The sequence below is a fragment of the Lolium perenne genome, chromosome 2 (genome assembly GCF_019359855.2).
Source record: "Lolium perenne isolate Kyuss_39 chromosome 2, Kyuss_2.0, whole genome shotgun sequence".
In the NCBI taxonomy this organism is placed as follows: Eukaryota; Viridiplantae; Streptophyta; class Magnoliopsida; order Poales; family Poaceae; genus Lolium; species Lolium perenne.
Window position 1 is genome coordinate 233,691,733 of NC_067245.2, and position 72,089 is coordinate 233,763,821.

The following is a 72,089-nucleotide window of genomic DNA, read 5'->3' on the forward strand; positions in this document are numbered from 1 at the left end:
GGGGGAGTAGATTCTTCATATGTTTTATGAAGATGTCTACTTTCCTGAACATATTGCAAGGAGTATCTGCTGTGGTATGTCAGAAAAATATCGATATGTGCGACCAAACGAACTGCAAACACAAAAAAATACGATCCATAGATCACACTCAGCCATACCAGACATAGGGAGGTCTTCTTGTACGACACACCAGCCGACAAACAGTTTGTGCATATAGAACCACCTTTAGAACATAACTTAGCCATCTGAAGAGTGATAGTGAGAATTGCATGAAAATATTAAATCGCACGGGAAACAAACTGAAAACACTCCAAATAAATTAAATAGTAAATTCATCTATCTGAAACGCAGCAAACAGGGAACAAACATCTTCCTTGATCACGTACATATGACTGAAAGTAATTTAAACTAAAAGGACTTCTAGATTAGTTAATTACCAAAAGTGATTTTCTATCTGCAGCATAAGTGATTTTCCTAGAGGAATGATTTCTCATATGAATGGACAACTCGTTGAGGCCTTGTCTACCTTCATTACTCACACCTCCTGTAGTGATAGTTCCACAACAATTAGACATTAGTTTGAATTCTAATTCTTGTCCACACAAAAATTGCAGCACAAAACTCTTAGGTGACTAATTTACCATCTGGATCAGTTTTACGCATGACATTATGCAGTGTTATATGTACCAGATCTTCCTAAAAAAACCACCAAACTCTGCAAAACATATTGCAATCATTGCGTATATGAAGAAACTGAAGAAATGAAGAAATGAGCAGCATTCAGAATTATACTGGCAAAACTGAAGAAATGTCAGCACACACATACAGGTGCACAAGACTGAAAGTTTAGGCCAAAAGGAATTCGATGCCCTTCATTATTTTAGCTGAGAAGGCATTCGTCAACTATTATATATTCATATGTTTGCTCTCAGATAAACAAATCCTGAGAAACAGAGAATAACAACCTTTGCCTAGTGGTTTACACATTTCCCTTGTTTTTATAAGAATGTCTTATAAACTGGCATTTGTCGCTCTTGTTGAACTTTATAACTTTAGTGATCCTTCCACCAAAATATGAGTGTAGTTTTCTGCTACAGTTAAAACTTTAAATGGTTAATGTGTAAAATGTAGCCAGGTGATTCCAATATCAAGAAAAAAGGGGAAATCACGTCCTACCCAACGTTTTAATCCACTAATGCTGCAATATGTTGGCTCTCTACCTGACAATACTTTCCACCTGCAAGGTCTCGTCCATCCTACAGCAGATATAATCCTTTAAATTTGAAGAATGATAACACATGATCCAAGAAATAGCCAACGCTCACCACACTCTATGGAGCTTAGTGCTTCCTGGTGCTCACAAGTTTTCTGTCATGATGTATGTTTGAATGTCTGCTATGTACAATTTACATTGCACTCAAAGTCCAGTTTGGGCAGCCGGGTGAGCATATGCATCTAGTTTATTTTGTTCAATCTTCCACATTTGGCATTCCTACAAATCGGTTGTTGTGCACACCTGACACACTTGCAATATCAAAGGTTTAATTTTGTACAATCTATCTCATCAGGCATTTGTTCAAACAGCTGGTGACGTACAATAGCAAAGTGAAACAGAGATTCATCCGAACAAAGAACCAGTTACCTACTCAATATCTGCAATGGAACCAAATTGCGGGAACCATGAGGAGCAGGCAGCAGCGCCGGCGAACACGCTCACTAAGTCGTCACAACCAGCAGGGGAATAACAGACTTTAAAACACCACGCATACCACGATTTGGAGCAGGTAGCGCCGCACACGGACGTGGCCGACTCTGTCGCAACGCCGCAACCAGAGGAAGGATGGCAAGGTGGAGCACCAACAGGGACCAGCACCACCACAGCGAACGGCGCCCTCAGTAGCTGACCATGCGGAGGTGCTTGCTTCAGCTGGAAGGCGCTGCGGAAGGCGACACCAACAACGACTGGACCATCAAACCGAGTTGTGGACTTGTGGTCAAGGTACAAAGTTTGAAGGGGAATCCCTGTAGGAGATCGAGGCCGAGGCTGCCCAGGCGCATAGCAGCAGCAACCAGAATCCAACTGCCGCGGTGATTTCAAGAGAGAGACCAATGGAGGGTCGAAGTTCTATTTGCCTATGCGCCAAGGGCCTATCACCGAACGCAACCAAAGAGATCGACGAGCGACGACGCGGTCAACCAGGGACGCTCCATAGCACGAATGAAATCTTCCCAGCATGTGGGGCCCGCGAAAAGGACCTGCCGATTCACCACAATCGCTCCCAACCCTGGGAACTTAGATCTCTTAGGAGATACAATTAGATGGAGCGGGTACAATCGGTGATATGTACATTTGCGTGAATCTAAGTAACACGTAAAGGTATGGAACCTAACAAAAACAGCAATACCTCTCTTCGATTGTTACACCAGATAGATAGAGATGCTAATTTGTAACAAATATACCTTATTTAATGTTCTTAGTTTTATAAATAAAGTTTTCAGTTGGTTCCTCAACTCAAAGCTCAATCAACACCAGGTATGGTGCAGGCGAATGTTAGAGTTTGTAACGTATTGGTATACAGTGTAGTCCACCGATCGTATATGTATTGTACATGCCACGCCAGGTGCTATATAAACACGCAACCGATACCGGACGAGGGTATCGTTCTAGCCTAAAACTTTACATGGTATCAGAGCCACCTCCCTTCGTGACCTAGCTGCCTATGACCCTGCCGCCACCTACAAAACTGCTGCCGCACATATCATCGACCAAGATTGCCGCTGCTGCCACTTATCAAGCCGCCGCCGCCTACAACCACAACCCACAACATAAACCCTAAAACCACGACCAAGATCGCCGCCGCTTCTCTAGCTGCCGCCGCCTACAACCACGACCAGATCGCCGCCGCTCTTGCCAGCTGCCGCGCTCCCACGACCCAAAACCCTAGATTGCCTTCATCATGACCTCGTCCAACTCCACCGCCGCTATGGCTGCTGCTCTCGGCACCCCCCCCCCCCCCCCGGCACAACCCCTCACACGCAACAATTACCTTCCGTGGAAGGCCTTGGTGTATCCAGCTTTTCGCGGAGCTGACTGATGACCCACAAGTATAGGGGGTGTATCGTAGTACTTTCGATAAATAAGAGTGTCGAACCCAACGAGGAGAAGAAGGTGTTGACAAGCAGTTTCGATGAAGGATTCACTGTAAATGCTCACAGACAAGTATTCAGGGGGTTTTGATATAGCAGATAAATAAAGTACAAGTAAGTAAAATGCGAGAGTAATAGTTGCAGCGAGTGGCCCAATCCTTTTTAGCACAAAGGACAAGCCGGTTTGTTTACTTATGATGACCAAACGTTCTTGAGGACACACGGGAATTTAGTCTAGTGCTTTTGCTTCATATAGTTGATTAATCTTCATTGTTTTGATAAGTATTGTGTGGGTTAACCTATGCTAATGCACCGCCCTTCCTAGGACTAATACATACTTGTGATTATACCCCTTGCAAGCATCCGCAAATACAAGAAAGTAATTAAGATAAATCTAACCACAGCCTTAAACTCTGAGATCCTGCTATCCCTCCTGCATCGATATACCAACGGGGGTTCAGGTTGCTATCACTCCGGCAACCCCACAATTAGCAAACGAATACAAGATGTATTCCCCTAGGCCCATAAAGGTGAAGTATCATGTAGTCGACGTTCACATGACACCACTAGAAGAATAACACCACAACTTAAATATCAAACCATTGAATATTACTCAACATAGTTCACTACTAACATTTAGACTTCACCCATGTCCTCAAGAACTAAACGAACTACTCACGAGACATCATATGGAACATAATCGGAGGTGATATGATGATGAATAACAATCTGAACATAAATCTTGGTTCAATGGTTTCACTCAATAGCATCAATAACAAGGAGTAATCAATACCGGGAGAGTTTCCCCTATGAAACAATCAAGATTCAACCCTAGATGTTACAGCGGTGACGAGGTACAGCGGTGGAGATGACGGTGACGGTGGTGGAGATGATGGTGATGATGATCCCAATGGAGTCCAGCTCGACGACGGTGACGATGGCGTCGATTTCCCCCTCCGGGAGGGAATTTCCCCGGCGGATTTCAGCCAGTCGGAGAGCTCTTTTCTCTCTGGTGTTTTCCGCCCCGCAGAGGCGGCTGTGTCTCCTCACGATTATGCCCAGCACCTTAGGTTTTCGGGTACATGAAGTACGCGAAAGAGAGGCGGCCGAGAGGGGCTGTGGGCCCCCTCCCCACAAGGCGGCGCGGCCAGGGCAGGGCCCGCACCGGCCTATGGGGGTCCCATGGAGGCCCTCCTCGGCCCCTCCTTTTGGCTGGCTCCTTCTTCTGGAGAAATAAGACCTTCTGTGTAATTTCCGTCAATTGTTGATCTTCAGAAATATTGCATTCTGACGGCGCTTTTTCCAGCAGAATCCTGACTCCGGTGAGTCATTCTCCAATAATCATGAAACATGCAAAATAGGTGAAATAACATAAGTATCATCTTTAAATATGAAATATATCAATGAATAACAGTAAATTATGATATAAAATAGTGATGCAAAATGGACGTATCAACTCCCCCCAAGCTTAGACTTCGCTTGTCCCCAAGCGAAACTGAACTCAGTAAACAAGACCACGTGTTTATGGAGTGAAGAGTCGATAAATAAAATACGGACAAGAAGCATCATATTAATTCACACAAGACATTCTAGTGAACAACTTCCTCGTATAATTCAACTTGAAACAAGTAGAAGGAAATCACAAATAAAGGTGCATAGGAAATCATAATTGGTGATGGCAAACTTCGTTCTTGGTCAAAGAACAGTTAATAGATTGTACTTATCTATCGAGCAGCGCTCTTATATTAAAGCTTATATAGAGAAACTTGCATACTCAATCATAATCATTGATAACCTTCAAAGCTATATTCATTCGGATAAAACTTGTACTAAACAAGGAAGAGTAAAAGGCACGATTAAGTAGATCACAATATAAATGGTTTGATCACAACAACTCAATTGCTTGCTTAAGATAGAGGGAAATAGGTTTACTGACTCAACATAAAGTAAAAGATGGGCCCTTCGCAGAGGGAAGCAGGGATTAAATCATGTGCTAGAGCTTTTTAAGTTTTGAAATCATATAGAGAGCATAAAAGTAAAGTTTGAGAGGTGTTTGTTGTTGTCAACGAATGGTAGTGGGTACTCTAACCCCCTTGCTAAATAGACTTCCAAAGAGCGGCTCCCATGAAGGACGTTATCTCTACCAGCAAGGTAGATCATCCCTCTTCTCTTTTGTTTACACATGTACTTTAGTTTATTTAAGGATGACACTCCTCCCAACCTTTGCTTTCACAAGCCATGGCTAACCGAATCCTCGGGTGCCTTCCAACATTTCACATACCATGGAGGAGTGTCTATTGCAAAATTAAGTTGCTTACTGATGAATTAGGGCAAAACATGTGAAGAGAATTATTAATGAAAGTTAATTAATTGGGGCTGGGAACCCCGTTGCCAGCTCTTTTTGCAAGATCATTGGATAAGCGGATGTGCCACTAGTCCATTGGTGAAATTCTGCCTAACAAGATTGAAAGATAAAACACCACATACTTCCTCTTGAGTTATAAAACATTGACACAAATAAGGGATGATAACTTTTGAATTGTTTAAAGGTAGCACATGAAGTATTTACTTGGAATGGCAGGGAAATACCACATAGTAGGTAGTTATGGTGGACACTGATGGCATAGGTTTGGGTTAAGGTTCGGATGCACGAGAAGCATTCCCTCTCAAGATGTGTCTTTGGCTAGCAAGGTTGATTAGCAAGCATAAGAGTTGAGGGAAACAAACAAATATACATGTGATAGAAACAATCATGCATCTTCCTTGTAAGCACAAACAATTTTAACTTCAGAATACTAAGCTAAGAGCTAACAAGAAAGAAAGATAATGAAATAACATATCTACATGTATTTCCTCTTTTCTACTTAAACTCAAAGTGTTGTTGCTATTGACCAATGCTAAGTTTGCCAAAACCAAATAGATTTACTCAATGCTCCCAAAGTGATACCAATACTAACAACAAGATCAATCATATAACAGAGATTGCAAACTAAAATAAGATGTGCAATATGTAAATGATAAAACTTATCATTAATATTCCATAACGATAACTCACACCAAGGGATACATAGATAACCAACTAAAAGAGAGATACTTCCATACTGCAACCCATCTTATATGATAACTTCCCTACTCATGATATGACACTACTTGATAGTAAAAAGGTAAAAGATAGTGATGATGTGATACCGCGGCACTCCCCCAAGCTTGGAACAAACCAAGGGGGTGCCAATATCAATGATGAATTACTCCTTCGGCGGTGGTGAATTCTTCCCATCATCAGACTTCCAAGGAAGAGGCTCTCCATCAACAAACGACATCTTGGTCTCAGGAATCCTGAAACTAGCAGCATAGCTTATGTGTTTAAACCTGTTTTCATACTCACAGTTTTGATTCTGAACATCATAGAGTTGAGCTTGGAGTTTGTTGGTAGTGTCGTGAAGCGAGAGGATATCGTCCCACAGCTTTGCAGTCTCCTTCTTGTGTCCATCAATAAGTTCAGACACAATTTTGTGGAAGATGTCCACTTCACACTCAGCCATCTTCTTGTAGTTGAAGACCTCTTGTTCTAATTTCTCCATCCTGTCCTCCAAACTTCCTTCTCCTTTAGGACCCCGGACATCTTCAATCTGCAACTCTCCATCTACGAGCAGCAATTCCTTGGGTGCATCTTTAGCTCGTTCATGTACGGGTTGACGACGTCCTCAAAGAAGCTGTCCTTCGGAGTTCCCGACGAAGACATGCTGGCTCTAGATCCGAAGCAGATCCTGGCAGAAAACAGCTTGAAACAAAACACGACGAGAAAACGATATACGGACCTCCAGGGGTCCGGGGGATTATATAGCAGAAATTTTCACGGCGGAAGGAAAGTACCAGGTCGAATCAGAGTTGGAGAGGGACACCGAGGGGCCGTCCTCATAGGGCGGCGCGGCCAGGGTAGGGCCCGCGCCGGCCTATGGGGGCACGCCCTCGTGCGTCTCCTCCTCTTCATTTCGATCTCGTAATTTTTCATATTTTACAAAAATAGCAAAAACATTGTTCGGAAAGTTAAACGCGGACTTTTTATTACCAGAACTGTTACCTATTCGAAATCGAACTCTGCGGAACTGTCAATTTGACCTTTGATGAAAGCTTCCGGAGTCACCACTCGAATAACATCAACATCTTCATTATATGAATCTCCAGAAATATAATGCTTGAGTCTTTGTCCATTCACCACTTGTGTGGCATCACCTTTCAGAGAACTAATTTTAATTGCCCCTGAACGATACACCTCCACAATGACATATGGTCCTTCCCATTTTGAGAGTAATTTCCCTGCAAAAAATCTGAGACGAGACCGATACAATAGGACTTTATCCCCAACATTAAATTCTCTTTTGATAATTCTTCTATCATGCCATCTCTTAACTTTCTCTTTAAAGAGTTTAGCATTTTCATAAGCTTCACTTCTCCATTCATCTAGAGAACTCAATTGTAGCAATCTCTTCTTATCGGCAAGTTTAGGATCTTTATTTAGTTCTCTTACAGCCCAATAAGCTTTGTGCTCTAGTTCTAAAGGTAAATGACAAGCTTTCCCATAAACCATTTTATAAGGTGACATACCCATGGGATTTTTATAAGCAGCTCTATAAGCCCATAGTGCTTCCTTCAATTTACTAGCCCAATTCTTTCTAGATTTATTAACAGTCTTTTGCAAGATAGATTTAATCTCTCTATTTGATAATTCTACTTGCCCACTAGTTTGAGGATGATAAGCGGAAGCAATCCTATGATTAATACCATATTTAGCAAGAATTTTCCTAAAACCACCATGAATAAAATGAGAACCTCCATCAGTCATAAGATATCTAGGAACTCCAAATCTAGGAAAAATAATATCTAAAAGCATTCTTAAAGAGGTCTCACCATCAATACTTTTTGTGGTTATGGCTTCCACCCATTTAGTAACATAATCAACAGCGACAAGTATATGAGTGTTACCTTCTGAAGAAGGGAAAGGACCCATGAAGTCAAATCCCCAACAATCAAATGGTTCAATAACAAGAGTATAATTCATAGGCATTTCATTGCGTCTGGAGATATTACCAACCCTTTGACATTCATCACAAGATAAAATAAACTTTCTTGCATCTTTAAAGAGAGTTGGCCAATAGAAACCTGATTGTAGAACCTTTTGCGCGGTTCTATCTCCGGCGTGATGTCCTCCATAAACACTACCGTGACACTTACTCAATATCTCTTGTTGTTCATATTCGGGAACACATCTTCGCATAATACCATCCACTCCTTCTTTATATAAGTGTGGGTCATCTCAAAAATAATGCCTCAAGTCATAAAAGAATTTCCTCCTTTGCTTTGAAATTTGAAAAGGTTGGAGGCAAGTACTTGGAAACAATAAAGTTAGCATAATCAGCATACCAAGGACTATCTCGCGAGCTTACCTTTATTACAGCCAATTGTTCATTTGGAAAACTATCATTAACAGGAACAGGGTCATAAGCAATATTTTCCAATGTAGACAAATTATCAGCAACAAGATTATCAGCACATTTTCTATCTATAATATGTAAATCAAATTCTTGCAAAAGAAGCACCCATCTAATAAGCCTTGGCTTAGCATCTTTCTTTTCCATAAGGTACCTAATTGCAGCATGATTAGTATGAATTGTGACTTTTGAATCAACAATATAAGATCTAAACTTGTCACAAGCAAAAACTACAGCTAATAACTCTTTTTCAGTTGTAGCATAATTTCTTTGAGGAGCATCAAGAGTTTTACTAGCATAATGAATAACATTCAATTTTTATCTACTCACTGTCCAAGGACAGCACCTACAGCAAAATCACTAGCATCACACATAATTTCAAAAGGTAAGTTCCAATCAGGAGGTTCAACTACAGGAGCAGTTGTTAAGGCTTTCTTTAGAGTTTCAAAAGCTTCCTTACAATCATCATCAAAAACAAAAGGTACATCTTTTTGAAGAAGATTAGTAAGAGGCTTTGAAATCTTGGAGAAATCTTTAATAAATCTCCTATAAAACCCAGCATGACCAAGAACACTATGAATACCTTTAACATCCCTAGGATAGGGCATCTTCTCAATTGCTTCAACTTTAGCTCTATCAACTTCAATACCTCTCTCAGAAATTTTATGTCCCGATACAATTCCTTCGTTAACCATAAAGTGGCATTTCTCCCAATTAAGAACAAGGTTAGTTTCTTCACATCTCTGCAAAACTTTATCAAGGTTTCGCAAGCAATTATCAAAAGAATTCTCATAGACAGAAAAATCATCCATGAATACCTCTACAATCTTTTCACAAAAGCCATGAAAAATAGCAGACATGCATCTTTGAAAAGTAGCAGGAGCATTACATAAACCAAAAGGCATACGCCTATAAGCATAAGTTCCATAGGGACAAGTGAAAGTGGTTTTCTCTTGATCTTTAGTTTTAACAGCAATTTGTGAAAACCCAGAATAACCATCAAGAAAGCAAAAATGAGTATTTTTAGACAACCTTTCTAACATTTGATCAATAAAAGGTAAAGGGTAATGATCTTTCTTAGTAAATTTATTAACTTTTCGATAATCAATGCACATTCTATACCCTACAACTACTCTTTGAGGGATGAGCTCATCATTATCATTAGGCACAACAGTTATTCCTCCTTTCTTAGGAACACAATGCACAGGACTAACCCATCTACTATCAGCAATAGGATATATAATACCAGCTTCAAGAAGTTTTAATACCTCATTCCTTACCACATCCTTCATCTTAGGAATTAGACGACGCTGATGTTCAACAACAGGCTTTGCATCATCTTCCATGGTGATGGCATGTTGGCAAATAGAGGGAGAAATCCCTTTCAAGTCATCAAGAGTGTAGCCAATAGCTCCTCGGTGTTTCTTCAATATTTCCAATAACCTTTCTTCCTCAAAATCTAAAAGCTTAGAACTAATAATAACATGATATATTTTCTTATCATCAATATGAGCATACTTAAGATTATCAGGCAACGGTTTTAAATCAAAAACAGGATCTTCCTTTGGTGGTGGTGTTGTACCTAGATCTTCAACCGATAAGTCATGTTTAAGAATAGGTTGACGAAGGAAAATTTCATCAAGCTCATTCCTTTCTTCCCTAAAGACTTCACTCTCACTATCCTCCAAATGTTGCTGCAAAGGATTATTAGGAGCAAGAGCAATAGACGCACACTGTTCAACTCTAAAATCATTATTAGGCAAATCAGCTTTATAAGGAGTTTTGGCAAATTTAGAGAAATTAAACTCATAAGATTCACCAACAAATTTAGTCACAATTTTCTCCTTCTTGCAATCTATAACAGCTCCACAAGTATTTAGAAAAGGTCTACCAAAAATAATAGGACAAGACTTACTAGCAGCAGAACCAAGTACTAAAAAATCAGCAGGATATTTAATCTTACCTGAACTTCCACATCTCGAACAATACCAATTGGAGAGATATTTTCTCTATTAGCTAGCCGAATAACCACATCAATATCTTCAAGTTCACAAGAACCAATTTCATGCATGATTTCCGTGTAAAGCTCATAAGGAATGGCACTAATACTTGCACCAATGTCACATAAACCATAATAACAATGATCACCAATTCTAACAGAGAGCATAGGAACACTGGCTTTCCTAGACTTATTAGGATGCGAAACAATATTAGAAGCATCTTCACAGAAAATAATATGACCATCTTCTACATTTTCAGTCACAAGATCTTTAACTATTGCAATAGCAGGTTCAACCTTTATTTGCTCTTCAGGTTCTATAGGTTTCTTTGCACTTTTATTAACCGCACTAGTTATAACAGAATACTCCTTCATTTTAGAAGGGAAAGGAGTTTTTTCAATATAAGCTTCAGGAAGAATATGATCAACAGTTTCAATTACAACACATTTATTTATATATGAATCAGTTTTATCTTTGTACGGTTCATGATACTTATCAAAATTCTTCCTAGGCAATTCAAAATGAGAGGCAAAAGCTTTATAAAAATTTGCAACAACTTGAGAGTCAAGACCATAAGTGATACGTCTCAAACGTATCTATAATTTCTTATGTTCCATGCTACTTTTATGATGATACTCACATGTTTTATACACACTTTATGTCATTATTATGCATTTTCCGGCACTAACCTATTGACGAGATGCCGAAGAGCCAGTTGTTGTTTTCTGCTGTTTTTGGTTTCAGAAATCCTACAAAGGAAATATTGTCGGAATTGGACGAAATCAACGCCCAGGGTCTTATTTTTCCACGGAGCTTCCAGAAGACCGAAGAGGATACGAAGTGGGGCCACGAGGTGGCGACACACCAAGGCGGCGCGGCCAAGGAGGGGCCCGCGCCGCCCTAGTGTGTGGGCCCCTCGTGACTCCTCCAACCCTGCCCTTCCGCCTACTTATAGCCTCCGTCGCGAAAACCCATGTACCGAGAGCCACGATACGGAAAACCTTCCAGAGACGCAGCCGCCGCCAATCCCATCTCGGGGGATTCCGGAGATCGCCTCCAGCACCCTGCCGGAGAGGGGAATCATCTCCCGAAGGACTCTTCATCACCATGATCGCCTCCGGATTGATGTGTGAGTAGTTCATCCTTGGACTATGGGTCCATAGCAGTAGCTAGATGGTTGTCTTCTCCTAATTGTGCTATCATGTTAGATCTTGTGAGCTGCCTATCATGATCAAGATCATCTATTTGTAATGCTACATGTTGTGTTTGTTGGGATCCGATGAATATGAAATACTATGTCAAGTTGATTATCAATCTATCATATATGTGTTGTTTATGTTCTTGCATGCTCTCCGTTGCTAGTAGAGGCTCTGGCCAAGTTGATACTTGTAACTCCAAGAGGGAGTATTTATGCTCGATAGTGAGTTCATGCCTCCATTGAATCTGGGACAGTGACAGAAAGTTCTAAGGTTGTGGATGTGCTGTTGCTACTAGGGATAAAACATCGATGCTTTGTCTAAGGATATTTTTGTTGATTACATTACGCACCATACTTAATGGAATTGTTTGTTGTTTGCAACTTAATACTGGAAGGGGTGCGGATGCTAACCCGAAGGTGGACTTTTTAGGCATAGATGCATGTTGGATAGCGGTCTATGTACTTTGTCGTAATGCCCTGATTAAATCTCATAGTAGTCATCATGATATGTATGTGCATTGTTATGCCCTCTCTATTTGTCAATTGCCCAACTGTAATTTGTTCACCCAACATGCTATTTCTTATTGGAGAGACACCACTAGTGAACTGTGGACCCCGGTCCATTCTTTTACATCTGAATACAATCTACTGCAAACATTGTTCTTTACTGTTCTTCACAAACAAACTTCATCTTCCACACTATACATTTAATCCTTTGTTTACAGCAAGCCGGTGAGATTGACAACCTCACTGTTACGTTGGGGCAAAGTACTTTGATTGTGTTGTGCAGGTTCCACGTTGGCGCCGGAATCCCTGGTGTTGCGCCGCACTACACTCCGCCACCAACAACCTTCACGTGATCCTTGACTCCTACTGGTTCGATAACCTTGGTTTCTTACTGAGGGAAAACTTGCTGCTGTACGCATCACACCTTCCTCTTGGGGTTCCCAACGGACGTGTGCTTCACGCATATCAAGCTCTTTTTCTGGCGCCGTTGCCGGGGAGATCAAGACACGCTGCAATGGGAGTCTTCCACTTCCAATCTCTTTACTTTGTTTTTGTCTTGCTTTACTTTATTTTATTTACTGCTTTGTTTGTTCATTATATCAAAAATACAAAAAAATTAGTTACTTGCATTTACTTTATTTAGTTTGCTTTATTTACTACTGCTAAAATGGGTACTCCTGAGAATACTAAGTTGTGTGACTTCACTAGCACAAATAATAATGATTTCCTATGCACACCTATTGCTTCACCTGCTACTACAGCAGAATTTTTTGAAATTAAACTTGCTTTATTAAATCTTGTTATGAGAGAGCAATTTTCTGGTGATAGTTCTGATGATGCTGCTGCCCATCTTAATAATTTTGTTGAACTTTGTGAAATGCAAAAGTATAAGGATGTATGTGGTGACATTATAAAATTAAAATCGTTTCCTTTCTCCTTAAGAGGAAAAGCTAAAGATTGGTTGCTATCTTTGCCTAAGAATAGTATTGATTCATGGACTAAATGTAAGGATGCTTTCATTGGTAGATATTATCCTCCCGCTAAAATTATATCTTTGAGAAGTAGCATAATGAATTTTAAGCAATTGGATAATGAGCATGTTGCCCAAGCATGGGAAAGAATGAAATCTTTGGTAAAGAATTGCCCTACCCATGGACTGACTACTTGGATGATCATCCAAACCTTTTATGCAGGATTGAATTTTTCTTCGCGGAACCTATTGGATTCAGCTGCTGGAGGTACTTTTATGTCCATCACATTAGGCGCCGCAACAAAGCTTCTTGATGATATGATGACCAACTACTCTGAATGGCACACGGAAAGAGCTCCACAAGGTAAGAAGGTAAATTCTGTTGAAGAAACCTCTTCCTTGAGTGATAAGATTGATGCTATTATGTCTATGCTTGTGAATGGTAGATCTAATGTTGATCCTAATAATGTTCCTTTAGCTTCATTGGTTGCTCAAGAAGAGCATGTTGATGTGAACTTCATTAAAAATAATAATTTCAACAACAATGCTTATCGGAATAATTTTGGTAACAACTATAGGCCATATCCTTCTAATAATAGCAATGGTTATGGTAATTCTTACAACAATAATAGGAGTGTACCCCCTGATCTTGAAGCCATGCTTAAAGAATTTATTAGTACACAAACTGCTTTTAACAAATCTATTGAAGAAAAGCTTGGTAAAATTGATATTCTTGCTTCTAAAGTTGATAGTCTTGCTTCTGATGTTGATCTTTTAAAATTAAAAGTTATGCCTAATGAAAATAAAGATATTAAGTCATTTGCTACAGAAAACGCTATCCAAGTTCGAATTAATGAGAATATTAGATTGATGGCTGAATTGCATGCTAGGTGGGAAAAAGAGGAAAAAATTGCTAAAGAGAATAATGTAGCTAAAGTCTGGACTATTACCACCACTAGTAATGTTGATGCTTCACATGTTGCTAAACCTCCTACTATCAATGGTAAAATAATTGGTGTTAGCAATGTTTCTACTCCTAATGCAAAGCGTGCAAAAGCTCTGAAATCGCTAAAAGCTTAAACTGCTTGTGATAAAACTGCTGAATTTTTTCAAAATATTGAGGACAATGATCCCATTGCTGTAGATCATAATGGTTTAGATTTTGATGATTGTCACATCTCTGAAGTCATAAAGTTCTTGCAAAAACTTGCTAGAAGTCCCAATGCTAGTGCTATAAATTTGGCCTTTACAAAACATATTACAAATGCTCTCATAAAAGCTAGAGAAGAGAAACTAAAACTTGAAACTTCTATTCCTAGGAAGTTAGAAGATGGTTGGGAGCCCATCATTAAGATGAAGGTCAATGATTTTAATTGTAATGCTTTATGTGATCTTGGTGCAAGTATTTCTGTTATGCCTAAGAAAATCTATGATATGCTTGACTTGCCACCATTGAAAAACTGTTATTTGGATGTTAACCTTGCTGATAATGCTGTGAAGAAACCTTTGGGGAGGATTGATAATATTCGCATTATGGTTAACAATAACTTTGTCCCCGTTGATTTTGTTGTCTTGGATATTGAATGCAATGCATCTTGTCCCATTATATCGGGAAGACCTTTTCTTCGAACTGTTGGTGCTATTATTGATATGAAGGAAGGTAATATTAAGTATCAATTTCATCTCAAGAAAGGTATGGAACACTTCCCTAGAAAGAGAATGAAGTTACCTTATGATTCTATTATTAGAACAAATTATGATGTTGATGCTTCATCTCTTGATAATACTTGATTCACACTTTCTGCGCCTAGCTGAAAGGCGTTAAAGAAAAGCGCTTATGGGAGACAACCCATTATTTTACTTCTGCACTTTTATTTTTATATTTGAGTCTTGGAAGTTGTTACTACTGTAGCAACCTCTCCTTATCTTTATTTTATTGCATTTTTGTGCCAAGTAAAGTCTTTGATAGTAGGGTTGATACTAGATTTGGATTACTGCGCAGAAACAGATTTCTTACTGTCACGCAATTGAGCAGCCCCGTCTGTAGATAATTCAGAAAAATCTGCCAATTTGCGTGCATGATCCTTAGATATGTACGCAACTTTCATTAAATTTGGAATTTTTCATCTGAGCAAGTTAAGTGCCCCAGAAAAATTTGTCTTTACGGACTGTTCTGTTTTGACAGATTCTGCCTTTTATTCCGCATTGCCTATTTTGCTATGTTTGATGGATTTCTTTGTTCCATTAACTTTCAGTAGCTTTGTGCAATGTCCAGAAGTGTTAAGAATGATTATGTCACCTCTGAATATGTGAATTTTCGATTATGCACTAACCCTCTAATGAGTTTGTTTTGAGTTTGGTGTGGAGGAAGTTTTCAAGGGTCAAGAGAGGAGGATGATACAATATGATCAAGAAGAGTGAAAAGTCTAAGCTTGGGGATGCCCCCGTGGTTCATCCCTGCATATTTTAAGAAGACTCAAGCATCTAAGCTTGGGGATGCCCAAGGCATCCCTTCTTCATCGACAACTTATCAGGTCACCTCTAGTGAAACTATATTTTTATTCCGTCACATCTTATGTGCTTTATTTGGAGCGTCTGTATGTTTTTATTTTTGTTTTTGTTTGAATAAAATCGGATCCTAGCATTCTTTGTGTGGGAGAGAGACACGCTCCGCTGTTGCATATGAACACATGTGTTCTTAGCATTACTTTTAATGTTCATGGCGAAGGATGAAACTGCTTCGTTCATCATTATTATGGTTGGAAACAGAAAATGCTTCATGTGGTAATTGGTATAATGACTTGAATAATTTTATACTTGGCAATTGTTATGCTCATATAGATCATGTTTAAGCTCTTGCATCATGTACTTTGCGCCTATTAATGAAGAACTACATAGAGCTTGTTAAAATTTGGTTTGCATGATTGGTCTCTCTAGAGTCTAGATATTTTCTGGTGAGGTGTTTGAACAACAAGGAAGACATCGTAGAGTCTTATAATGCTTGCAATATGTTCTTATGTAAGTTTTGCTGTACCGGTTCATACTTGAGTTTGCTTCAAACAACCTTGCTAGCCAAAGCCTTGTATTGAGAGGGAATACTTCTCGTGCATCCAAATCCTTGAGCCAAAAACTATGCCATTTGTGTCCACCATACCTACCTACTACATGGTATTTCTCTGCCATTCCAAAGTAAATTACTTGAGTGCTACCTTTAAAATTTCATTCCTTGTCTTTGAAATATATAGCTCATGGGAAAATAGCTTAAAAACTATTGTGGTATTGAATATGTAGCTTATGTATCTTATTTCTTATAAGTTGCTTGTTGAGCGGTAACCATGTTTCTGGGGACGCCACCTTTGTTGAATATCATGGGAGTTGCTATGCATGTTCGTCTTGTCTGAAGTAAGAGTGATTTATCATGATCAAATGGTTTGAGTATGCATATTGTTAGAGAAGAACATTGGGTCGCTAACTAAAGCCATGAACCATGGTGGAAGTTTCAGTTTGGACATCAATCCTCAATCTCTTATGAGAATATTATCTGTTGTTGAATGCTTATGCATTAAAGAGGAGTCCATTATTTGTTTTCTATGTTGTCCCTGTATGGATGTCTAAGTTGAGAATAATCAAAAGCGAGAAATCCAATGCGAACCTTCTCCTTAGACCTTTGTACAGGCGGCATAGAGGTACCTCTTTGTGACACTTGGTTGAAACATATGTTATGCAATGATAATCCATGTAAATCCAAGCTAATCAGGACAAGGTGCAAGCACTAATGGTAATCTATGCATGAGGCTTGCAACTTATAGGATGTCTTATGCATAACACATATGCTTTATTACTACCGTTGACAAAATTGTTTCTATGTTTTCAAAATAAAAGCTCTAGCACAAAAATAGTAATACATGCTTCCCTCTGCGAAGGGCCATTCTTTTACCTTTATGTTGAGTCAGTTTACCTACTTCTTTCTATCTTAGAAGCAAACACTTGTGTCAACTGTGTGCATTGATTCCTACATATTTGCTTATTTGCATTCATCATATTACTTTGTGTTGACAATTATCCATGAGGTATACATGTTGAAGTTGAAAGCAACCGCTGAAACTTATATCTTCCTTTGTGTTGCTTCAAAGCTTTCTACTATGAATTTATTGCTTTATGAGTTAACTCTTATGCAAGTCTTATTGATGCTTGTCTTCAAAGTACTATTCATGAAAAGTCTTTGTTATATGATTCAGTTGTTTACTCATTGTCTTTACCATTGCTTCGAATCGCTGCATTCATCTCATATGCTTTACAATAGTATTGATCAAGATTATGATAGCATGTCACTTCAGAAATTATCTTTGTTATCGTTTACCTTCTCGAGGGCGAGTAGGAACTAAGCTTGGGGATGCTTGATACGTCTCAATCATATCTATAATTTCTTATGTTCCATGCTACTTTTATGATGATACTCACATGTTTTATACACATTTTATGTCATTATTATGCATTTTCCGGCACTAACCTATTGATGAGATGCCGAAGAGCCAGTTGTTGTTTTCTGCTGTTTTTGGTTTCAGAAATCCTACAAAGGAAATATTGTCGGAATTGGACGAAATCAACGCCCAGGGTCTTATTTTTCCACGGAGCTTCCAGAAGACCGAAGAGGATACGAAGTGGGGCCACGAGGTGGCGACGCACCAAGGCGGCGCGGCCAAGGAGGGGCCCACGCTGCCCTAGTGTGTGGGCCCCTCGTGACTCCTCCAACCCTGCCCTTCCGCCTACTTATAGCCTTCGTCGCGAAAACCCCTGTACCGAGAGCCATGATACGGATAACCTTCCAGAGACGCAGCCGCCGCCAATCCCATCTCGGGGGATTCAGGAGATCGCCTCCGGCACCCTGCCGGAGAGGGGAATCATCTCCCGGAGGACTCTTCATCACCATGATCGCCTCCGGATTGATGTGTGAGTAGTTCATCCTTGGACTATGGGTCCATAGCAGTAGCTAGATGGTTGTCTTCTCCTAATTGTGCTATCATGTTAGATCTTGTGAGCTGCCTATCATGATCAAGATCATCTATTTGTAATGCTACATGTTGTGTTTGTTGGGATCCGATGAATATGGAATACTATGTCAAGTTGATTATCAATCTATCATATATGTGTTGTTTATGTTCTTGCATGCTCTCCGTTGCTAGTAGAGGCTCTGGCCAAGTTGATACTTGTAACTCCAAGAGGGAGTATTTATGCTCGATAGTGGGTTCATGCCTCCATTGAATCTGGGACAGTGACAGAAAGTTCTAAGGTTGTGGATGTGCTGTTGCTACTAGGGATAAAACATCGATGCTTTGTCTAAGGATATTTGTGTTGATTACATTATGCACCATACTTAATGCAATTGTCTATTGTTTGCAACTTAATACTGGAAGGGGTGCGGATGCTAACCCGAAGGTGGACTTTTTAGGCATAGATGCATGCTGGATAGCGGTCTATGTACTTTGTCGTAATGCCCTGATTAAATCTCATAGTAGTCATCATGATATATATGTGCATTGTTATGCCCTCTCTATTTGTCAATTGCCCAATTGTAATTTGTTCACCCAACATGCTATTTCTTACTGGAGAGACACCACTACTGAACTGTGGACCCCGGTCCATTCTTTTACATCTGAATACAATCTACTGCAAACATTGTTCTTTACTGTTCTTCGCAAACAAACATCATCTTGCCGGTGAGATTGACAACCGCACTGTTACGTTGGGTCAAAGTACTTTGATTGTGTGTGTGCAGGTTCCACGTTGGCGCCGGAATCCCTGGTGTTGCGCCGCACTACACTCCGCCACCAACAACCTTCACGTGATCCTTGACTCCTACTGGTTCGATAACCTTGGTTTCTTACTGAGGGAAAACTTGCTGCTGTACGCATCACACCTTCCTCTCGGGGTACCCAACGGACGTGTGCTTCACGCGTATCAATAAGTAGCACTCATATTACGAAATTTATCAGTATCCATAAAAATTTCAATGCATTTATAATCATAATTTATACCTGACTCTCTATCTTTGTCATTCTCCCATCCTTCAGTATTCTCCTGAATCCGATGAAGAAGGTCCCTTTTAAACTCTTCTTCGTTGCGTGTAAATGATCCAGAACAAGTAGTATCCAGCAAGGTTTTATCTTGAAAAGAAAGTCTTGCATAGAAATTATCAATGATGATATTACCAGGAAGCTCATGAATGGGGAATTTGAGCATTAAAGACTTCAATCTCCCCCATGCTTGGGCAATACTCTCTCCATCACGAGGCCAGAAATTATATATGCGGTTCCGGTCTTTGTGAATTTCACTCGGAGGATAGAATTTAGAATAAAATAGAGGCACAATATCCTTCCAATCAAGAGAATCCCCATTGTTCAACAATTTCTACCAATGCGCTGCTTTACCAGACAGCGATATAGAGAATAGTTTCTTCCTAACTTCATCCATAGCAATACATGCACATTTGAATAACCCGCATAATTCATGTAAAAACAGTAAATGATCTCCAGGATAGACAGTTCCATCCCCTTCATAGCGGTTATCCACAACACGTTCAATAATTTTCATAGGTATTTTGTATGGAACCTCTTTTCCACCTGGCGCCTCATCCACTACCTTTGCAGTAGTAGTAGATTTTCCAAATAGGAATTCAAGAGAAGATCTCTCCATAATGAATTATAGCAGCAGACAGAAATAAAATCAGCACGTACAGTAAAGGTGTCCCTTACCAATTCCACTTACCAATAGCGCTTCACTCCCCGACAACGGCGCCAGAAAATAGTCTTGATGACTGATGGCGTGTAACTCACACGTTCGTTGGGAACCCCAAGAGGAAGGTATGATGCGCACAGCAGCAAGTTTTCCCTCAGAAAGAAACCAAGGTTTATCGAACCAGGAGGAGCCAAGAAGCACGTTGAAGGTTGATGGCGGCGGGATGTAGTGCGGCGCAACACCAGGGATTCCGGCGCCAACGTGGAACCTGCACAACACAACCAAAGTACTTTGCCCCAACGAAACAAAGGAGGTTGTTAATCTCACCGGCTTGCCGTAACAAAGGATTAACCGTATTGTGTGGAAGATGATTGTTTGCGTAAAACAAGAGAACAAAGATTGCGATGATTGTATTTCAAGATAGAGAATTGGACCGGGGTCCACAGTTCACTAGAGGTGTCTCTCCCATAAGATAAACAGCATGTTGGGTGAACAAATTACAGTTGGGCAATTGACAAATAAAGAGGGCATGACCATGCACATACATATTATGATGAGTATAGTGAGATTTAATTGGGCATTACGACAAAGTACATAGACCGCCATCCAGCATGCATCTATGCCTAAAAAGTCCACCTTCAGGTTATCATCCGAACCCCCTCCAGTATTAAGTTGCTAACAACAGACAATTGCATTAAGTATTGCGCGTAATGTAATCAGTAACTACATCCTTGAACATAGCACCAATGTTTTATCCCTAGTGGCAACAAAGACATCCACAACCTTAGAACTTTCTGTCACTGTCCCAGATATCAATGGAGGCATGAACCCACTATCGAGCATAAATACTCCCTCTTGGAGTTACAAGCATCTACTTGGCCAGAGCATCTACTAGTAACGGAGAGCATGCAAGATCATAAACAACACATAGACATAACTTTGATAATCAACATAACAAGTATTCTCTATTCATCGGATCCCAACAAACGCAACATATAGAATTACAGATAGATGATCTTGATCATGTTAGGCAGCTCACAAGATCCGACAATGATAGCACAATGGGGAGAAGACAACCATCTAGCTACTGCTATGGACCCATAGTCCAGGGGTAGACTACTCACACATCACTCCGGAGGCGACCATGGCGGCGTAGAGTCCTCCGGGAGATGATTCCCCTCTCCGGCAGGGTGCCGGAGGCGATCTCCTGGATCCCCCGAGATGGGATCGGCGGCGGCGTCTCTGGAAGGTTTTCCGTATCGTGGCTCTCGGTACTGGGGGTTTCGCGACGGAGGCTTTAAGTAGGCGGAAGGGCAGGTCAGGAGGCGGCACAAGGGGCCCACACCACAAGGCCGCGCGGCCAAGGGGGGGCCGCGCCGCCCTAGGGTGTGGCCACCTCGTGGCCCCACTTCGTCTCCTCTTCGGTCTTCTGGAAGCTTCGTGGCAAAATAGGACCCTGGGCGTTGATTTCGTCCAATTCCGAGAATATTTCGTTACTAGGATTTCTGAAACCAAAAACAGCAGAAAACAGAATCGGCACTTCGGCATCTTGTTAATAGGTTAGTTCCAGAAAATGCACGAATATGACATAAAGTGTGCATAAAACATGTAGATAACATCAATAATGTGGCATGGAACATAAGAAATTATCGATACGTCGGAGACGTATCAGCATCCCCAAGCTTAGTTCTGCTCGTCCCGAGCAGGTAAAACGATAAACACGTATAATTTCTGGAGTGACATGCCATCATAACCTTGATCATACTATTTGTAAAGCATATGTAGTGAATGCAGCGATCAAAACAATGTATATGACATGAGTAAACAAGTGAATCATAAAGCAAAGACTTTTCATGAATAGCACTTCAAGACAAGCATCAATAAGTCTTGCATAAGAGTTAACTCATAAAGCAATAATTCAAAGTAAAGGCATTGAAGCAACACAAAGGAAGATTGAGTTTCAGCGGTTGCTTTCAACTTGTAACATGTATATCTCATGGATATTGTCAACATAGAGTAATATAATAAGTGCAATAAGCAAGTATGTAGGAATCAATGCACAGTTCACACAAGTGTTTGCTTCTTGAGGTGGAGAGAAATAGGTGAACTGACTCAACATTGAAAGTAAAAGAATTGTCCTCCATAGAGGAAAAGCATCGATTGCTATATTTGTGCTAGAGCTTTGATTTTGAAAACATGAAACAATTTTGTCAACGGTAGTAATAAAGCATATGTATCATGTAAATTATATCTTACAAGTTGCAAGCCTCATGCATAGTATACTAATAGTGCCCGCACCTTGTCCTAATTAGCTTGGACTACCGGATCATCACAATGCACATGTTTTAACCAAGTGTCACAAAGGGGTACCTCTATGCCGCCTGTACAAAAGTCTAAGGAGAAAGCTCGCATTGGATTTCTCGCTATTGATTATTCTCAACTTAGACATCCATACCGGGACAACATAGACAACAGATAATGGACTCCTCTTTTATGCATAAGCATGTAACAACAATTAATAATTTTCTCATATGAGATTGAGGATATATGTCCAATACTGAAACTTCCACCATGGATCATGGCTTTAGTTAGCGGCCCAATGTTCTTCTCTAACAATATGCATGCTTAACCATAAGGTGGTAGATCTCTCTTACTTCGTACAAGACGAACATGCATAGCAACTCACATGAAATTCAACAAAGAGTAGTTGATGGCGTCCCCAGTGAACATGGTTATCGCACAACAAGCAACTTAATAAGAGATAAAGTGCATAAGTACATATTCAATACCACAATAGTTTTTAAGCTATTTGTCCCATGAGCTATATATTGCAAAGGTGAATGATGGAATTTTAAAGGTAGCACTCAAGCAATTTACTTTGGAATGGCGGAAAATACCATGTAGTAGGTAGGTATGGTGGACACAAATGGCATAGTGGTTGGCTCAAGTATTTTGGATGCATGAGAAGTATTCCCTCTCGATACAAGGTTTAGGCTAGCAAGGCTTATTTGAAACAAACACAAGGATGAACCGGTGCAGCAAAACTCACATAAAAGACATATTGAAAACATTATAAGACTCTACACCGTCTTCCTTGTTGTTCAAACTCAATACTAGAAATTATCTAGACCTTAGAGAAACCAAATATGCAAACCAAATTTTAGCATGCTCTATGTATTTCTTCATTAATGGGTGCAAAGCATATGATGCAAGAGCTTAAACATGAGCACAACAATTGCCAAGTATCACATTACCCAAGACATTATAGCAAATTACTACATGTATCATTTTCCAATTCCAACCATATAACAATTTAACGAAGAAGAAACTTCGCCATGAATACTATGAGTAGAAACTAAGGACATACTTGTCCATATGCTACAGCGGAGCGTGTCTCTCTCCCATAAAGTGAATGATAGGATCCATTTTATTCAAACAAAACAAAAAACAAAAACAAACCGACGCTCCAAGCAAAGCACATAAGATGTGATGGAATAAAAATATAGTTTCAGGGGAGGAACCTGATAATGTTGTCGATGAAGAAGGGGATGCCTTGGGCATCCCCAAGCTTAGACGCTTGAGTCTTCTTAGAATATGCAGGGGTGAACCACCGGGGCATCCCCAAGCTTAGAGCTTTCACTCTCCTTGATCATGTTGCATCATACTCCTCTCTTGATCCTTGAAAACTTCCTCCACACCAAACTTAGAACAACTCATTAGAGGGTTAGCGACAATAAAAATTAACATGTTCAGAGGTGACACAATCATTATTAACACTTCTGGACATTGCATAAAGCTACTGGACATTAATGGATCAAAGAAATTCATCCAACATAGCAAAAGAGGCAATGCGAAATAAAAGGCAGAATCTGTCAAAACAGAACAGTTCGTATTGACGAATTTTTTCGAGGCACCAGACTTGCTCAAATGAAAATGATCAAATTGAATGAAAGTTGCGTACATATCTGAGGATCACTCACGTAAATTGGCATAATTTTCTGAGTTACCTACAGAGAAAACAGCCCAGATTCGTGACAGCAAAGAAATCTGTTTCTGCGCAGTAATCCAAATCTAGTATGAACTTTTCTATCAACGACTTTACTTGGCAGAACAAAACACTAAACTAAGATAAGGAGAGGTTGCTACAGTAGTAAACAACTTCCAAGACACAAAATAAAAACAAAGTACTGTAGGTAAAAACCATGGGTTGTCTCCCATAAGCGCTTTTCTTTAACGCCTTTCAGCTAGGCGCAGAAAGTGTGTATCAAGTATTATCAAGAGACGAAGTGTCAACATCATAATTTGTTCTAATAATAGAATAAAAAGTTAACTTCATTCTCTTTCTAGGAAAGTGTTCCATACCTTTCTTGAGAGGAAATTGATATTTTATATTACCTTCCTTCATATCAATGATAGCACCAACAGTTCGAAGAAAAGGTCTTCCCAATATAATGGGACAAGATGCATTGCATTCAATATCCAAGACAATAAAATCAACGGGGACAAGTTTATTGTTAACAGTAATGCGAACATTATCAACTTTCCCCAAAGGTTTCTTTGTAGAATGATCAGCAAGATTAACATCTAAATAACAATTTTTCAGCGGTGGCAAGTCAAGCATATTATAGATTTTCTTAGGCATAACAGAAATACTTGCACCAAGATCACATAAAGCATTACAATCAAAATCTTTAACCTTCATCTTAATGATGGGCTCCCAACCATCCTCTAGCTTTTTAGGAATAGAGGCTTCGCGCTCTAGTTTCTCTTCTCTAGCTTTTATGAGAGCATTTGTAATATGTTGCGTGAAAGCCAAATTTATAGCACTAGCATTAGGACTTTTAGCAAGTTTTTGTAAGAACTTTATAACTTCAGAGATGTGGCAATCATCAAAATCTAAATCATTATGAGCTACAGCAATGGGATCATCATCCCCAAGGTTGGAAAAAATTTCAGCAGTTTTATCACAGTAGTTTAAATGAGCTTTAGCGATTTCAGCAGTTTTGTACGCTTTGCACTAGGAGTAGAAACATTGCCAACACCAATTATTTTACCATTAATAGTAGGAGGTGCAGCAACATGTGAAGAATCAACATTACTTGTGGTGGTAATAGTCCAAACTTTAGCTACATTTTTCTCTTTAGCTAGTTTTTCATTTTCTTCTCTATCCCACCTAGCACGTAGTTCAGCCATCAATCTTATATTCTCATTAATTCTAACTTGGATGGCATTTGCTGTAGTAGTAATTTTGTTATCTAAATCCTCAGGTTTAGCAGCCATTTTATTAATTAAAGAAGATTGTGATGCAGACATGTATGAGATTCGGTTTTCAGTATTAGCAAGTTTAGTTTGCAACCCCGAGATCTCCCTATTCAGATTTTCAAGTTGATTCCCTATATTCTTCAACAAGGTAGATTGCTCATTCATAGTTTTAGTAAACAATTTATTTTGCTCATATTGTGATTGCATAAAGCCTTTGGTGGATCTTTCAATTTCTAGCATCTTTTCCTCATTAGGTGAAACATATCTACCATAAGAGTTACCATTAGCAGGATATGGCCTAGAATCATTGTAATTGTTATTTTTAATGAAATTCACATCAACATATTCTTTTTGAGCAACCAATGACGCTAACGGAACATTATTAGAATTAACATTAGGCCTACCATTCATAAGCATAGACATAATAGCATCAATCTTATCACTCAAGGAAGAGGTTTCTTCGACAGAATTTACCTTTTTACCTTGTGGAGCTCTTTCCGTGTGCCATTCAGAGTAGTTGATCATCATATTATCAAGAAGCTTTGTTGCTTCACCAAGAGTGATGGACATAAAGGTACCTCCAGCAGCTGAATCCAATAAATTCCGCGAAGAAAAATTTAGTCCTGCATAGAAGGTTTGGATGATCATCCAAGTAGTCAGTCCATGGGTTGGGCAATTTTTAACCAGAGATTTCATTCTTTCCCAAGCTTGAGCAACATGTTCAGTATCTAATTGTTTAAAATTCATTATGCTACTCCTCAAAGATATAATTTTAGCAGGGGGATAATATCTACCAATAAAAGCATCCTTGCATTTAGTCCATGAATCAATACTATTCTTAGGCAGAGATAGCAACCAATCTTTAGCTCTTCCTCTTAATGAGAAAGGGAACAATTTTAATTTTATAATGTCACCATCTATATCTTTATACTTTTGCATCTCACATAATTCAACAAAATTATTAAGATGGGCAGCAGCATCATCAGAACTAACACTGCAAAATTGCTCTCGCATAACAAGATTCAAGAAAGCAGTTTAATTTCAAAGAATTCTGCCGTAGTAGCAGGTGGAGCAATAGGTGTGCATAAGAAATCATTATTATTTGTGGTTGTGAAGTCACACAACTTAGTATTTTCAGGGGTAGCCATTTTAGCAACAGTAAATAAAGCAAACTAGATAAAGTAAATGCAAGTAACTAATTTTTTTGTGTTTTTGATATAGCAAACAAGATAGCAAATAAAGTAAAACTAGCAACTAATTTTTTTGTATTTTGATTTAGTGCAGCAAACAAAGTAGTAAATAAAACTAAGCAAGACAAAAACAAAGTAAAGAGATTGGGAAGTGGAGACTCCCTTGCAGCGTGTCTTGATCTCCCACAACGGCGCTTAAAAAGAGCTTGATGGCGTGTAACTCACACGTTCGTTGGGAACCCCAAGAGGAAGGTATGATGCGCACAGCAGCAAGTTTTCCCTCGTAAAGAAACCAAGGTTTATCGAACCAGGAGGAGCCAAGAAGCACGTTGAAGGTTGATGGCGGCGGGATGTAGTGCGGCGCAACACCAGGGATTCCGCGCCAACGTGGAACTGCTGCACAACACAACCAAAGTACTTTGCCCCAACGAAACAGTTGAGGTTGTCAATCTCACCGGCTTGCTGTAACAAAGGATTAACCGTATTGTGTGGAAGATGATTGTTTGCAGAAAACAAGAGAACAAAGATTACAAGAGATTGTATTTCAAAGATAGAGAATTGGACCGGGGTCCACATTTCACTAGAGGTGTCTCTCCCATAAGATAAACAAAGATGTTGGGTGAACAAATTACAGTTGGGCAATTGACAAATAAAGAGGGCATGACCATGCACATACATATTATGATGAGTATAGTGAGATTTAATTGGGCATTACGACAAAGTACATAGACCGCCATCCAAACATGCATCTATGCCTAAAAAGTCCACCTTCAAAGTTATCATCCGAACCCCCTCCGTATTAAGTTGCTAACAACAGACAATTGCATTAAGTATTGCGCGTAATGTAATCAAGAACTACATCCTTGAACATAGCACCAATGTTTTATCCCTAGTGGCAACAAGACATCCACAACCTTAGAACTTTCTGTCACTGTCCCGTATATCAATGGAGGCATGAACCCACTATCGAGCATAAATACTCCCTCTTGGAGTTACAAGCATCTACTTGGCAATAGCATCTACTAGTAACGGAGAGCATGCAAGATCATAAACAACACATAGACATAACTTTGATAATCAACATAACAAGTATTCTCTATTCATCGGATCCCAACAAACGCAACATATAGAATTACAGATAGATGATCTTGATCATGTTAGGCAGCTCACAAGATCCGACAATGATAGCACAATGGGGAGAAGACAACCATCTAGCTACTGCTATGGACCCATAGTCCGGGGGTAGACTACTCACACATCACTCCGGAGGCGACCATGGCGGCGTAGAGTCCTCCGGGAGATGATTCCCCTCTCCGGCAGGGTGCCGGAGGCGATCTCCTGGATCCCCCGAGATGGGATCGGCGGCGGCGGCGTCTCTGGAAGGTTTTCCGTATCGTGGCTCTCGGTACTGGGGGTTTCGCGACGGAGGCTTTAAGTAGGCGGAAGGGCAGGTCAGGAGGCGGCACGAGGGGCCCACACCACAGGGCCGCACGGCCAAGGGGGGGGGCCGCGCCGCCCTAGGGTGTGGCCACCTCGTGGCCCCACTTCGTCTCCTCTTCGGTCTTGTGGAAGCTTCGTGGCAAAATAGGACCCTGGGCGTTGATTTCGTCCAATTCCGAGAATATTTCGTTACTAGGATTTCTGAAACCAAAAACAGAAAACAAAGAATCGGCACTTCGGCATCTTGTTAATAGGTTAGTTCCAGAAAATGCACGAATATGACATAAAGTGTGCATAAAACATGTAGATAACATCAATAATGTGGCATGGAACATAAGAAATTATCGATACGTCGGAGACGTATCAATGACCCACAAGTATAGGGGGTGTATCGTAGTACTTTCGATAAATAAGAGTGTCGAACCCAACGAGGAGCAGAAGGTGTTGATAAGCAGTTTCGATGAAGGATTCACTGTAAATGCTCACAGACAAGTATTCAGGGGGTTTTGATATAGCAGATAAATAAAGTACAAGTAAGTAAAATGCGAGAGTAATAGTTGCAGCAAGTGGCCCAATCCTTTCTAGCACAAAGACAAGCCGGTTTGTTTACTTATGATGACCAAACGTTCTTGAGGACACACGGGAATTTAGTCTAGTGTTTTCGCTTCATATAGTTGATTAATCTTCATTGTTTTGATAAGTGTTGTGTGGGTGAACCTATGCTAATGCACCGCCCTTCCTAGGACTAATACATACTTGTGATTATACCCCTTGAAAGCATCCGCAAATACAAGAAAGTAATTAAGATAAATCTAACCACAGCCTTAAACTCTGAGATCCTGCTATCCCTCCTACATCGATATAGCAACGGGGTTCAGTTCTTTGTCACTACTCCAAAGAACCCCACAATTAGCAAACGAATACAAGATGTATTCCCCTAGGCCCATAAAGGTGAAGTATCATGTAGTCGACGTTCACATGACACTAGAAGAATAACACCACAACTTAAATATCAAACCATTGAATATTACTCAACATAGTTCACTACTAACATTTAGACTTCACCCATGTCCTCAAGAACTAAACGAACTACTCACGAGACATCATATGGAACATAATCAGAGGTGATATGATGATGAATAACAATCTGAACATAAACCTTGGTTCAATGGTTTCACTCAATAGCATCAATAACAAGGAGTAATCAATACCGGGAGAGTTTTCCCTATGAAACAATCAAGATTCAACCCTAGATGTTACAGCGGTGACGAGGTATAGCGGTGGAGATGACGGTGACGGTGGTGGAGACGATGGTGATGATGATCCCAATGAAGTCCAGCTCGACGACGGTGACAATGGCATCGATTTCCCCCTCCGGGAGGGAATTTCCCCGACGGATTTCAGCCTGCCGGAGAGCTCTTTTCTCTCTGGTGTTTTCCGCCCCGTAGAGGCGGCTGTGTCTCCTCGCGATTATGTCCAGCACCTTAGGTTTTCGGGTAGATGAAATACGCGAAAGAGAGGCGGTCGAGAGGGGCTGTGGGCCCCCTCCCCGGCCTATGGGGGGCCCATGGCGGCCCTCCTCGGCCCCTCCTTTTGGCTGGCTCCTTCTTCTGGAGAAATAAGACCTTCTGTGTAATTTCCATCAATTGTTGATCTTCAGAAATATTGCATTCTGACGGCGCTTTTTCCAGCAGAATCCTGACTCCGGTGAGTCATTCTCCAATAATCATGAAACATGCAAAATAGGTCAAATAACATAAGTATCATCTCTAAATATGAAATATATCAATGAATAACAGTAAATTATGATATAAAATAGTGATGCAAAATGGACGTATCACTGACGTCTTGGGGCTACTCGACGACACTGATAGTGCACCACCCAAGACCCTGGATGCTGAAAATAATCCAAGAAAAGAAACTTTTATTGTACATAGAGGATGATATTGTTGGAGATATGCCCAAGAGGCAATAATAAAATGGTTATTATAATATATCTTTGTGTTTATGATAATGTTTACATACCATGCTATAATTGTATTAACCGAAACATTGATACATGTGTGTTATGTGAACAACAAAGAGTCCCTAGTATGCCTCTTAACTAGCTTGTTGATTAATGGATGATTAGTTTCATAATCATGAACATTGGATGTTATTAATAACAAGGTTATATCATTGTATGAATGATGTAATGGACACACCCAATTAAGCGTAGCATAAGATCACGTCATTAAGTTATTTGCTATAAGCTTTCGATACATAGTTACCTAGTCCTTATGACCATGAGATCATGTAAATCACTTATACCGGAAAGGTACTTTGATTACATCAAACGCCACTGCGTAAATGAGTGGTTATAAAGGTGGGATTAAGTATCCGGAAAGTATGAGTTGAGGCATATGGATCAACAGTGGGATTTGTCCATCCCGATGACGGATAGATATACTCTGGGCCCTCTCGGTGGAATGTCGTCTAATATCTTGCAAGCATATGAATAAGTTCATAAGAGACCACATACCACGGTACGAGTAAAGAGTACTTGTCAGGAGACGAGGTTGAACAAGGTATAGAGTGATACCGATGATCAAACCTCGGACAAGTAAAATATCGCATGACAAAGGGAATTGGTATCGTATGTGAATGGTTCATTCGATCACTAAAGTCATCGTTGAATATGTGGGAGCCATTATGGATCTCCAGATCCCACTATTGGTTATTGGTCGGAAAGAGTTCTCACCCATGTCCACATAGTTCGCGAACCGTAGGGTGACACACTTAAGGTTTGATGTTGAAATGGTAGAACTTGAATATGGAATGGAGTTCGAAGTATTGTTCGAAGTCTCGGATGGGATCCCGGACATCACGAGGAGTTCCGGAATGGTCCGGAGAATAAGATTCATATATAGGAAGTCATTTTATAAGTTTGAAAATGATCCGGTGATTTTACGGAAGGTTTTAGAATGTTCTAGAAAAGTCCGGAAGGAATCACTAAGGAAGGAGGAGTCCCGGAGGGACTCCACCTCCCCATGGCCGGCCAACCCTAGTGGGGGAGTCCAAGGTGGACTCCACCTAAGGGGGCCGGCCACCCCCCATATGGAAGGGGGGAATCCCACCTCAAGTGGGAGTCCCACCTTGGGTAGGTTTCCCTACTACATGGAAGGTTCTTGTGTTGGGGTCTTATTCGAAGACTTGTAGTCCAACACTTGGGGATCCACCTATATAATGAGGGGCATAGGGGAGGGGGCCGGCCACCACAAAGCCACAAGCTGGCCGCACCCCTTGAGGCCGGCCACCCCCTCTCCCAAACCCTAGCCGCCCCCTCTCTCCTCCACCTCTCCCGCACGCTTAGCGAAGCTCCGCCGGAGTTCTCCACCACCACCGCCACCACGCCGTCGTGCTGCCGGATTCAAGGAGGAGCTACTACTTCCGCTGCCCGCTGGAACGGGGAGAAGGACGTCGTCTTCATCAACACCGAACGTGTGACCGAGTACGGAGGTGCTGCCCGATTGTGGCACCGTGATCAAGATCTTCTACGCGCTTTTGCAAGCGGCAAGTGATCATCTACCACAGCAACAAGAGCCTACTCTTGTAGGCTTTGGAAATCTTCAAGGGTGAGTCTCGATCATCCCCTCGCTGCTCCCGTCTTCTAGATTGCATCTTGGCTTGGATTGCGTTCTCGCGGTAGGAAATTTTTTGTTTTCTATGCAACGAATCCCTACAGATATGCGGGTCACATTTTGCAGCAACGGTCTCAATATTTCAGAGGCGGCACGGGATCGAAAGAGAAAGGCAAGTGACCAAATATCAGGTGCCAAAAACAACTCCAAGAAAAGAAACTTGATTTTACATAGAGGATGACATGCGGGGGGTCCCATTTGGCAACCGCGGTATAAACGTTTCAGAGGCGGCACATGATCGAAAGAAAAAGGCAAGTGACCAAATATCAGGTGTCAAAAATAACTCCAAGAAAAGAAACTTGATTGCACATAGAGGATGACATGCATATCCCATTTTGCAGCAGCGGTCTCAACGTTTCCAAGGCGGCACGGGATCAAAAGAAAAGAAAGTAGCCAGAAATCAGGGGGTAAAAAAACCCTAGAAAAGAAAGATTTTTCGTTCATAGAGGATGACATGCGGGACCCATGATCCTGCATCGTAAATGGCTCGATCGGAGAGCGTTGAACGAGATGGCGCGATCAAGAAAAAAACAATGCTAGAGAGACTGCCATATGGGCCCTACATCCCTGGGCGGTGCGTATTTGTGTTGACTCGGCCGGCGCACCCGAGGATTCATCACGCACCACGTCCCGGGCCACCATACACAACGTTTTCCACATTTTCGTCGGGCTAGGTGGCCTCAAAAACGAGAATTTTCTTTTTGACATGCACCACGGAGAGAGAAAAAATCGTCGGCCATGGTGCATCAGCAACCACGACGCGACTTTAACTTCGTCGGCTATGACAATTTTTCTTGTAGTGATGTTTCATGCCTTCACTGATGGTTATCACGGACACGAGGCAGATGAGGGGCTTTGAGACATCAATTGGCACTTTGATTCACACGTAGTTACCCTCGTGGAACCGGTTAAGTGCCATCTGAACTTTGTCCGTCCTTCCCACACGGCGAGCTAGATCATTTAACGACAACCTCCTTGTGGTAGGGCCCAAGAATTCCATGAATTTGCACCGACATGTACAAATCACCCAAAACAACCTTCGCTGGATCAATCATACCGTTAGTCCTCGATCTATAAAACCCAACCTCGAGGCGTCCATGTGGCTTGATGAATTACCTTGTTGCATTCCCTTAAGCAAAGCATTTGGAACAAGTTCTCCCTGGATTCGTGAAAATTGGGCACATGCGACAAATTGCAGATAGTTTTCATCTTCTCGAACATGGCCTTGGCGCTGAAAGATCGTGTTGTCAAAGCTTTTTCGATCGTGATCCAACGAGCCTCCTTGTGGAACTCCTAGACTTTCTCTGCACCAAGGACAAAGTCGTCAAGCTTGCCGTCCCGTAACTCAACGACCATCATCATCTCATCAATACTGTTGCACAGCCCATGCTTCCGCTCTAGTATCCGCCATGGCCGCACAAGCCCTAGGTTTGTCCGAGAACAACTTCAAAGCCAGGCAGAGTTGCAAGGATGAGGATTCACGGGATAGTAGCCGATTGGATTGAACCACCGAAGCAGAAAACCCTAAACGAGATGGTATGCAATGCTGTTATCATTGTTTATAATCCCTAAACATTTGTGTTGTTATATTAGCACGATAACAGACCACTTACAAAATCCACAGAGAACAAACAATGCTCGGGAAGTGAATAAAAACGCACAAAGTTATGGGTTGTACCCTTAACTTCTCTACAACACGATGGATGTTTTATTCTTGGAGATATACATTCCATCGTCGCAGTGATCCGAACGGGAGTGAGTAGTTCGCAAAACCCATGTCCAAACGATTGTAGCTGAGAGTGATACAATGCACTAGTCGTATAATTAACAATTCCATATATAAAGTAGGCATCATCATACTAAGCCTGAGCACCTGGCCCGTATAGTCGGTTGAAATTTGCACGTTCGACTCAAACATACACCGACCGACGGGTCGCAGAGTCACAACCGCGCCGAAACGCATCTCCTCTGGCTCCTTCCTTTGTCACACAGGCCACAAAGACGCACGCACGCAACCGGTGCACGGGACGGGACGGGGCTCAGTAGGAAAGAAAGCCCCACCGCTAAACTCTCTCTACACGCACTCCATACCCCGACTCTGCCCTCCCCTGCCCAACCCCTGCCGCCCCACACCGCCGCACCGCCCACCTCCCCGCCGCCGCCCCCCCACCGTCCCGCACCCGCGCGCGCGGCCGCAGACCCGGGGGCACGGCCGCCGTGGCCGCCGCCGACGCCCCGACTGCCGGAGCGGGGATCTAGGGTTGCCCCCGATGGCCGGCGGGGAGAGGACCTTCAAGGCCAACTTCACCGCCGACGGGGTGGCCGCGCTAAGGGAGCGCATCAGGGACAAGCTCAATGACCTCATGGAGGATTACACCGACGACACCCTCGTGGTCAGTTGCCGCCCCCTCTCCCACCACCTCCCCCGCCCCCCGATCCCCCGATCCACCCTCTAAAACCCTAGCGGTTACATACGCACGATTCAGTTCTCCGCGGGGAGTGGATAAGGTTAGCCGAACCTTCGGGTTTCGCGGGATCGTCCGTGCCGTGGCGGAATTGGGCTAGTTTGTAGGGTTCGTGCGCGGCGCCCTGCCGTCTGCATTGGGGTTTTTGGTGCGGTTCCTGTGTCGCGCGGATTGGGGGAATCCTTCGATTTCCTTCGGCCAAAGTTTAGGCGATGCATTCGAACAGTGGAATAGATGGTGTTCGCAGTACTATAACCGATCAGATTAAGCACCATCTATTCATCATTTTAATAATGGGAGGGTGAAGAATTAGCTAACCAATATTATTGCAGTTTGGTGTGGATTGTGGAATACATTGCTTGTTGGTTAGTGGCGCCGAGTTTAACCGTCTGGTCCAGTTTTAGGTATTTCCAAAGTTTCGATGGGTTGGCAATTTTGCTTTGCTTCTTCTGTTGGCTGTATTATCTTTGGGGGTTAGTTTGTTATGGTTGTTTTGCATGTTCTTTTTTTTGTCAGATCTGCAGGCTATTTTGGTTGATGGAGGCCTTAAAAAGATTTTATATTAAGTGCGGCTTCAATTTACAAGTTCTGTATCTAACCATTTAGTTTTGCGCGACAGGAGTATGTCGTGGTGTTGGTCAGAAATGGGAGAGGGAAGGCCGAGGCTGCGACGGAGCTCAAGGTGTTTCTGGGCAAAGACAACGATGCATTCGTATCCTGGTTATTCTCTTGCACCCAAATCTTTGCAACCTACTTCCTTTTCCTATGGCACCGTTTACCCACCAGTACTGACAATCAATGTTTATTATGCAGGTTGTGGGATCACCTCTCCTCAAACTTGCACCTTTATGTGCAGCCCAAGGCTGTCCCAGCTAACGATGAAGCTAAAAGCACTCGCGGTGCTGCTAGAGGATTGCCTGTACATAATTCGTCTAGCAATGCACGGGCTAGCCGTGAACCTGAAGCTGAAACCCAGAAAACGGCGAGGGTTCAGCAGAAGAGGGAGTGGGGAGGAATGGTCCGAGTGCATTCAGAAGCTGCTCCCCTGATTCGAAGTGTTGTATCTCCTGTTTCACATGCAGAGGAAGAAACATCTCCTAAATTAGAGCCTGTAAGACGGCCCCGTGAACCAGACATGCATCACCAGAGAAAGAGAGGCAGAGAGGACGACACACGGCCAGCCAAGGTCTCTAAGGCTCTCTCAGTCACATGCTCTAATTTTTCAAAACGTCTCCACGTTCATGCAAATGCCTTTTCGGTTGTTTTATGCTTTATGCAAGTCATATCATGAATCAGGTAGTTGAATATTAATAAAACTGATATCTCGACATATGCTATCCTGAAGTCTTAAAAGTATACCAGACAAATCTGCTAATTGGTTGAGAGCGAATATTCTGCAACTAGTTGCGCCCGCACCCCATTATTAGATGTTGCACTTCCGAAGTTGACTAAATTTTTTATAACTCTACTCTAGAACATTTTGCTTGCTTTGTTGGTGAATAGGTTCTAATAGGGAACATATACCTGCTTGTGCGCTATATGTATTTGGACATGCTTATTTATTTTTACTGTTTATGTTTTATAAACTAGTAAAACCCTGACTTGTCTGTCTAATCCTGTTATATGATTTGTATTTAGCTTCTGGTAATCACTTTTAGTTGTCATCTGGAATTAAGTTAGTATATATCTGTATATATTTGACCATCCATTCCATTTTATAAAGCGTATTTTGGTAGCTCCGCACTTTCAAGAAAGTCCAGTTTCACCCTCAACTATGAAACCTGATATTTGGCACCCTAAACTTTCAAAATTGGATTGAATTCACTTATGACAGATATGTGCTATCTTTGTTTATTTATATCACTATTGTGTTTGATTTCTGAACCTGCTGTAAGGCACATCAATTCTTAAGCAGTTTTTTAAAATTTATTTTTTGTGGTAATATATTTTTTAATCTTTCCAGAGAACATCGCAGCAAGTCATTAGTGCACCACGCCGGCTTCTTCAGTTTGCTGTTCGTGATGCTGTCAGAATGCAGCCAGTGACCCCTAGATCGGAATCATCTTCCAAGCGACTTCGTTCTGTCGTGTCTACAGTAGCACCAGATTCAGCAGTTAATGGCAGGTTGCAGAAAGTGAAGTCTGACGTGAGAATACCAGGTGCCACAGCAGCATTAAGAGCTGCAGCTGAGGCTGCTGAAGATGTTCTCAAGGACAGATATTCTGAAAGTGTCTTTGACCGAAATTCTGCAAGTGTCTTTGACAGAAATTCTGCAAGTGTCTTTGACCGAAATTCTGAAAGTGTCTTTGACAGATTGGGTAGAAATCCTCTGTTGACTGATACTGAAGAAACATTCGATATCAGAGAACAAGATCCGGAAGATGGAGAATACAAGCATATAGATGAAGCCCGAGCAGAAAAACATTTAGAATTTCGTGAAAGAAATCAGTATGTTGCCGGTGATACTCATATGTATGACCGGGAAACAGAGAAAGCTGCTGATTCTGCACGTGATATTTATCGGTATGAAGACACTGGTGCAGTTAGGTATAATGGTGTGAATTCTTACCGAAGTAGATTGCCTCCTAGTGAAGGCAAAGAGTCATTAGTAGCGGGGTACAATATGGCAGAAGGAGCTGCTGGTGCAAGAAGCAGAAGGCAGATAGCCGAAGACACACATGCTAGTTCAGGACCAAGAACATCTGAAAAGGTCCTAAATATATCTGCTTACAGTAATACTCGGACTCCTCCCAATCATGAAACATCAAGAAATGCTGCCACATTTGAGCAGCAAGTGCTCATGGGGAAGAAAGATGTTGGCTCAAGAAAAGCAATTGTGTCAGTTGCACATGCTAAAGATATACACATGGCCGATAATTCCAAAGTAAGTTTCCAAAGGCTAAGCATTTCATTCTTTTTTTAAACTGTACCAAGTGCATGAATGGCTAGATTATACATAAGTGTTAGCTATGGAATAATTGCTTGGGGTTATCACCTAAAAAATGATTTTCTCGCATGCTATTGTCAGAAGTGCACCCTTAATTAAATTTGTTTGAAATCACGTTACCTAGCATGGTCATGTAGCTTTGAAAAGACCAGTGCCAGTTGGAGGACCAAAGGTCCGAAAGAAGTCACAAAGCTCAGGAAAAAGAATCTAGGATTTTCTAGCTACATGTTGGACATCTAATCTCATAATTTTGTTGGAGTGCACTTACATGGACATGAAATTATATCTTCAGTCTGCTGGGAGGCAAGTAGCATTGGCATTTTTACATTTTCCTATTGGCTATGAGTGCCTTATATTTTTTAGTACTCAGATAGGATTTCTGTTGGCTTCATCCGGAGGCTGGCGTAGTTTGTTATATCAACTCCAAAAGGATAAGTTGCATTGGAATTGAGAAAGTTTCGTTCACGATTGCATAAAAGGAGTCAAAATAGTGTCTGCGGAGCGTCGAGGGTCAACCTTGATATCTAATAATCTTTTGATGAGAACTGGGCATTGACCAGTTGGTTGTGGCAGCGGGTGCGTGCCCAGCCCATCATGGTTGCCACTTCTATAAACAAAAATCAATAGGGGCTAGTCCCTGTTGGTCTCATTTTTTCCCTGAATAACCTTTCGATCCTTCCCCAATAAACATGCTACATCATTTCTATCAATAAACATGCTACATCATTTCTGTATTTTTGGCTTCTCCATTTGTGTCTTTGGCTCCTCAGTCGTACAAGAATTTCGTTTTCTAGACTGATTTGTTAATTATGTTATAACAACCTCTTTGAAATTATATTGCAGGACTCAGTGAATTCGAGTTCATTGGTGGAGGCACCCAAGACTTCATCAGTTGGTATGTAGCATGGGTTGCTCATTGTTTGTTTGACTACCTTAACATCTAAAGAAAATGTCCTTGTGGAAACACATATAGCCTGTTAATATCCGGGGATTCTTGTAGCGCCTGGAATCAAGTAAATTGACCTTCACTAGTAACAGGAACTGATAACTGCAATTGATTATTCAACAGGCCCTTTATTCAATCGAAAGTTTCTGCACCAGTTTTTCTTTTAAACATCTTTATTGTGATACGACTTACTTTCTCCTGTCAAGTTAAATGCTTTGTCTTCTACCCCTACTTTGTTAAAGCAGTTTATGTTTTTTTTTCCTTCAGCTGCTACAGGCCAACCTGAAAGTAGCCCTGATTCTAGAACTATCTTTGTTAGCAATGTAAGTATATTTGTTTTGCCTTTTACCCTTCTGGTTATGTATCAGAAGAGTTTCTCTGTTACTAGTGATTGTTTTGTTGGAATTTTAGGTACATTTTGGTGCAACAAAAGATGCTCTTTCTCGTCATTTCAATAAGTGTGGGGCTGTGCTAAAAACCCTTATTGTTTCTGATGCTGTCACTGGTCAGCCTACAGGGTAAGAATTCTTAGTTCTGTCTGAACATTCTGAAAATTGTCATTTGTTTTTGAAGATATACTAAGTCGGGTTTTCTTTCTTTTTGTCTAATCAGCTCAGCGTACATTGAGTTCTTGCAAAAAGATTCAGCAGAGCAGGCACTAACCCTGAACGGGGCATCTTTTATGTCTCGCATTGTGAAGGTAAATGCAGTGACCTAATTTTTAGTTCTTTTGAAGTGTTTTGTAGATAAATTGTGATTGTTATTCATGATTGAGCTGCTCTAGAGGTTTGGTGTTTGAAACTTATAATTGAAAGATGTTTCTTCACACAAAATTCCGTTACTTGGGGCCATTTTTTTGTCAGTATCTTTATTACTACATAGTATTTTCTGTTGTTACATACATGAGATCGTAGCCTATTGATAAATATGACAGTGAAAAATATATATGTATCAATTGCAAAAGATTTTGCCTTTTCAAGCGTTCATGTGGAAATATTCATGACCGCAACATATTGGAAGAACTTTTCATGAATTTGCTTGCATGTTTGTTCCAGCAATTAACTTTGTATATTGGAAGAGCTTTTCATGAATTTGCTTGCATGTTTGTTCCGGCAATTAACTTTGATATGCTGCAGGTTGTTCGAAAAAGCTCTGTCGAAGTGCCTCAAGTGGCTGGCTGGTCCCGTGGTGCTCGTGCATCACCATTTGCTTCAAGGCTCATTAGAACCGCATACCCAAGACCGACTTTTCCTGGGGCTATTCGCGGGCGTTTAGGACTGAGAGGTAATGCTCGGAATTTTCAGTGGAAGCGGGAGGCTGCTGATTCTGCTGATGCGGGAAAACCTAGTCAAGCTACACCTGTAACTCTTGGGAGTCAGACATTAACCCCAATGACGCGAAGCTTCACTTACACACGCACTGAGCCAAAACAGGATGTTGGTGCGACAGCAAACATTTGATCGGCTCCTCCACAGCATGCTGCTGGTCCTGATGAAACTCGCAGAAGTAGCTCAAAATTCATGGCCATTCCATAGTTTAGCCTCTTTTGGTAAATACTATTTAGTTGGAGAGCTTAGTGGCTGGCAGGTTTTATGGAACTGAAATCTTGAGCTCTAGTCTGCGAGTGATTTTGTGTGCTCCCCCATCGGCGAGGCATTCATGCTGTCCGGCTATGTTAATTATGTGGAGTGGAGAAATGTCAAAAATGAGGCTGTAGAGTGTTAGGCACATTTCAACATTTGTTATTATTAGATTCTGCCAGCTTCAGTGGACTTCTCGTCAAACTTGTGATCTTCCTACTCCAGGAATTTGAGGGCCTTCAGTATCCCGTTCTTGTATGATTTGCTAATTTTGTATGTACAGATCCTGGCAGTAACACCTGTCCATTGATCCTGGATTGTAGCATATTTTATCCAGGTGACGACAATTATGTTGGAATCAGGGAAAACTCACGGGTAGCACAACTCCAAGCATTGGATGCATGCATAGCAAGTGAGTGAAAGGTAAGAACAGATATCTCTGTCATAATCCTCGTCTTACTGTCTCTCAGCTGATTATCTCCGCCGGCAGACTTACTATAATATTCTCTCGTCCGGACTGGACTTGTGTCTTTTGCTACTAGGATTTCCGTGATGTTAACCTTTAAGTATTATAGTAACCTAGAATCAGTTTTTAACTTTCTATACTCGCCCGTATCTGCTCAATAATTCAAGATGCAGTCACTTTCCTTTGGGGGACGATTAAAGTAAACTTTATTTGACAATGCTGTAACCACTCGCACTATCAGCCCAGCTTAATGATGGAGACAGAGGCCAAAGCAACGACTTCACAAGTAGACACTCTAGTACTGTAGAGTGGTGGTTAGAGTCAGTAGAGGCTGTAGAATGGTAGTTACACACTAGGAAATTCGTTATGTTCCAGTTATCCATTCCAATCGTGACCATGTCTATGCGTATCCTTGAAAGAGAGAAAGCGAGATTAGAATCCACGGTTCATTCCTGCATCACTTGACTTGCCTACCTAGACGGCAACCAAGGGCGCGTTTGCTAGCTTGGCGCCCGTTGGCTCGCATCAGTCCAGCATTTTTGGGGCCGTTTGGTTTTCTGGGCTCAGTCGCGTTCTTGCATAGCACCGGTCTTAAAGCACTCTCGGGACAGCCCTGGAGGAACGCCTAGTTTGACAGTTTCTCCAGACCAGGCCTGGCGAGACGAAAATCGATAATGCCGTTCGCTCGGGAGCTCCGTCTCGGCATGGTGGGAGAAGCCAAAATCCGAGCGGCGTTGCGCGGCAAAGGTAGGGGTAACCTCCCTCTTCGGTTACCCTCTCCATTAGCCCCCTCCCAAATTTTCCCTTCCCCCAAATTTCGCACCGGCGGCGGCGACCCAGATCTGGTAGAGCGCATCCCCCTTTGGTCTCCGGCGCCGAACCAGGGTCCTCTTCTCCAGCCGCGGTGGAGCCTGCGCACATCTGCGATGACTTTCGGCCGTGTCCTTCGTCCGCCATGACGGAGGAAAGGGGAAACTCCTCTGCTCTACTGTAGTGTTAGATTCATGTTGGTAGAACTAGTTGGGTTCGATAAGACCATTCGTAATGCATAGATCTTGTTTGAGTAGAGCGACCAACTCCAGCTTGTGCATCACGCCGCAGCACTCATCATTTGCATCCAAGCCTGGATCCTGATGGTGCAGAAGAGAGCAGTTAGGCATGCTGCTTTTTCTCGTGTGACTTATGGTCCTATGGTACAACGAGATGAGGATTGCCAACCTAAACCACATCTACAACTGCAACGACGTAGAGGCTATCCAGATGCTACGGATGAGAAGAGCCCCTTTCTATGCACTTGTGAAAACGTTCAGGGGTAGAGGACTGCTGACTGATAGCATCCACACCTCTGTCGAAGAACAAGTCGCAATGTTTCTTCATGTCGTGGGTCATAACCAGATGTTCAGAGTCATCCATAGCACATTCAGGCGATCCACGGAGACTATCTCTCGGTACTTCCAGCAGGTGTTGTACGCAATTGGGGAGCTCAGAGGTGAAATGATCAAGCCAACATCATTGAACACACCACCCAATATCAAGAACAGCTACAGGTGGTTCCCCTATTTCAGGGTGAGTACAAAATCATGTTCCTTCTACCTATCAGATGTGTGGTACTGTCATAATTACAGGATTGCATTGGGGCAATTGATAGTACTCATTTCACTGCAAAGGTACCGAGATCGATGTCTGCAGCATTCCGCGGGAGGAAGCACTACACCAGCCAGAACGTGCTAGCAGCTGTGGATTTCGATATGAGGTTCACCTACGTGCTTGCTGGGTGGGAGGGTTTAGCCCATGATGCGAGCATCCTGGCCGACAGCTTGTCAAGGCCTGATGGGTTGCAAATCCCTGAGGTTAAGTTCTACCTTGGAGATGCTGGATATGCATGCCGACCTGGAATTCTACCTCCCTTCAGAAAAACAAGGTACCACCTCAACGAGATCTCTGCGAAGCACCGACCTCTGAATGCAAGAGAGTTGTTCAATCTGAGACACTCAAGCCTTAGAGTCACCATTGAGAGGGCCTTTGCTGCATTGAAGAACAGGTTCAAGGTCCTTGACCAGAAACCGTTCCACATGTTTGACACTCAAGTAAAGCTGGCCCTTACTTGCTGCATTCTTCACAACTGGATCCTAGGTTGGGGTGAGGATGAGTTCTTCGAAGAGGTTGTTGCTTTTGACGAAGTAGAGACCGACCATGGCGTGGGCGCAAGCGACAATGATGCCTGGAAGGTGAAGAGGCAAGAGTGGGCACACACAATGTGGGAAGCCAGAGGCAACACCACCATCTGAGAAGAAGTGAAGAAAAAGAAGTGAAGAAGAAGAACCCCCCTATGATCCCCTATTTCTTGAACCCCTTTTCGAACCCAGTATGTTGAACGACCCCGTTATGATAAACTGCAATTCATAGTAGCTAGGGAGCATGTAGTAGCTAGGGAGCATCGTGTTATGAACTACCATTCATAGTAGCTAGGGCTTTCGTGAAATGCTATGCTTCGTAAGTTTGCAACTATCATGAACTGTGATTTATGTGTGATGGGGAGGTGAGAGCATGGTAAGGCTACCTGTTGTAGAGAAGAAGTAACCTTCGGCATGCCTGCATGGTACCAAACAGGTCTAATCTCATCTCCATCGAGATTTCGGGTTGGCTGCAGGCAAACAAACAGAAAGGCCTTTTCGGCCCAGCCGATGCAACCCGACCTACCAAACAACAGGCCAATTTCGGCCCGTGGCTCGTTCTGGACGCGCAAGTGTGCTTGCACCACTGCGCCAGTGAGCCAGGAATCGGGCCCAGGCTACCAAACGCGCCCCAACTGGCTGTGGTCGCCCCATTGTGTCCTGCTCGCAAGTCCCGTACGAATGGTACGATAACTCGTCAGGAGCCGGCAGAGCATCCCATGAGTGTGCTACAAAGGGGCCTTCAAAAAGGATTTTTGGGTTTCGTGGAGCATCCTCCCCCCTCCCCTCCCCTTTCTCCTCCCTCCGTCTCTGAGAGTTGACATCCTCTGGCTGGGCAAATTCCGAGCTATCTCTGTCGGATTAGCCAACCGGAGACGGTGGAGGAGAGACGCCGGAGTAGGATCTAGGACTAGGAGTAGATTTTCGGTTGTTTGCCGATTTTTAGGAGTAGGGAAACTAGATCTCTGGCCAGGATCTAGTTCTTCCAGCGGTGGAACTGCAACGGCGAGCTTCGATGGTTGGAGCAAGCGCAGAGGTTCTTCTACTCCGGGATCTCCTTCAATAAAGGGCTCTTTAGGCGTCTCTCTCCGTGCAAGCGGTTGGAGGCTGCCCCACTTCTTCTGGCCGGCCGTGGTGGTGAGGAGAAGAAGTGCAGCGACGTTGAAGTCATCAGCAAGCTCTATTCCCTGGCCGGCCATGGAGGCGAGAGGGATCTTGCGCTGCTGCTTTTTCTTCTCCTGCTAATAGTGCGACTTGTAGGGTTGACTGGGGTTATCTGTGGAGATTCTGCTCTGCCCTGCTTCTTTCTCTGTCCGGCCGCGGAGGCGAGGGGAGAAGAAGGGGTGGAGAGGTGGTCTTGCCTAGATGGTGCCGGCTCTTTCTTCGGTGGTTCATGAACAACGAGGAGAACCACGCAGCCGACACCATGGCTGCTGCGATCTACGACCGACAAGGTGGCCCTTGTTCAACCTCCATGGTTGAGGCCTTCCTCCGCCTATGCTGGAGCTCGACATGTCCTCGTCGCCAAGTGATTCGTTCCCGATGGGTTGGAGGTGACCAGCGGCATCGGTTCTTCGCCGGAAGAAGGAGTGCGAGCGACCTCTCCATGTTCCTTGGCGGCGACGCTTCGAGGATGCCGGCGAGCGGTGGCGGAGAAGTCCCATGACCTGATTGCTTTTCTACTTTTTGCTATGGGGTGTGTTTTATAAATATGCATGCCTTATCCTCAAATATCAGGTTCTTTAGGACGAGTGCTGTAAGGCGCCTGTATGCAAATTATACTCGCCACGTGTTACTTCAATGAATTACCACCTTCTTGTTAAAAAAGGGATTTTGGGAAATTTCGTCGCCCAGTGGTGGCCCTCAACCAAGTTTAGCATCCGGCATGGCCTAATATTCTATCCGGCATCCTAGGTCATCCCTGGCCCACGGGGGATGACTTGGGCGTACCAGACAAGAGCCGCGACGTGTGCCACGTCGGAAGCCGTCGTCTAGGCCAGTATTGTCAGCGGCACGCCATCTAGTCAAAATTAATAAAGATCCATTATGGCGGCGCCGGTTCCCCCGTTAGGAGGCAAGGACACGTCTCGTCGTCGATGCTTCCACTTTCCCACTTGACGGCGTGCGGGTTTCCACGCGCCTGCTGGAGCAAATGCTGCAGCACCGGCCTCCTCCCGGTGATAAATAGGCCTCGACAGAGCGCACACTGCTCACTCCACTCGCCTCCTTCCAAACCCTTGCTGCCAGAGCATCGTCAACGAACACCATGGCAAGCAGGCGCGATGGAGGCACGGTGGCGAACGGTTTCACGCTGCGCACCCTCACCGTCGACGAGGCCTTGGCTCTATAGGAGCACAAGTACCTCGCCCCGCCGGACATGCGCCTGCCGTTAGGGTGGAGGATGAGTGACGAAGGCATCGGCATCCCGCCGGTGCCCAAGTTGAACACCACTCGGTGGTGGCGCGAAGTAACCGCCCTCGCGAGAATCTCTCACCGGCGCAGCGAGCTTTGCCAACCTGGGACACCAGTAACACTGAAAACTTGCTGTCGTTCTTCGACGGCCGGCCGACAATGTGAGATACGACGTTATTTTGTTGGTGCAACAGAACAAGCACGGGCGTGCGCATTGGTGGGCATGCCTAGATTGACCCTGGATGTTGGTGATGGCGCACGTCACTACCGACGGCGAGCGCTTGCAGACGCCACATCCCTCGCCCCCTAGTCTACATTGACGCATGCAGTAGAGCGTCCAGAGGTTGCCTCCAAGGAGGACGACGTCTATCTCGTCATCCTCGCAGTCCTTCTCATCCACCGCGCCGGCATATGTCGCCTCGAAGTAGGAGCCCGTGTCTCCTCCTAGGAACTGCCACTAAATAGATCAAGGGCTAACCCTAACCTACACATCTTACATAGACATCATACAAACCACCATTGGACTATACAACAACAATAGAAAGTAGAATGGTGGCCAAATCCAATTTTCTAGGGTTACAAAGATTTAACAAAATGGAACAAAAACATGACGTTAATCAGACAAAATGAAGTGGATTGGAGAGAACACCTCTTTACATCAAGGGGAGACCGAAATTCACGGAGAAACGGGATTTTGGGTGGAGGGATTTGAGAGGGGAGAGATATGTGGACGCGCCCTACTTTGTTCATGGTCGGGGTCCGAGGGGTAAGTGGTAGGTGGAGGGGATGGTGCGGACCACGCGACTTAACATGTTTCAAGTGGGTAGCACCAACTTCAAAAGGGTAAGCGCTCTTGCCAAGAGAGTTGACGTCGCGAATCGTGGGCCTCACCTCACCACGCTGGCACATATAGCCGCTGCTCGAGGCGCTACGGTAGAGAAGGTAGCGCCCCGGAGAGAGGTGCTACTAAAAGGGGTCAGATTTTAAATATTTTTTAAAATAAAATTAAATTATGCTGAACTTTTGAAAAAGGGTCGAATTTGTGAAAATCGACCACATCAACCTCCAACACCAAGGACAAGGGCGGCACTCCAAAGTCCACAAGCGCCCGTGTCCCGTCCAAAAGTTCCACGGGACGCAAAAGCTGCCGCATCAAACCTGACTCAGCCTACCAACAAATCCTGCACAGCCTGCAGCTTATTTACACGCTAGTGAAAAGCACATGTCAATCCTCCCTCGTCTCATACATCTCCAGTGGCCCACGAAACAGCAAGGCCTTGACCAACAGCAGAACACCCACTGTCTCTAGCTCTCGCACGGTCACTAGCTCCTGGTCGCACCTTCAGTCCTCACTCATTGTCCATGGCAGCTCGCCGGCCGGCTTCCTCCGAGTCCATGGCCGCCACCAACGTCGCCCACCTACCACTCTACTTGCTCCTCCTATCGCTGCTCATCACCACCCCGTCCTCGGCGGCAGAAGCGGAGCAGCCGGTACACGACCTCTTGCTCAGCTTCAAGGCCTCCCTGCACGACCCCGCCGGCGCCCTCGCCTCCTGGTCCAGCTCCACGCCCTACTGCAACTGGCCCCACGTCACCTGCACGGCCGCCGCCGCCGCCGCCAACACCTCGTCCGCCACCGTCTCCCTCTCTCTCCAGGGCCTCGGCCTCTCGGGCGACATCAACGCCTCCGCGCTCTGCCGCGTGCCGGGCCTCGCCGGCCTCAGCCTCGCCGGCAACGCCTTCAACCAGACCGTCCCGCTGCAGCTCTCGCGCTGCGCCTCGCTCGTCTCCCTCAACCTCAGCGCCGGCGCCTTCTGGGGCCCGCTGCCGGAGCAGCTCGCCGCGCTCGCCGGCCTCACCTCGTTCGACCTCGCCGGCAACGACATCGAGGGGACGGTGCCGCCGGGCCTCGCCGCGCTAAGGGCGCTCCAGGTGCTCGACCTCCGCGGCAACCGCCTCTCCGGCGTGCTCCACCCGGCGCTGTTCCGGAACCTCACCAGCCTCCACTACCTCGACCTGTCCGGGAACCAGTTCCTCGAGTCCCCGCTGCCGCCGGAGCTCGGCCGCATGGCCAGCCTCAGGTGGCTCTTCCTGCAGGGCTCCGGGTTCAGCGGCGCCATCCCCGACACCTTCCTCGGGCTCGAGCAGCTGGAGGCCCTCGATCTGTCCATGAACAGCTTGACCGGACCCGTGCCGCCGGGGTTCGGCCTCAGGTTTCAGAAGCTGCTGTCGCTCGATTTGTCGCGGAATGGTTTCTCCGGGCCGTTCCCGAACGGTGTCGAGAACTGCCTGATGCTGCAGAGGTTCCAGGTGCAGGGCAACGCCTTCACCGGGGAGCTCCCCGCCGGGCTGTGGTCCCTACCGGACCTGCAGGTCATCCGCGCCGAGAACAACCGCTTCTCCGGCCGGCTGCCCGAGCTCCCCGGCGGGGCGTCTCGGCTCGAGCAGGTTCAGGTCGACAACAACAGCTTCTCCGGCGCGATACCGCAGACCATCGGCCTGATCCGCACCATGTACCGGTTCTCCGCCTCCCTGAACCAGCTCAGCGGCAGCTTGCCGGAGAACCTCTGCGACTCGCCGGCGATGAGCATTATCGACGTCTCCCACAACGCGCTCTCCGGCCCGGTCCCCGGGTTCAGGACCTGCAAGAGGCTGGTGTCGCTGCGCCTCTCCGGCAACGGTTTCACAGGGACGATACCGGCGTCTCTCGGTGACCTGCCCGTTCTGACGTACATTGACCTGTCCAGCAACGGCCTCACCGGCGCCATTCCGGCAGAGCTCCAGAACCTGAAGCTTGCGCTGCTCAACGTGTCTTATAACCGTCTCTCTGGCCCTGTGCCTCCGCAGCTGGTCTCCGGCCTGCCTGCCGTGTTTCTTGAAGGGAACCCGGGGCTCTGCGGTCCGGGACTGCCGAACGACTGCGATGCACCATTGAGAAAGCATCGGGGGCTAGCATTGGCTGCAACCGTGGCGTCATTCGTTGCCGGAGCGGCGCTGCTGGCTATAGGAGCATTTGCAATTTGCAGAAAATTCAGAGGCAAAAACTCATCCCCATGGAATCTGGTGCTTTTTCACCCGATCAAGATCACCGGAGAGGAATTGTTCACCGCATTCCACGAGAAGAACGTCATTGGCAGGGGAGCATTTGGAAAGGTCTATCTGATCGAGCTACAAGAGGGGCAAAATGTTGCAGTAAAGCGGCTGTTATGTTCAGGCAAGCTAACATTCAGAGAAGTGAAGAATGAGATGAAAGTTCTGGCAAAAATCCGGCACAAGAATATTGCAAAGATCATAGGCTTCTGCTACTCAGAAGGAGAGGTCAGCGTGATATATGAATACTTTCAGAAAGGAAGCTTACAAGATATGATCTACGCGCCGAAATTCACGCTGGGATGGAACGACAGGCTAAAGGTTGCACTAGGAGTTGCTCAAGGACTGGCGTACCTTCACCATGATTATACTTCTTGCGTGCTCCATCGTGATCTGAAGTCGAGCAATGTGCTTCTTGCTGATGACCTCGAGCCCAGGGTTGCAGGGTTTGGGATTCATCGTGTTGTCGGGGAAAAGGCATACCGATCTTCCTTGGATTCGGATTTAAATCACAAGTGCTACATCGCGCCAGGTATGCATTTCTTTAGCTGAATCAGTACACTTTGAAGTGTCTGCATATGCAGTTCAGATGTTCAGAAGCACCTTGTGTACTAGTCACCCATACTACTCCCTCTGTCTATAAATGTTACAGTATAAAAGGATGTCTCAAATTTGTTAAAGTTTAGATGTATCTATACCGATTTAGTATATAGATACATCCAGATTTTGACAAAGTTGAGACATCGTTTTATGGATAGAGGAATACATTGTTTTAGTACTAACCTGACTGCATAATTGCACAGTAGATTCATGGTTACACATTTAACTGAAGTTCGCTTCTGTTTTCCTGAAACCAGAGCAAAACTTCACCAAGAACCCAACAAACTTCATGGACGTATACAGCTTTGGGGTAATTCTTCTGGAGCTGATCACCGGGAGGCCGGCAGAGCAGCCGGCGGCCAAGGACTGCTCAGACATCGTGAGCTGGGTGCGGAGGCGAATCAACTTGATCGATGGCGCGTCACAGATACTTGATCCGAGCATATCCTGCACCGCCCAACAGGGGATGCAGGCAGCCCTGGCGCTTGCAGTGCGCTGCACCTCAGTGAAGCCTGAACAGAGACCGGCCATGTATGAAGTTGTGCAGTTGCTGCGGGTGTTGTAGCTCAGTGTTCATCCACCTACACCACCATAAACTGAAGTTGCTACGGGATATTACTAGAACCATGGACACCACCATAAACTGAAGTTGCTATTGGTTCTTGACTGGAGAAGGACTTCAATGTTTTCTCCCAGATTGTGATGTTTTGACTTCAGGCTACCTGCAACCATGTAGTTCTATGTTGTATATATTGTGGGATTGTGATAACATTGAAGGAATAGAGAGAAATAATATGACAAGAACTTCCATGTTAGCACTGTCATTTGCATGTTTGCTCAGCAAGCAGTTTGCAAGTACAAAAAGAAACTAAAGAAGAAAACAGCCATACAAGAACAATTCCAGATTAATCAACAAGTGTCAGATTAGTAAACCACCTCCTCGCGACCGCGTCGTCCCCCGCGGACGACGGGGCCGCGCCGCCACCCCCCTCGTCCAGCTCCCCCCCCTCCTCTTCCCCTCCGCCGTCGTCGGCGTGCGTCGCCGGGCAAGGCCCGGGCGGCGCCGGCGGCGGCGGCGGCGGCCCCTCGACTTTCCCCTCTCGGCGCTGCGCCTGCGCGGGGTAGGTGCGGCCGGGAGGTGCTCTTCGGCCGGCGGCGGTTCGGCGTGGCGGGGTGAGATCCGCACGTCGGGTGGGAGGAGGGGTGGCGGCGCGGCCGTTGGCGGCGGAGGCTGCGCAGCGGCGCCATGGCGGGGCCCGCCCGACCCGGATCTGAGCCCCGGGCGGGGCCCGGAGGGCACGGCGGTCGTTACGCACTTGGCACGCCGGCGGCGCTCCACGGAGGAAGAGAAGGCGGGCGGCGGTGGGCGGGCGGCGGCGGCACTTCGGCCGGCCAGCTGCAGCGTAGCAGCGGGGCTTTGCGGGCCCTTTTGGGTCCGGCCGGGCCAGTTCGGGCCTGGTCTGCCTCGTAGCCTCGTCCGGTCGGCTACCGCGAAAGCGGTGGAGGCAGTTCCCTCCCGCGTGGCTGCGGTGCTGCTACCCCCGCCCCCGCTTCATCCCTTTTCTTCATCTAGGCCTTGCTCCGGTGACCACAGTTAGGTGGCGAGGATGGCTACAAGACCGTGGTGGCGTGTGCGGGTGGGCGGCATGTTAGGTGGAGCACGTCGGAGCATCTGGGGTGGTCGGTTTGGTGGTCGGGAGAAATCCCTGTCGGCATGCTCGACACCGACGCGGTGACGCCTGCGGGTGTCACCTTGCCTTCCTGAAGGGCGTCGGGTGTACCTCCTCCTCTATCCCCTCCGCATACCGGGGGAAACCCTAGGACTAGTCCGGGCAGCAGCGGCGTCATCGTCGTCCCCTTGGTGAAGGTGTTGCTTGGTATGCGGCGCCTTGGCGTGCTAGGAGTGTGGTGGTACTTCTCCGGAGGGCGCAGCGGTTGCGGGTCGTCATCGTTTTCGTCGATCTGCCGGTGTCGGCATTAATTTTTCTTTCCTTTCTTTTTCTTTTCTTTTGGGCTTGGTTGTGCTGCGGCCCCAGCGCGTTCGTTGTATCGGGTCGTTTGCTATATTAATATAGCGGGGCGAAAGCCTATTTCGAGGAGGAACAATTCCAACTCTCCAATACTTGAATATACTCTTAATCCATGGAAACCAGCATACTACAATGAAGTTACGGGATCTTGACTGGACAAGCACTTCAGTGTTCTGTCTCAGGTTGTGATGTTCGGAGTTCAGACTATCTGTAACCATGTAGTTCCATGTATATATTATGGGATTGTGATAACATTGAAAGAATAGAGAAAGAATATGACAAGAACTTCCATGTTAGCACTGCCACCCATGTTTTCTTAGCAAGCAGTTTTCAAGTAGAGTACAAAAAGAACTTAAAGAGAGAAAAACAGCCATACAACAATGAAATAACAATTCCAGTTCGCCAATACTTGAATTTACTCTTCATCCATGGAAACCAGCATACTACAATGAAGTTGCGGGATGTTGACTGGAGAAGAACTTCAGTGTTCTGTCTCAGGTTGTGATGTTCGGAGTTCAGACTATCTGTAACTATGTAGTTCCATGTTGTATATATTATGGTATTGTGATAACATTGAAAGAATAGAGAGAAACAATATTACAAGAACTTCCATGTTAGCAATGCCATTTGCATGTTTTCTCAGCGAGCTGTTTTCAAGTACAAAAAGAACTAAAAGAAGAGAACAGCCATACAACGATGAAAGAACAATTCCAGCTCACCAATACATGAATAAAGCAAGCCGTGTGCATCTATATCTATTGATGCAGAGGCTGGGGCTATGCTCCTTTATCGGAAAAAAATACATGAATAAAGAGGAATAAAACACCAGTATGATGCGCATGTTCTTTCAGCAAAAATCAGTTTTGAGGTACCAAAGAAACTTCAGAACACCAAGTGATACAGCGATTAAAGAACAATTCAAACTCACGAATATTTGAATATCCTCATCCTTATTCCATCATAATATGATGGACATAAGCTTACAACAACAATTATTCCATTACATGACATAGAAATAACATATAAAGATGATATGGACTACACACCAACAACAGACTGAAGCAAATTATTTTAGGGAATCTGTAAATGAGAACAAACTATTGGCTAAATGAAGCAATTACAGTGCCAGATCTCTTGGCATCTTCAGATGAGGCTCTTGCTCGGGCAAGACAAGATAAACATAACTTCCACCAGCCCAGCATGGCTGGTGGAGCTCACTATGTCGCCAAGCAGCTTGGCGGCGCATCATCACTCTTCCGTTTCCATATCTTGTTCGCGATCAGCCCGGACTCTTGCCCGAGTCTGATAAACTCTCCTGCCTTCATTATTGTTGCAGTTATTCACCATGTCACTGAGAAAGTACCAGCAGATTGTGCTCTGCGGAGCACCCGGTACGACACCAGCTGCAGGAAGGCAAGGCGTAGACCTCCCAGTTGCCATGTCGAAGACCATGCCCTGATCCCTGCCCCTGCCGCCGATCCAGTAGACGCAGTTACCCTTGAGCCCCAGAACACCATCGGCATACATGGCCACCGCGTTGTTCCTCCCGACGAAAACAGAGTAGCCCCCCAAGTCTTGCACAGCATCCCAGCATGGTTGGCGACGCGGATAATACCTGAGAACCAGCACTTCATTCTCTGCTACGCGGCGATGGCCACCTCCCGGCAGCTGCAGAGTAACCGTGCAGCTCGCGTTCCTCCAGATCTGGTACATATTGCCGTCGCAGAAGACGAGGTTCTTGGCACTGGTGAAAACAGAGACTGTGTTGTATGGCGGGGCAAAACTGGTGGCAGGGTCGAAGGGAAGGTTGCCGTCAGAGAGGAAGGGCTCGACTGTGGCCGGTGCGTTTAGGTCTGGCCCGACAGATCCAGGAGGAACTCTTCGAAGAGGCATGAAGAGATCGGTGCAGTAGGTGCCCTTCATTGTTGTCGCCTGTGGGATCGCGATGGGATGCTGCTCTCTCCATCGTCGATGCTCGTAGCAGATCATGCGCATGTTGCGCTGCTGCTGGGTTTGGGTCCGCCTCCCCTGGAAACGAAGCGCGGCACGGTCCGCGGTGGAGGAGTAGGAGAGTAAAGGTATCGCTGGTCCCGATGAGGGGCCGGCGGCGGGATCTTCGACCATGATGGGTTTGCGGCGGCGGCGCTCCGGTAGGCGGAGCACGTGGACGTCCCCGTAGCGGGTGAGGCAGTAGACCCTACCTTTATCGTGGTAGACGACGTCGGCGAGCTGATCCCCGGCGGTGAGGCGGACGGGGTCGAGGATGGCCCAGCGCCTGGCCCCGGCGGTGACGTAGGCGAGCCTGTCGATGTCGCAGATGGCGGCGGCGGCGAAGTCGTCCCTGGCGGGGTTGGGCGCGAAGACGAGCTTGGAGACCCAGCGGCTCTCGTAGATGAGCGGCGGCAGGATGATCTCGGCGGCGGTGATGGGGTTGAAGAGGCTGAACATGCTGTGGCCGCCGTAGAGGCAGACGGAGAGCGCGAGCCAGCCGTTGCTGGAGCCGACGCAGCGGCCCCCCGAGAGGATGGCCTTGAGGTCGAAGGAGCGGTGCGTGGGGAGCGAGGCGGCGGAGGGGCAGCAGCGGGCGTCGTCGAGGACGACGAGGAGCGAGGGGGAGGGCGGCGAGAGCGCGCATCGCCACGCCGTGCAGGCCCCGCGCGCGCTGGCGTAGCACTTGAGGTCGAGGCTGTCCCCGATGCGGCAGAGCAGATCCGGCGGCAGATCCGCCCAGCGCCGGAAGGGCGGCATGGCGCTGGCGGCGGCGGGCGGCGGATTGTGTCCAGAAATGGTGGCTAGGCCATCTAGTCCTAGGGTTCCAGGAGGAGTGACGCGATTGCAAGGTTGGGGAATTTTATGCTCCATTGTCGGGTGCGGTGCGGGTGGGCATCTTTCGGACAAGGCCCCTGCGGTTCACACAGATTCGCTAGATGGTCCGGATGCACGCCAGCGAGCGAGTGAGGGGCGCCGCGCGTGTCTCCTTGTGCTAGCAACGGTTCGCACAAGACAACTGCCGGATCGGATCGACCCCGTTGTTCCGGTCAAGCCCGAGACTGGCCACTCATCACTCATCACTCCATACTGTAAAAGCCCAAGTCGCCGTTGGTGGGCTTGCCGCTTTCCCTTACTTCCCAGGCTCAGCCCTTACTTCTATAGAAACCTTCCATTTTACACACATGGCTGAATAGGCCCGCTGTTTCTTGTAATTGTTGTATTTCGAAAAGTTAGGTAGTCAATTGCTTTGAGATGCATATTTGAGCGAATGTTGGGTAAATAACTGTTGCCGTGATATTATCCCCTTTATGGAGCTATTGGATCCCACTTGTCGGTGCTCAACGTTATGTGCCTAACAGTCTCCGTTAAGTGCATGTCTTATGTAATCGCATGTCAGGTCGCTTGCTGTTAGTACGGCAGAGATCCCCCTTCGTAGTCCATCCAAACCCTAGACCCCTAGGCCTACGACAAATTCCGGCGGCGGAACATGGATAGCAAGTTGAAGGGAGCAGTGTACCCCCGCGGCGGCACATGGATACTCGATACTAGTACGAGCCCAAGTCGCCATGGTGGGCTTGTCGCTTTCCCTTACTTCTGAGGCTTAGCGTGTTGTGACCTATCACGAGTGAAAAACTTGTGCATGGTTTCAAGAAAAAGAGAGAAAAAATATGCGTGGTCGGCTACACGGTACCCAGCTGCTGGTTAGTCTTATGAACTGTCTCTTATATCTAAATTGAATATTTCCTAAAATAGCAAGACTCCGACCATCGAATCTTTCCTAAATTAGAAAGTGGTCCAACCACTTTCTCGTGGGCGCGAGGATCTCCTTGCGTCCCAAACACGGATCCCCAATTCCATACAAAAGAAAACCTCTCCCTTTCGTCTTTAGGAGATCTTCAAACCCTATGTGTATTGTATTCTACTCCACATGGTGGCCGCAAAAGTTTCCATGGCTGCTTGATTTCTTGCAACAGAAACTACGCCAAAACTGAAGAAAAAAAAAGCAGATATGCATGGTTCCAATTCATCTGCCTAAAGAGAGCAAAGCAGAGTGGGTCTTGCCTGGAGAAAAGGCACACTTTTTTATGCATAAAACAACATGACCAATCTACGAAAAGATTCAATTACACCTAAGCAGTACATATGAGATGTAGAAAATGGTGGGGTTGCTGCGTGAAGTATAACAAGTAACCCCTTGCATCCAAAAAAAATGAAAAACAAATGGTTCTTCATCCCCTTTGATGTAAAAGTCTATAATATAATATCTATAAAGATCATCCCAATGACATACATTTAATGTTTGCAATAGGAGCAGATCCAGATTGCATTCAACAAATTTATACAACTTGATAAATTCCAACTTCATGTCCTTCCCTTACGGACGAGAAAGGAGATGAGGGTGCGGCACCGAGAGCTCGTTCCATAGAATAACATTCTCGGTTCCCCACATGCATTGACCACTGTTTCGACACAAGCCTGATGTACTTTGATGACCAAGGTCATCACAGCACCCTATATCTATATATGGCATAGTTTATTCTAATATTTTACCCATATTAGGGGATGGGTGATTATACATTAAAATTTCAACTAATGTTATTGCCAAAGGGATGGTCCAATTTTATAGGAAAAAAATCGTTTGCAGTGTTACAAGTTAGAAGAAAACTAATAATTATGCATGTCTTATAGGTATAAATGTGACATCTACTACTCTGCCCGTCATTTTTAATCATCTTATATATAGGCCATTCCGCCCTAAATTTTCCAAATCGATTTCGCACGCCAAATGCATTGATAACTGCAAGAACATAGATCAATTGTAGCTAGAAATAAGAGTATCAAACCACGAGGAGCTACTAGTTAGGATCTTAATGCCCCTTGCTACTTTCTACTAAAGATTACTTATAAATTGTTTTCTAATCTCAAAAGTTTTAAAGTGGGGTATTGTAAAAGGTTGAATATAAAGTAAATAAAGAAGTAAAAGCGTCAATAGAAATGGGCTAAAACTTAATAGAACTAAGTGTTTTCAGGGATTTCTGGATCCACCTCTAGCACTAGGATTCATGTTAGAGGAAACAGATGTGTGCATTGCATTCATGCATAGAAAATCCGGAGAATTTTCGCTCTTTCAAATAAAACCTGTCACAGTAGTTGAAGTTTCACTTGAGTTGATGGAATTGAAGTAGATCATCAAGTCAAGCGCTATAAACCTCAATGTGACCTTGCTAAAACCTTGTTTTTGGTAGAGATTATTTGATCTAAGGGGTTAGATCAAATGGAACTAAAACTAACCCAATAACACTTTAATCAAGGATCAACTACTTGATCTCATAAAAGATCATAATATAGTATTCCTTGCCATAACATATGAACATCTATTCAACTGCATATCTAGTAACAATAAAATAGAGAAACTATGCTTGACTTATCTTTTTCATGTCTTAAACAAATAAATATCTCTACCATGAACCTCATGGTATTTCTTGAACTAAACTTTTGAACTCAACACCAACACAAGATTATCATTAAACCCTAGAGATGGGAGAGACCTATAATCATCAGATAGATAAGAATCAAACTCTAAGTTATTAACACTTAAAAGTTAAGAAATTACCTTTGTGTTAAACCTAGTTCAATTCTAACTTATTACCAAATATGGTAAAACCTAGGGTCTAAAATGCATAAAAGCCGCATATTCTTATTTAAATCATAACTTATTAAATATCTGGAATATCACCAAACCAAATTCATTTACATTACGAATTATAGTTCGAACTATTTGAATAAAACTAACTATGAGTATTTTGAAACTCATATGATCATGCCTTGGTGAAATCAAACATCACCATTCAAAATTGGGATATAATCCTTATCTTTGACATTTTGATCCCAATTACAATATAAATATAATCACATATGATATACTGACTCACCCACAAGCATAAAATCATTCGCAAGATATTTAGTAACAAAAGCCACTTGGCTATCCAAAACCAAATCACATGAGAGGATAATACCCATGCCACATAGGATGAAAATATCTACATAGCTTGAATCCTAAGCTATGCCACCTCATGCTTAAAGGATTGCTATGGATGAGAGCATGACAACCAAGCACCTTATTCATCAAATCAAAACAAGAGTCACCCACCTATGTGTCATGATACTAGAGCATGCCCAAGCCTATAAAAGGAACCCTATACCTCATCCATTTCATCATCTTGTACCATGATACAAGAAAACCAAAGATTTAGGCCACTCATGCTTTAGATAGGACCAAGATGAAGCAGCTAGCAGGTGGAGGCATACCACAAGAAGCAGGTTTATCAGATTTCCTGAAGAACAAGCTACAGAAGATAGCAAGGTAGAATTCTTAGGCATACCACATATTTAGATAATCACATCATCATTCCTTGAGTAGAACCATAGATTATAATCCAAGTCCTTGTGGAGTGAGAGGGGTAATTGGTATAACCATATTCAAATACTTATAGTGATACTTTAGAAAGTCCATACCATGCATGATCATCACCATTGGGTAATGATCATAAAACCCTAAGAACTTTAAGTAAGAAGATATTAAGAGTAAGTTGATCATGCTTTGGAGAAATAGGAGAATAAGACATAAGATAAACCTAGATAATTCAATATGGTGTCAATTCATATCTAGAACCTATGCCTATATCTCAATTCTAGTTTGTGCATCACTTGGATGATCACAACTATAAACTTAGGCCACAATTGAGTTTGAACCCATGTGTCATTGGATGAACATAATTAGAACCCTAGAATTACACCCTAGTTAAATATATATTAAGTTTCAACATTGAACATAAGAAAAACCTAGTGATAAATCCTAAATTAAACCAATGTGTGGTGATTAACCACTCATCCTTATAACCAAGACCAAACCATGATGAGAGTAATATCTACTCTAGATATTTCAGGATTCTATTAAAAGATAAAAATAGTAATAACTTTGGGAAGTTTTGACATAATTCCCAAGTTCTTATCAAATAAATGACCGCATAAAATAATAGGCAAGAGATCACATTCTTAAATAAGAATTTGAAATATAAACTTTACTTTGTAAATTAATTCTTCCAAGGAAATCTCACTTAAAGTCCTGCCTATCAATAGGTAATCAGAAAGGCCTTTCGAAAAATAATTCAAACCTTTCAAAATTGGGTATTCCAAAATCCTACCTATTGGGATATTTAATTCAAATCCCAATAGTAATTAATAAATCAATGTTTTAGCATTCATATTAAATTCTATAGTACACAACCATAAGCTCTAAAGTGTTTTGGATGAATTCTTGTAAAATTCAAATAAGAAATATATGCAAAAGAGAATTGAATTCCAAACTAGGTTTCAAAACTGAAAATACAAAACGGAAAAAGGAAAAGGGCTTACCAGACCTTACCTGGCCGCAGTAGCCCAGCAGTCAAGCCCAGCAACTAGCCCAGCACCAGCCAACCAGACCAACCAAAACCAACCCATTTACCAATTCGTTTAAAACAGAAGCAAAACGACATTGTCGTCTTCCCTGAGAGCGACATAGAGGAGGAGCTTGCCGGCCACGTCCTCGTCGTCGATAATATCGACCATGTACGCCAAGACCATGCCCAACAATCGATTGAAGTCTCTCCGAGTCCGTAGCTATCCAAACTCGCCAAGATTCGTGCCCGAATCATGCGCCGACATCACCGTGGCATCGTGACCACTATCGCTAGTGAGAGGGCGTTGTCGACCACCTCCAACACTATAAAACCATCAGGAGCATCGTAATGAAACCCTAGTTCATCTCCGTCATTCAAATATCTCTCTGCCTTTCCCAATCTCTCACTTTCTTCTTCGACATATCGCCGGCCAACTCTCAGTAGCCATTAATTCCGGTAACCCCAGAGCCCGCCAAGTGGTCGAGGAGAAGCGCCTCAACCTGGTGATCATGCTGGAGAAAGGAATTGGGGAGGGGAGCTTCCTATCGATGGAATCGACTCGTTCCATTTTGCTCAGGTTCGTCGGAAAACCACATCTTGTCGTCGTCTCCATCACCAACCGTCGTCATCGAGTGTTCTACAAGCCTCAAGGTGAGCTTGCGGTCATTTAGTGCCTATTTGCGCATCCTATTGATCTCTGTAGGCCACATTCAATAGATGGCCGGAGTGCACCGCCACGGAGCTCATCGCCGGAGCTAGCTCTGGTGGTCTCTTCGCAAGACCATCACCACCATCAGCCTCAGCGTGTAGAGGGGGTCCAGGAAATCCTAGTTGCGCATCTCGGGGAGCCCTAAAACAGCGGCGCCGTCCCTAGATGGTCGCCGACGTTTAAACGTCGATGAGGTCAAATGCCATGGTCAACCTTGACCGGTCTTCGCCTGCGTGGCAGCTGTGGTGGACACAGGTCCCACCTGTCTGCGTCTTAGGGTAGAACCCAACTGATACATTTAGTATTTTAGGTCATTTCCAAATTACAGAAATATCTGAAACTTTGCAAGAATATATAAAATTCATTTTATCTCAGAAAAATACAAATGCGATATCAAAATCCTCATAAAAATAAACTCTATCCAATAAAAATTTAATATGAAATTTTTATTTAAAATAAAAATTTAATTGTTTAACCTTTATTATTTAAACCTTTTCTTTTATCCTAAATTTAATTAAAATTCAATAATTACAAAAAATCTAAAAATAAATAAAAAACATTAAGTAAATAAGGAAAACATTAAAACTAATTTTCTTTTATCATTATTTTATTAAATCCTTATCAGAATGATTTAAACCCTCAATAATATTTATCTTAATTATTAATCCTCTAAAATAATAAAATACCTAGTCCACTATTATTTTATTTCAAATTTATTAATAACTTCAACTTTATAATCAAGTTATTAACTTAAGAACTATATAACAAATAGGGAACCCTAGATTCATTATGAATAAAATTATAAATTCATAATCTCACGTGATAACCTAAAACCCTAATCCATAATTGCATGTAAAACCTACAACCCTAGGAAACCATGTAATGTAATCTTACTACCTTCACACTCATTATAGATCCATAATTAGCAACTAAATGCATGTTCATGTCCTCATAAAATAATAGACGCCTTATTACTAATAAGTTGGTATTTCATGTGTTCATACTAATAAAACCTAAATGATCAAGTAGGGTCAACTAAGTGTAAACCCTAGTCCCTATCTTCAAAGCCATAATCCTTAATTGTCCATATTTAGTGTCACACCATTGTGATGAACTCTAATAGAAACCATGTCCAATATTTTTCATCATATACCATACCCACTAAACACTACTAGTGTTAGATATTTATGAACCATCCTATTTAGGAACGAACCATTCTTTACTTAGTGGATCCAATAGCAAACCCTAGACACCATAAGCCTTAATTGAAATACTTCTTATTACTTAAGTAATATGTTCTTCAAAAGTTATCTTTTGAAGTAAATAAAGAGTAGTCATCAACCCTGCCTAATAAGACATATGGACCATAGCTATCCATCACCAGTAAGATATAACCAACCATTATAGCAACCATGATTAATCAACTATTTATTATGCTTATGCTTAACTAAAACCATACAAGCTCTAGATGATGATGAATCCAACTTTGTTGTGATCCATCTAATCCTTACTCCAGAAACTAATTGGAACCATAGTAAACCATAGAACTCCACAAACCTATTTATCATATTTTTCTTTATTAAAGAATATGTTCTTTAAAAGTTATTATTTTAAATTAAATAACAAGTAATCATTAAACCTATCCTATAGTACCAAAACTAACAATTGTTATTTACATGTTAACATTATGCCAACTACCATTCCTTGTGTGCTAAATTGAATACTATGCTTTATTATACAACTTGTATATGATACCAAGTAAACCAAACCCTAATAAGAACCTTGTTTGTGGAATCACTCTAAAAGTGGAACACACCCTAAAGAAATCCTTACAACTCACTAATCCTAAATCATCGGGATTAGGTCACGCTTAGAGCGATTGCATTTCATCCTTATGCATTATTGCATCCTTGCCAATCTTTTGTGTTGGAGATATGCCCAAGAGGCAATAATAAAATGGTTATTATAATATCTTTGAGTTTATGATAATGTTTACATACCATGCTATAATTGTATTAACCGAAACATTGATACATGTGTGTTATGTGAACAACAAGGAGTCCCTAGTAAGCCTCTTGTATAACTAGCTTGTTGATTAATAGATGATCATTGTTTCATGATCATGAACATTGGATGTTATTAATAACAAGGTTATGTCATTATGTGAATGATATAATGGACACACCCAATTAAGCATAGCATAAGATCACGTCATTAAGTTATTTGCTATAAGCTTTCGATACATAGATACCTAGTCCTTATGACCATGAGATCATGTAAATCACTTATACCAGAAAGGTACTTTGATTACATCAAATGCCACTGCGTAAATGGGTGGTTATAAAGGTGGGATTAAGTATCCGGAAAGTATGAGTTGAGGCATATGGATCAACAGTGGGATTTGTCCATCCCGATGACGGATAGATATACTCTGGGCCCTCTCGGTGAATGTCGTCTTATGTCTTGCAAGCATATGAATAAGTTCATAAGAGACCACATACCACGGTACGAGTAAAGAGTACTTGTCAGGAGACGAGGTTGAACAAGGTATAGAGTGATACCGATGATCAAACCTCGGACAAGTAAAATATCGCGTGACAAAGGGAATTGGTATCGTATGTGAATGGTTCATTCGATCACTAAAGTCATCGTTGAATATGTGGGAGCCATTATGGATCTCCAGATCCCGCTATTGGTTATTGGTCGGAGAGAGTACTCAACCATGTCCGCATAGTTCGCGAACCGTAGGGTGACACACTTAAGGTTTGATGTTGAAATGGTAGAACTTGAATATGGAATGGAGTTCGAAGATTTGTTCGAAGTCCCGGATGAGATCCCGGACATCACGAGGAGTTCCGGAATGGTCCGGAGAATAAGATTCATATATAGGAAGTCATTTTATGAGTTTGAAAATGATCCGGTGCATTTATGGAAGGTGCTAGAAGGTTCTAGAATATTCCGGAAGAATGTCACTTTGGAAGGCGGAGTCCCGAAGGGACTCCACCACCATGGCCGGCCAACCCTAGGGGGTGGAGTCCCAGGTGGATCCACCTATGGTGGCCGGCCACCCCCTCCCAAGGGAAGGTGGGAATCCCACCTCTAGTGGGAGTCCTAGCTTGGGTAGGTTTCATGTCATATGGAAGGTTTTGGTTTGGGGTCTTATTCGAAGACTTGTAGTCCAACACTTGGGGTTCCACCTATATAATGAGGGGCATAGGGGAGGGGGCCGGCCACCATAGAGCCACAAGTTGGCCGCACCCCTTGAGGCCGGCCACCCCCTCTCCCAAACCCTAGCCGCCCCCCTTCTCCTCCACCTCTCCCGCATGCTTAGCGAAGCTCCGCCGGAGTTCTCCATCGCCACCGCCACCACGCCGTCGTGCTGCCGGATTCAAGGAGGAGCTACTACTTCTGCTTCCCGCTGGAACGGGGAGAAGGACGTCGTCTTCATCAACACCGAACGTGTGACCGAGTACGGAGGTGCTGCCCGATCGTGGCACCGTGATCGAGATCTTCTACGCGCTTTTGCAAGCGGCAAGTGATCGTCTACCGCAGCAATAAGAGCCTACTCTTATAGGCTTTGGAAATCTTCAAGGGTTAGTCTCGTTCATCCCCTCGTTGCTCCCATCTTCTAGATTGCATCTTGGCTTGGATTGCGTTCTCGCGGTAGGAAATTTTTTGTTTTCTATGTAACGAATCCCTACAGTGGTATCAGAGCCGTGTCTATGCATAGATGGTTGCACGAGTAGAACACAATGGTTTTGTGGGCGTTGATGCTCTTGTTGTCTTTAGTTTGAGTACTTTGCATCTTTGTGGCATAGTGGGATGAAGCGGCCCGGACTAACTTTACATGACCGTGTTCATGAGACTTGTTCCTCGTTCGACATGCAACTTGTATTGCATAAGAGGCTTTGCGGGTGTCTGTCTCTCCTACTATAGTGAAGATTCAATTTACTCTTCTATTGAAAACACTAGTATCACCGTTGTGGTTCATGTTCGTAGGTAGATTAGATCTTTCTCGAAAACCCTAAACCACGTAAAATATGCAAACCAAATTAGAGACGTCTAACTTGTTTTTGCAGGGTTTGGTGATGTGATATGGCCATAATGTGATGATGAATATGTATGAGATGATCATTATTGTATTGTGGCAACCGGCAGGAGCCTTATGGTTGTCTTTAATTTTCATGTTGAGTAGTATTTCAAAGTAGTTGTAATAGTTGCTACATGAGGTGAACAACCATGAAGACGGCGCCATGGACCTTGACGCTATGCCGACGATGATGGAGATCATGCCCGTTGATGATGGAGATCATGTCCGTGCTTTGGAGATGAAGATCAAAGGCGCAAAGACAAAAGGGCCATATCATATCACATATGAATTGCATGTGATGTTAATCCTTTATGTATCTTATTTTGCTTAGAACGCGACGGTAGCATTAAGATGATCCCTCACATTAATATCAAGATAATAAAGTGTTCTCCCCTCGTATGCACCGTTGCCAAAGTTCATCGTTTCAAAGCATCTCGTGATGATCGGATGTGATAGATTCAACGTTCATATACAACGGGTGTAAGCCATGTTGCACACGCGGAATACTTGGGTTTGCTTGACGAGCCTAGCATGTACAGACATGGCCTCGGGACAACGGAAACCGAAAGGTTGAACACGAGTCATATGGATGATATGATCAACATGTTGATGTTCACCATTGAAGCTACATCATCTCACGTGATGATCGGTTTTGGTGTAGTGGATTTGGATCGTGTACCACTTAACAACTATGAGAGATGTTGTATTAAGTGGGAGTTCATTAGTAATTAGATTAAAACATGAACTAATTATCATAAACATAGTCTGAGTAGTATTTTGAATTAATTTTGTAGTATTGGCATCCGTTTACTACTATGCGCTAGTCTTGTAATTGAGATAGAAATACTGTTAAAATCTGATAAGAAACTTTACGGATTGGTACCGTATTGTTAAAGAATCAAGAATTGATTAAGTCCTATTGCAAACTTTTAGTAAACCTCACATTGTTGATTCAAAGAGCTATGGTTTCAATTAGTACCTAAAGTTATCTTGTCTCCGCGAAACTTGAAGTTCAAATCCGTTTGAAAAGTAAGGAGCTGAAAATTTGGTTTTCAGAAATAATCAAGGTATGAGATATATGTGATATATAAGACCTTATTACAAGATGATAGAATATAATTTGGTGAGACTACATAAACTCATAAGTTATGGGAATGTACGAAGGTTGAAGACGCAAGGCGTCCCAATCCTCCAACTATTGGGGCACTAACAATATTCGCATATCCATGAAGTAATCGTCCTTAGTATGCACCGTTGCTAAGACTCGTCGTTTCGAAGCATCACATGATGATCGGGTGTTATAGATTCTACGTGTGCATACAACGGGTGCAAGCCAGATTTGCACATGCGAATACTAAGGTTAAACTTTATGAGCCAAGCATGTACAGACATGGTCTCAGAAAGTCATCATGATACAATGGATAAAATTATGAGTGAAATTGTTCATCATATTACAAGGTTACTAATAGTGAAATCCGGAACACTTGTCATATGATGATCAACTTCGAAGTAAGAACCTCAAGGTTATTGGTATTTGACCAACAAACCTAGAAGTTAATAATGTTGAAGTGTTTTTTTTTGAATAATGAGGAAAGCTAAAAGAGAAACTACAAAAGATTTTTGGCAGAAAGAAAGAAAAGACTAGAAAGTCTAGCTCAGGTGTATATAAATGATATACATGTTATGGTTGTATTCCTAGTTAAGTCACACTATGAAATTCTTGGGTATTAGTACCATATTGGTTGGTATGAAGTGTCATACAAAATAACACAATACAAGAATACAATGGCCTAAATGACTGACAAGGAATATGATAGGAATGCACGTCTGGAACAAAATAAAGTGTTATTATGTTCATCGTTGGCATTCCATCTAGCCCTTAGAATTTATAATAAAGAACTTAATAATTGTTATTTTGCTCTTGTCAAATAAAAACAATGAGTTGTTCAAATTATGACATTACTCCATGTACGATGGATAAGTTATTATAAATTTTAATGGTGAAACACACATACATAACACTGACGCTAAAATGCCGTAAGGCAAATGATTGAATTCCACTTATTTGTGGAACCACCGTTTAGGTCATGTTGGAAAGGAACGCATGAAGAAACTCCATGCAAATGGATTATTGGAGTCATTTGATTTATGAATCATTTGGCGCTTGCAAATCTCTTCTAAAAGGAATGACTGAAATACCGTTCATAGGCCAAGTTTTGAACGGGTAACTAACTTAGTGAAAACATACATGATGATGTATATGGTTCACTGGACATAGTTGTGTGCGGGAGATTCTTCTACTTCATGAAAACTTCAAACAATGAATTGAGTATATATATGTGGATATATTCGATAAGGAAGAAGTTTGAAACATTTGAATAGATTCAAATAAATTTCAGCATGAAGTGGAAATCATCGTAATAGAAAAGCCAAATATCTATGATTGGATCATAGTGGAAATATTTGAATTACTAGTTTTAGCGAACATCTAAGAGAGTTATGAAATTGTTCTACAACTCACGTTTCTTGGAGTATCATAGTGATGATGAAGTATCCGAGAGATGTATCCAAACCTTGTTGGATCAATGATGAGATAAAATATTAATGCCATTATATTTTTGTGGATTATGCTTTAGTGACTACCGCTTTTACACTAAATAGAGCATCATCATGATCCGTTGAAATGACACCATACGAGTTATGGCATGGGTATGAAACCTGATAGTCTTTTCTTAAATTTTGGTATGCATAGCATAAGTAAATAAGTTTACAACCAAAATCGGATGAATGTCTTTATTGGTTATCCCAGAGATTTGATTGGGAATTCTTCCCACGAGACAAAGACAAAAGTGTTTGTCAATGTTTCTTATTTCCGAGAAATTGTTTCTAGCGAAGTATTTGAGTGGGAGAACAATGGAACTTGATAAGGTTTATGAACCTGAGCATAATGATCAGAGTAGCGCATCATCGGAATTGGTTCCGGAAGCGACCATGACGATCATGGCTCCCATGACTACAAAGTGTTTTAGCCATGGAGATCGAAGTACATATTGAACCTTGTAGGTATGGTTTACTTTGTGATCAAATAAATGATTTGTGGACAAAGGATTGATTTTGAACAATGATAAACCAACTACAAACAAAGAAGTTATGATGGGCCCTGACTCCGTTAAAATGGCTATACGCCATGAAATCCAAGATAGAAAAATACTTTTTGAAAGTAAATGGATCTATAAAATTGATGGACTTGGATGAAATATCCTTGAAGAAGCTCGACTTGTCGAAAAGTTGTTTACGACAAAGTTCAAAGAGTTGACTACGATAAGATTAGATCTTCCGTAGCAATGCTTATAGTCTATGTGGATTATTCTAGTAATCACTACATATTTCTTTTATGAGATATGCTAGTAGGATGGCAAGATACATTACTTAACAGAAGTGTGTATTAAAGGTGTATACAAGATACAAAAGTTTTGCTAGTCCGTGGAATACTAGATAGGTATACGAACTTCAATTGGATGAAGTAAGTATCGCGGAGTTGGAATCTTCACCAGATGAAATCTTCAAAGAGTTCTTTGATTTCATCAGAAACGATGAAGAGGCTTGCATTTGCAAGAAATTAAGTGGGAGCTCTGAGACATATTTATAATACTTTATGTATATGACATATAGTTGGTTATAAATGATGTAATTATATACTTGATTAAAAAGGTTTCATTGAGAAATTAACTTCAATGAAAGGATATGGACTGAAACAAATTTAGTGTCAAGATCTATGAAGATAGATTGAAACACATAATAAGTTTAAGTCAAAGTACATAGAATGGATATTGAAGTAGTTCAATATAGAAATATTAAGAAAATGTTCTTGTCATGTGAAGGTTTAACAAGACTTGAGTGTATCTGACACTCGATGAGTAAAAACACATGAGTGATTTTAGATCATGAATAATATGTACATAATCAAATATCTTGTGCTCTAAAAAGTTAGGAGCATATACCAGAATGATTCATGTGATGATCATTGAAAAACAGTAAGAATATTCTTGAGTACTTAAGAAGAACCAAGAATATATATATAGTTTTTGTATGAAGAAATGACAAACAAATCGCTGTAAAGTGTTGCACCGATATTTGTTTTGTCACATATGAAAATAAAATTTCAATTGGACTAAGTGTTGTTTAAAAGGTAGCACAATGAGCTAGAAGTTGTCTATGCTAGATTTAGAAGAGTTCTAAATATTGTGACGGATTCTACAAAAGAAGGCAGAGTATGTCATTGTTTTGACAATGACAAAGGATGTTAAGTCAAGAGGTTCTTTTAGAACTTGGTGTAGTTCCGACAGAGTCAGAACTTTGAAGCTATATTGTGTGTGACAATATTAGTGACATATTTCAGACCGCGGAATTAAGGTTCCACCAGAAGACCAAACATATTTAATGCCAACTCATTTGGAAATGAGTGATGCGGTGAGACGCAAATGAATTACAAAATACATACGGTTCTGAGCATGTCAAATCCGTTGACTAAAACCTCTCCCGTGAGCAAAACATGATAAAGCACCGGAAGGCCAAGGTGTTATATCTTTACAAATGTAAACTAGATTATTGACTCTAGTGCAAGTGGGAGACTGTTGGAGATATGCCCAAGAGGCAATAATAAAATGGTTATTATAATATCTTTGAGTTTATGATAATGTTTACATACCATGCTATAATTGTATTAACCGAAACATTGATACATGTGCGTTATGTGAACAACAAGGAGTCCCTAGTAAGCCTCTTGTATAACTAGCTTGTTGATTAATAGATGATCATCGTTTCATGATCATGAACATTGGATGTTATTAATAACAAGGTTATGTCATTATGTGAATGATATAATGGACACACCCAATTAAGCATAGCATAAGATCACGTCATTAAGTTATTTGCTATAAGCTTTCGATACATAGATACCTAGTCCTTATGACCATGAGATCATGTAAATCACTTATACCGGAAAGGTACTTTGATTATATCAAATGCCACTGCGTAAATGGGTGGTTATAAAGGTGGGATTAAGTATCCGGAAAGTATGAGTTGAGGCATATGGATCAACAGTGGGATTTGTCCATCCCGATGACGGATAGATATACTCTGGGCCCTCTCGGTGGAATGTCGTCTAATGTCTTGCAAGCATATGAATAAGTTCATAAGAGACCACATACCACGGTACGAGTAAAGAGTACTTGTCAGGAGACGAGGTTGAACAAGGTATAGAGTGATACCGATGATCAAACCTCGGACAAGTAAAATATCGCGTGACAAATGGAATTGGTATCGTATGTGAATGGTTCATTCGATCACTAAAGTCATCGTTGAATATGTGGGAGCCATTATGGATCTCCAGATCCCGCTATTGGTTATTGGTCGGAGAGAGTACTCAACCATGTCCGCATAGTTTGCGAACCGTAGGGTGACACACTTAAGGTTTGATGTTGAAATGGTAGAACTTGAATATGGAATGGAGTTCGAAGATTTGTTCGAAGTCCCGGATGAGATCCCGGACATCACGAGGAGTTCCGGAATGGTCCGGAGAATAAGATTCATATATAGAAAGTCATTTTATGAGTTTGAAAATGATCCGATGCATTTATGGAAGGTGCTAGAAGGTTCTAGAATATTCCGGAAGAATGTCACTTTGGAAGGCGGAGTCCCGAAGGGACTCCACCACCATGGCCGGCCAACCCTAGGGGGTGGAGTCCCAGGTGGACTCCACCTATGGTGGCCGGCCACCACCTCCCAAGGGAAGGTGGGAATCCCACCTCTAGTGGGAGTCCTAGCTTGGGTAGGTTTCATGTCATATGGAAGGTTTTGGTTTGGGGTCTTATTCGAAGACTTGTAGTCCAACACTTGGGGTTCCACCTATATAATGAGGGGCATAGGGGAGGGGGCCGACCACCATAGAGCCACAAGTTGGCCGCACCCCTTGAGGCCGGCCACCCCCTCTCCCAAACCCTAGCCGCCCCCCTTCTCCTCCACCTCTCCCGCATGCTTAGCGAAGCTCCGCCGGAGTTCTCCATCGCCACCGCCACCACGCCGTCGTGCTGCCAGATTCAAGGAGGAGCTACTACTTCCGCTGCTCGCTGGAATGGGGAGAAGGGCGTCGTCTTCATCAACACCGAACGTGTGACCGAGTACGGAGGTGCTGCCCGATCGTGGCACCGTGATCAAGATCTTCTACGCGCTTTTGCAAGCGGCAAGTGATCGTCTACCGCAGCAATAAGAGCCTACTCTTATAGGCTTTGGAAATCTTCAAGGGTTAGTCTCGTTCATCCCCTCGTTGCTCCCATCTTCTAGATTGCATCTTGGCTTGGATTGCGTTCTCGCGGTAGGAAAATTTTTGTTTTCTATGTAACGAATCCCTACATTTTGAACATTGTCCTTACCGAACGATGATGTTATTTCAGAATTTAGAGTTATTGCATATCGAAGACCTTGCCTGCATAATCTTGCAGTCAAGAAAGGCAAGTTCATCACTTGCTCATGTCACTTTGAGTATTTTTATCAAACTACTTGCAAAGTACTATACTTATCACTCTTGCATGAAAAGCAAAAATACTATTTTCATAACTATGAATATGACTATGTGGTGGGCAATGGAACCATGGTATGAGTATTGTGGAGGTTCCATTGCAATGGGTTTATATCCATCTAGGATTAACAACAAATGTCGTCCAGTGATTCTTGTGCCATAAGACCCGTGTTAACCATAAGATCTGGAGTGGGACAGAGTAGTCAGTTGTATTTCTTCCTCTCGTACATCAACGGATGCGCTTACCGTAGCAGTTTTATCTCGAGAGAACAACCGGATGGGTAGGGAACCTTTAAGTCCTCATGGTAATGCGGTCTATGATGGGTTGCAGAAGGCCGGCGAAGGTATCAAGGTCAGATGATACCCAATGGGGTATGCTGATCGGCGGGGATATTTGTCGAGGTCGGATATATCCAATGGATATGCTGACCGACGATGACCCAAGGTCGGAACTGCAACAAAGGGTGGGTGTGCGGGGTTGCAGAGAAATGCAATGATTGGCTAGGACCTTATACCGGGCCTCACACCATGGAAGTGTGGACGGGAAGGTACACCCGGTTAAGATCTCTTATGGGTAAAGCAACACACCTCTGCATAGTGTATCAAATCGTGGCATGTTACTCCCTGTTCCGGGTTATGGAACTGTGAACGCGGCCGGAAAGGAACTCCATGAAGTTCTAGACACCCGGTGAAGGCTGGCGGACATAGTTATTCAGAATAAAAGCAACCTTTTGAAGAAATGATTACAAAAACTCTGCATTGCCTTGGACTTTCTGGTCTATGGCTGTAGCTAGTGCATTAAACACCTCTTTCCTATAATGAACTTGTTGAGTACGCTCGTACTCATCCCTCTTTAAGTCCCCTGCTTAGATCTGAAGGCATTAAAGGAAGATCTACAGTGCAACTCGAAGGCCGAGGAGTCAACAACTACTTCAAGAGACAGGACCATGTCAGATGAGTCAAATTCCACATCCCCCATGGAGAAAACCTAGATTAGCAGTAGAAGGGAACTAGCTCCCTAAACCCAACTCCTAATTATCTAGAACCTATTCATAGCCTCTATAGCTAGTCAAAACCTCTATAGATAGAGTTCGTGATAATTTAGACTACGAGTTGTTCTTCTGGAGCTTATTTGCAATTTTACCTCATTGTAAAGTATGAGGCTGTGTTGATCTTCTGTAAAGATTCTGTGTGTAATTCTATAGACATGCCTTGGACCCGCAAATGTTTCTGTTGTACCACTCTGAGGGATGTAATACTAGTGGAATGGTGTTTCATTGGTGTTATCTCAACGACTTGCATACTACACCATGCAGTGGTATGCTGGGTCACCACAGTTCCGCATTACTAAACTTTATCTCTGTTGCTCTTACCTCTCTTACCTCGTCTTCTTTTTGTTTTGCAAGGAGTTGAGCTCTTATGTGCATTGCCGCTATCATTGGGAAAGGGAGCGGCTCATTGTAAGGTCTCCTTTCAATGGGTACCACTTTGGGCACTTCAGCTTCAACTTGTGTTGCTTCAATGATTTGAGGTGGCGGAGTGTAATAAAGCCATTCTTTCTTGGGTGCTTCAATGAATTTTGTAAATCTTGAAGAACATCTAATACCATAACATCATCAATATTAAGCTCATTAGATTTTCTTTTAATTGCCCGGTGGTTTTATATGAAGTTAAACAATCATATTCAATTTCTATTTCTCCCTCACTTCCAAGATCAAAGCTCCATGATACTCTATTTCTATGAACTTTGTCTAGGCGTATCCAAGCTTGCTCGGCGATGAGTTCCATAAAAGATCCACCGGATAACAAATCTAATTACCTTTTATTATCTTGTTCAAGTCCTCCATAAAAGACATATAAAACATACCAAGGTGGTAAATCATGATGGGGATATTTTTGAACCGTACATTTAAATCTGTGGTAGGCTCTCATCAAGCTTTCGCCGTGCTGATTCTTGAAGTTTGTTATAAACCTTCTTGCTTCACCGGACTTGACTTTGGGATAGAACCAAAATATAAATTCCTTCATAAGATTCTCCCAAGTATCAATATTTTCTACATGGCAAGTTCTATACCAAGATAATGCAGTGCTGGTTAGAGATTGACTGAACGGTTTAAGTTTTAATTCGTCATTAGTGTAGTTTCTCAATTTAATTGCCCAACATAACTCGGTAAAAGAATGCAAATGACTATAAGGATCCTCATCAAGATCATCTCTTGCAAAATTATTCTCCTTCATAATAGCAATAAAGCGCGGATGAATAGCATACTCCACGTCACTCCCATTTGGGAATTCTTTAACGAACCCTCGGTTGAATCTCCCGAGGTATTCAGCTGCATCAAGCTTATTCATAAGCCCGAGAGCAGCCATGGTCTTACCTGAAACTATTAAACAACTTTAGTAAAAACAATAATAGATAAGTAGCTAAGAACAAAGACCAAACTCCCAGGTAACGACACCATAAAATAGCTTGATAGCTACAAGAACACAGATCAATTGTAGCTAGTTTCAAAATAAGAGCATCGAACCACGAGGAGCTACTGGTTAGGGTCTTAATGCCCCTTGCTACTTTCTACTAAAGATTACTTATAAATTGTTTTCGAATCTCAAAAGGTTTAAAGGGGGGTGTTGTAAAAGGTTGAATATAAAGTAAATAAAGAAGTAAAAGCGTGAAAAGAATTGGGTTGAAACTTAGTAAGACTAAGTGTTCTCAGGGATTATTGGATCCACCTCTAGCACTAGGATTCATGTTAATCAAGATAAAATATGATTTTAACCATATTGTGTGTGGGAGAGCTCCGTAATAAGATGCGCCCAAAAAGCCATCAGTAATCGCTCTCTAAATAACCACAAAAACTAACCTTCTGCAAGCCACATATTGACTATTGCTATTAAGGGGTTTACCCCGTGGTTATCGATATGAGCTTAGTGAATCCCTCTTATCCCCCTTAT

At 43.1% G+C, this 72,089-nt stretch overlaps 3 protein-coding genes and 1 pseudogene across 3 annotated transcripts; 3 read left to right on the plus strand and 1 right to left on the minus strand.

Moving 5' to 3' along the window:
- Window positions 1–33,790: 33,790 nt before the first annotated feature.
- LOC127335230 (uncharacterized) lies at window positions 33,791–39,801 on the plus strand. The gene is made up of 9 exons (XM_051361837.2): window positions 33,791–34,011; window positions 34,703–34,803; window positions 34,897–35,269; window positions 36,047–36,967; window positions 37,874–37,925; window positions 38,244–38,299; window positions 38,388–38,494; window positions 38,589–38,676; window positions 39,113–39,801. The coding sequence occupies exons 1-9, from the start codon at window positions 33,889–33,891 to the stop codon at window positions 39,434–39,436; spliced, it is 2,145 nt and encodes a 714-aa protein (XP_051217797.1). The 5' UTR covers window positions 33,791–33,888; the 3' UTR covers window positions 39,437–39,801.
- An 895-nt stretch (window positions 39,802–40,696) lies between these two features.
- LOC139835756 (protein ALP1-like) lies at window positions 40,697–42,310 on the plus strand (annotated as a pseudogene).
- Window positions 42,311–45,829: 3,519 nt separating this feature from the next.
- LOC127335231 (uncharacterized) lies at window positions 45,830–49,113 on the plus strand. Its single transcript, XM_051361838.2, has 2 exons — window positions 45,830–48,230; window positions 48,556–49,113. Exons 1-2 carry the CDS (start codon window positions 45,971–45,973, stop codon window positions 48,861–48,863), a joined length of 2,568 nt encoding a protein of 855 aa, XP_051217798.1. The 5' UTR covers window positions 45,830–45,970; the 3' UTR covers window positions 48,864–49,113.
- A 2,121-nt stretch (window positions 49,114–51,234) lies between these two features.
- On the minus strand, window positions 51,235–53,190 carry LOC127335232 (uncharacterized). Its single transcript, XM_051361839.2, has one exon. The coding sequence runs from the start codon at window positions 53,188–53,190 to the stop codon at window positions 51,577–51,579; it is 1,614 nt and encodes a 537-aa protein (XP_051217799.1). The 3' UTR covers window positions 51,235–51,576.
- Between the last annotated feature and the right edge of the window lie 18,899 nt (window positions 53,191–72,089).

Bases quoted from the DNA above. Each gene is read 5' to 3' on its own strand.
- LOC127335230 (XM_051361837.2), top strand. From the start codon at position 33,889: ATGGCCGGCGGGGAGAGGACCTTCAAGGCCAACTTCACCGCCGACGGG. The intron at 36,968-37,873 runs GTAAGTTTCCAA...ATTATATTGCAG, and splicing joins ACATGGCCGATAATTCCAAA to GACTCAGTGAATTCGAGTTC. The intron at 37,926-38,243 runs GTATGTAGCATG...TTTTTCCTTCAG, and splicing joins ACCCAAGACTTCATCAGTTG to CTGCTACAGGCCAACCTGAA.
- LOC127335231 (XM_051361838.2), top strand. From the start codon at position 45,971: ATGGCAGCTCGCCGGCCGGCTTCCTCCGAGTCCATGGCCGCCACCAAC. The intron at 48,231-48,555 runs GTATGCATTTCT...TCCTGAAACCAG, and splicing joins CAAGTGCTACATCGCGCCAG to AGCAAAACTTCACCAAGAAC.
- LOC127335232 (XM_051361839.2), bottom strand. From the start codon at position 53,190: ATGGAGCATAAAATTCCCCAACCTTGCAATCGCGTCACTCCTCCTGGA.